The following is a 70815-nucleotide window of genomic DNA, read 5'->3' on the forward strand; positions in this document are numbered from 1 at the left end:
TCGACACTTTCAGTAAGGATGTAATAGGGAAGGAATCTGCTATTATGAATGGAGGCAAAAGGAGGACCCAAACAGGCAGATTTAGAGAGAGAGAGAGAGAGAGAGAGAGAGAGAGAGAGAGAGAGAGAGAGAGAGAGAGATGGATAGAGATCGACACTGGCTGTTTGAGGACTGTGAGTCAATCTCCCAACTCATATTCTGATTTTTCCCGGCAATACATTCCCCCTTGTTGCCATCGACACTGGCTGTTTGAGGACTGTGAGTCAATCTCCCAACTCATATTCTGATTTTTCCCGGCAATACATTCCCCCTTGTTGCCAATAGGCATGCGGCCTTACTGGTAAAAAGATTGACGGGTGAGGATGCTAGTATCACAGGTGCAGGGTTCAACTCTCCTTTTCTGTAGAAGGCTGTCCAAAATCTATTGCACTTTTGTTAATTTAGTTCTAAACCTTTTAAGCTTATCAATTCAATTCTAAACTTTTTCACTTTTTGTTAATTGAGTCCATCCGGCCAATTTTAGTCTGCCAACGCTGACATGGCAATTTTTAAATGTTTTTTTCGAATTTTTAATATTTTTTTTTCCTTTTTTCTTTTTTTTTTGTTTTTTCTTTCTTGCCTTTGGTCGGTCCGGCGACCGACTAGAGGTCTCGCCGGCCTCTGGCAAAGCTCACCAGCCGCTGCCTGGGTGAGGTCAGTGATCTTGCCCATTTAAGGCGAGGCCGACCTCACCGTCGTTGGGTTTCACCTAGCCTAGCGACGGCGAGTCGGCCTCGCCATGGTCGGGCAAGGTTGAGCCTTGACTTGGCCGAGCGAGGTTGGGCTCGATCTCTCCTTAGCTAGGCGAGTTCAGCCTTGATCTCGCCCAGGCAGCAGCGAGCGAGGCTCGCCCTCGCCAGTGGCCGGCGAGGGCAAGCTTTGCCAAAGGTCGGTGAGGTCGACCTTGCAGGCCCACGTAGGGAAGAAGGGCAGAAAAAAAAAAGACAGAAAAAAAGAAAGAAAAGAAAAAAATATTAAAAAATTGAAAAAAAATATATTTAAAAATTGCTACGTCAGCATTGGCCGAATAGCCACGTTAGCGCCGGCCAGCCAAAATTGACCGGATGGATTCAATTGACAAAAAGTGAAAAATTTTAGAACTGAATTGATAAGCTTAAAATGTTTAGGACTGAATTAACAAAAGTACAATAGGTTTAGGACTTTTTGGATAATTTTCCCCAACCAAATGAAATGGCATCAACAGATGAAATTCACACAAACGTAGTATCTACGCCGACATATGAACAGTCCTTAAAACTGTGGTTGACTCATGAGTGTAGAACTCTTTGCCATGTGTGCAGCGAATGGTCTCCACGTATGGTGCTTCCCCTTATGATCCGTTTTTTTAACTGAAACGTCAGCTTAGCTATGCCTCGAAAACATAGGGATAATGACACTACCAATGCCATAACTTTAATACGGTATTTACTTGAATGTCATAAAATTTTTTTCGACTATTTAAGTGATATAACTTCTTAAAAACGTTCACCTGAGTTTCATAACTTTCAATCAATCACTTAAGTGCCAAAAATTTTAAAAAATATTCACCCAAGTGCCAAAAATCCGACGTGATATAGCACTTGTGGTAAACGTTTTTAAAAAATTTTGTCACTCAAGTGATCGATTGAAAAGTTATATGGCACTCAAATGATCAGAAAAAAAGTTATGGCACTTAAGTGAGCGTTATACATAAGTTGGGGTACTCGGCTAATCGAAAAAAAAAATTGTGGAATCAAGTAAGCGCTGTATGAAAGTTTTGACATTTATGATGTTGTTACCCCAAAACATAAAAAGAAAATCAAAAAAGACAATTCAAATTTTCATTTTATAAAAATACAAAAAAAAGGAATGAATGATAAAGACCAGTCAATTTGGATGAAACCATTTATTCGGATCAAGCTAGCTAGCCTATTTACTGATTACAGTTTGTCCCTTTCGCTTTGCCTCGTACTGATTACAGTCGAATCGATGTTCATTCTCCTAGGTTGAAGCATGTGTTAGACACGACTGGACCGTCCTTTTGTTGATTCCGAATGTTGCTTTGTTCATTTCCTCCGATTCAGGCCATGAATCTGAGTCCGAGATAGCTAAATTTTACTTCACAATTTACTAACCACCACCCATCGATAATATGCCTCTTAGACAAGGACATGAAATAGATCACGATTTTGTTCAATCTAAAGATGCGTAAACATATACTAATCATTTCCTTAGCTCATCGATTCGATTATGGTTATATTTCATTATCATTGAACTTGAATCTGAATGCATTTGTTTCTGCTTGTCTCCTCTGGATTGGCATTTCCTTGCTGAGTTCGACGATGGTCACCGATGAGGAGCTGACGCAAAAATGACGGTCGAGTGTTAATTTCTAAGCTCAGTGCACCAGTTTGTTCATCACGTTCGTTTATCCAAATGTCTCCCTGTCTTCGTTCTATGCATCTATAGAGGTCGTGGCCAGCGTGTGTTTGATTAAACTAATGGGTGATAGATGAATGTGGTGGACGATGGTGGAGGTTTAATAATGAGCATAGGTGGACTAGTGCTGATGGATATATTTACATAGTTTGATGATTTGGAAGATGGATCTTTGATGGTGTTTTGGTGTTCTCTGCATCATGAAGAAGACGATGAAGGCATCAGTGTGAAGAAGAAGACGGTGGAAAAGAACCAAAATAATAGAATAAAAGAAAAGAGATAAAAAAAATGAGTTCTAAACAGATATTTAAAGATGGCCCTCAGGGCCTGGCCCGTCTAAAAAGATATTTAAAATGGATCTTTGAAGGTGTTTTAGGTAGGGGTGATTGATTTGCAATTCTAGGTGGTTCGATCATATCCTACTCCGGAACTAGGAACCGGACCAGGAGGACCGACTCCCAGTCTTTGGAACTGGACTTGGTGGATTTAAACAAATTGTAGAGCCTTCTGACCTTACCTTTGATGGAATCGCTGGTGGGCATGAACGATTCGATCGAACTGTAGATACTCTTGACTGAACCATCTCGCTGGATAGAGTGCTTATTGCTGCAGGCTTTCGCCGCGAGCTTCGCATGCATGGTGAACGACCAAATGAATAGAGACGATCTCTGCTTGGTGGAGAAATCGAAATTGGCATCATAATGCGCCATTGAAAATCGCAAGAAGCGGGGGAAAGGACGGAGCAATTTTGACAGTTCACCTCGCAGGGTTGACGTGCAATCTAAAGAAAATCATAGGAATTAAAAAGATGACGATTCAAAGGTAAATTTCCCAGGAGAAGAACGCTCTCCACCGAAAGCCATAACACTTCGTCTCTTTATTCTACAATACATACTGCTATTTATATTCCTTAACCCATTACCACGTTGTAGTTAGATTTACTCAGCTGGGACTAGGGTTAAGACAGCAAAACGGTTGTGCATTCCTCCATTTGGCTCATGACACCTGTCTCTAGAGAAAATAATTCCTTCTGCCCTTTTTTTTTCTCCACCTTGCTCTGTAGAAACGAAATTCGTTTTGCATTTTGATGGTTCACCAATATTATTAACCTTATCAGTCTCCCTCAAACTGGGATTAGGTGGAAAACCTAATCCTAGTTTGTATCGTAACCGGCAATGATCAAAGCGTGGTAAAGCTTTTGTAAGTATGTCAGCAATTTGATGAGTAGCAGGAACATAGCGGACTTCAAGTGACTTGAGAGCGACTTTCTCTCGAACAAAATGAAAATCGATCTCCACATGCTTTGTCCTTGCATGAAGGATTGGATTTGCTGTCAATGAAATGGCCGAGCGGTTATCACTGTAAAGCAAAGTTGGACCCGTGAGCAGAATACCCAAATCTCTCAATACAAAAGAAACCCATGTAAGATCGGCCGTGGCAGAAGCTAAGGCCCTATATTCAGCCTCCATCGATGACCTTGAGACTGTCACTTGCCGTTTTGCGGACCATGAAATGATATTCGATCCCAAGAAAGTGCAAAACCCGGTCGTTGACCTCCGAGTCTCAAAACAGCCAGCCCAATCAAAATCCGCATACCCGTATAAATTCAATGTGCTATTAGAGTGAAAATAAAGCCCCAGTTGCTGAGTTCCTTTCACATACCGCAACACCCGTTTTAACAGTTTGAAATTGCCATTCGTAGGAGAATGCATTTTCTGACAGATTTGATTTACTAAATAAGAGATGTCCGGTCTTGTGATCGTTAGATATTGTAATCCACCCGCAAGACTTCGAAAGAAGTGGGGATCATGAAACGGTTCCATGTCTTGTACCGTTGGATGAGTTTTGATAGGCAATGGGGTCTCAATCTGCTTACTATCTTGCATTTTTGCTTTCTGCAACAAATCACCAGCATATTTAGATTGTGTTAGAAATAGGTGCGGACCCGTAAACTTGGCTTCAATACCGAGAAAATAGTGAAGTCATCCGAGATCTTTCATAGAAAAATTTCTGCTTAAAACTTCTATTAATTCCCGAAGTAGAGATGATGAGCTGCCTGTCAAAATAATGTCATCGACATATAATAATAATACCAAGATGTGCTGACCCATGTGAAGAACAAACAACGATAGATCAATAGAGCTGCAATGAAATCCCCGTTCCAGCAAAAAGTTGCTGAATTTTTCAAACCAAGCTCGCGGAGCTTGTTTTAAACCATATAATGCCTTCTTGAGTAAACAAACTGAGTTAGGCATCGTAGAACTCACAAAACCCGGCGGTTGTTCCATAAACACCGTCTCATTCAATGACCCGTGAAGAAACGCGTTCTTTACATCCAGTTGATGGATAAACCATCCTTTAATAATTGCCACGGAGAGGACAATTCTCACGGTTGCCTGTTTAACCATAGGATTAAAAGTTTCGGCGAAATCAACACCTTCCTCTTGATGGTACCCTTTCGCCACTAATCGTGCTTTCAGTTTATCAAGGTTTCCTTCCGCATCCAACTTGGCTTTGAACACCCACTTACATCTGACGATATTCATTTATGAAGATCTTGATACTAGCTCCCATATTTGATTTAATTCGAGAGCCTCCAATTCTTCCATCATAGCTTTCCTCCAACCTAGGTGACTTAGTGCTCCTTTAATTGTTTTTGGCTCTTTTGGGATCTCACGGGCTGTAGAGAGAACATACTTCAGATTGAGCTTCCTTATTCCCGATTTCAACCTTGTTTGCATTGGGTGAGTAGATTGTTGTTGAGTGGATGGAACTGGAAAATCAATTGAGGGAGAGACTCTGGCTTCGTCATGTGTTTCATAGTCTGTGCATGGTTCTTGTGAACCCAACTGTGATTGTTGCACATTTGTCTTATTAGGCAGCTCATAATTTTGTTGTCCAGAGCTGTTATCATCAAATAGAAGTCCCATGCTCGTGTGTTGTGATGTTTGCTCTTCACTCACTGTTGTTTTAGATTGTCTAGTAAAGAATTCCACCCCTTGTAACCAAGTCTGATACAACTGTGAATACCCAGGAAAAACAATTCCCAATTTAGCAGAAAATGGGAATCTCGTCTCATCAAATATCACATAACGACTTACATACACCCTTCCTGTAGGCAGATAAAGACATCGATAACCTTTATGTCTCTAACTGTACCCAAGAAAAACACAGGGTAATGAGTGTGGATCAAACTTTGTTGCACCATACGGTCTAAGATGTGGATAGCACTCACACCCGAAGACTCGAAGAAACCCATAGTCAGGCTCTTTACCAAAGAGTTTACCAAACGGACTACTCATTCCCAACACTGGTGATGGCAGCAGATTGATGAGAAATGTGGCAGTCAGAAATGCATCGACCCAATAAATCAATGGTACCCGTGCATGGTAGAGCATAGAAAGACCCAACTCAACGATATGTCGATGTTTCCTTTCGGCATTTCCATTCTGTTCTGGCGTATATGGGCAAGAGACCAACATTTTAATTCCTTTCTCATTCAAATGATTAACAAACTGGCTGCTATTGAATTCCCCTCCACCGTCGCATTGGAAAGATTTAATTCGACTTTCAAATTGGTTCTCAACAAGATTTTGGAACACGACAAAGATGGAAAAGAACTCAGACTTTCTCTTCATTGGATACACCCATGAGAACCGTGAAAAACTGTCTATGAAGACTACATAGAATTTAAACTGTTGAAAAGATTCTATCGGGGCAAGCCCCCACACATCACAATAGATTTTTTCAAGTGGTTTACTAGCTAAGGATTCCAAGATACTGAATGGCAGCTTGCTGCTTTTTCCAACCTGACAGCTTCCACATATTCTCTTTGTCACCTTTGTAGATTTGATCTTGTTGTTGTTCTCCAGAAACTTTATTATTTGAAAGTTTGTGTGCCCAAGCCGAAGGTGCCAGACTTCACTTCTGGCGGTTCGCTGTCTTTGAGAGTACCACGCTTCTGTTTATGCTTGATTTACCTTGTAAAGTCCCCCACATTTCTTTCCCATATTGATTATTGAATCCGTCAGATGGTCCTTAATAGATACACCAAGTTCATCAAAGATTAGTGAGCAAGGGTAATCGTCAGTCAACTTAGACACCGAAATCAAGTTTTTCTTAATCTCTGGGACAACCAAAACCTCATTTAGAGGAAATGAATGCAGTTTAGTAGATAAAGATGTTGAGCCAATATGGGTAATGGGCAAACAAACTCCATTCCCTACCATTACTTTGTCTGAACCATAGTAAGAAGGGAAAGAATTAAGATTACCGGTCGATGATGTGATATGGGCTGTTGCCCTAGAATCTGGGAACCAATCTCCTCCTTGATCATCCTCCAAGTGAAGAGCAGCTAAGGCATTTGGTATCAGCTCGCTTTGATAAGAATTATCAAAGCGGTACCAGCAACGTAAAGCATCATGTCCCGGCCTCTTGCATATCTGACATTGAAGCTTCATATTATTTACATAAAACTGTCTGTCCGAAGCAGAATTACCACTCATAGGCGGATACTCCTTTGAATCAGCAACCTTAGTCGGTGTGTTTGTATAGGGTCGGAAGCCTTGATTCTGAGAAGGTGAATTTGGTCTGTAATTTCCACCATATTGATAACCACCAGATGAATCACCAAAAGTTCCTGAGGGTCTGTAGTTTTGGAATTTGGGATAAGTTCCGAACCTCCTTCCACGAAAACCATAGCCTCTTCCTTTATTGTCAAACCTCCCATTCCTTCCTACAAAACCTCTGTTAAAATTTCTTTGGCCAGCAAAAACAAATGTTGAATCAAATGAACTCGAATCATCCTCACTGCTCAGTTTAGATTGATCAATCTTTTCACCAGTAAATGCCAAATTAGGGTTTATTTGATTCGACAAATAATTTTGATGTCGCACTTCGTACCTCTCAAGCTGAGCAATAACGTCTTCGTAGCTTGGCTCGGGTTTAAGACAATACATAGTTGTCTTAAATGTCTCATAATCACTTCCGAGACTCTCTAAAACACTGAAGACCTTTGTGATTTCATCGACCGGTTTCCCGATCGCGTTTAACTGGTCACAAATCAATTTGAACTCACGCAATTACTCAGTTAAGGGCATATTACGCTTTTGACAGGATTGAACCTTACCCCTTAATTCGAATTCTTTGGCCACAGATCTCTAAGTAAAACGATTAGACAATGTATTCCATACCTCAGAAGCCGATTCAAGACCAATTATGAGTCCCAGCACATCCTCAGACACAGATCCACTTATCCATGACGAAACAAGTTGGTCGGTACGATACCATTGCTGATACTCTGGATTAAGGACATCTTCAGACTTGTCCCCTTCTATGCGTGAGATTCTGAGTGGTGGAGGATGAATTTGACCATTGATGAAACCCAACAGATCCTGGCTTCTAATGAAGCGAAGAAATTGGGTCTGCCATAGAAGGAAATTTCCTTCGGAAAGTTTGATAGTCACAAAGTTTGAGAGGTTTACGTGTATAGGGTATGGGTATCGCGGATTTGGGTTTTCCGCCATGATTGTATAGATGGAGAAGAGATGAACTCAAGGATAAGGAGGAAAACAAATATGGTCTAACCGGCTCTCAGTATCAAGCTCTGATACCATGAAGAAAATCAGAGGAATTAAGAAGATGACGATTCAAAGGTAAATTTCCCAGGATAAGAACGCTCTCCACTGAAAGCCATAACACTTCGTCTCTTTATTCTACAATGCATACTGCTATTTATATTCCTTAACCCATTACCACGCTGTAGTTAGATTTACTCAGCTAGGACTAGGGTTAAGACAGCAAAATGGTTGTGCATTCCTCCATTTGGTTTATGACACCTGTCTCTAAAGTAAATAATTCCTTCTGCCCTTTTTTTTTCTCCACTTTGCTCTATAGAAACGAAATTCGTTTTGCATTTCGATGGTTCACCAATATTATTAACCTTATCACAATCAAAGTAAAATGGCGGAGAGACAAAATGAAGAAGGCGGAGGAGACAAGTTGTGGAGGGGCTGCTTTTGGAGGCGTAGCGCTGTAGGCACAAAGGCAACAACAAGATGACGAAGATTATTAAGGATTTTCGAAATTTTCATCAAATTGGGAGGTGGGGGCTACACATACACACAATCAAACACTGCTTTTCTTTAAAAAATAAAAACAAATAAATCAATCAATCTAATCTGGGCGGTCTGATTTCGACCATGGAATCGGGAACTGGACCAAAAATCATTGGTTCTAATTTTATGGAAACGAGAACTGGACCGGCACCCCCGGGAACCGGCCGATTCGGTCCGATCCGGGCGGTTCTTAGTTCGGTTGGTCTGTATTGCTCACCCTTAGTTTTAAGAGGAAAATTATCCAAAAAGTCTTAAACCTATTGCACTTTTGCCAATTCAATTATTACACTTTTGCCAATTCAATCCTAAACTTTTCGATTTGGACAATCCAGTCATAAACCTTTTGAAAATTTGCCAATGTAATTCGTTCAGCCAATTTTGGCCAGAAATCATTAACATAGACATTGGTCGTCCTACGTGGCACCACCGACACTGAAGTGGACAATTTTTATTATTTTTTTGAATTTAATTAAAAAGATTATTTTTCTTTTTTCTTTTTTATTTCTATTTTTTTTCCTTCTTCCTCCGTGATTGCCAGTCTCCTCAATGGCCGGCGACCGACCACTATGAGGGTTGACCTCGCCAGCCAAGCAAGGCTCGCCTTGCAAGGGCGAGGTTGCCCAGGCTGGCAAGGATCAACCCACTGGCCTCCAGTGAGGGTTGCCCTCTCCAGATCTAGCTTGGTCGAATCTCGCCAGAGGTCAGTGAGTGTCGGCCTTGCCCGAAGCTAGCGAGCGAGCGAGAGAGAGACACCAGCGAGCCAGAGAGAGAGATACCAGCGAGCCAGCGAGAGAGAAAGAGTAGCAATAAAAATGCTTGCCCACAACTTGGTCATCCTGTTGTTGTCCTCGTCTTCTCCTTCCTGGTCACGTTCTATTGCCACCATCTTCAACCTTGGAACCACCCTACCTTTCTCAATGCCTCCCCTTCTAGACTCGCCAGAGGTAAGCGTCATGCTACTGCCTTGAAGTCCACCGGTGATTTTAGACACTAATTTTTTGAAGAATTTGTCGATCCCTTTGTTGAGTAGAGAAGTTTGTGTTGATTTTGGCTAGTGTCGCTGGAGGCCAACTAGGTCGACCCTCGCCAGCCTCGGGTGGCCTCGCCCCTGGGAGACTCTATGAGGCAAGCCTCGCCAAAAGCTAGCCAACGGCCAGATCCAGTGAGGGTGACCTCGCCGGCCCTCGTATTGGTTGGTCACCTGCCATCGAGGAGGCCAGCAACCACGGAGGAAGAAGGAAAAAAACGAAAAAAAAAATATAACAAAAAATAAAAAGAAAACAAAAAAATTGTAAACAAAATTCAAAAAAATAATGTAAAATTAAAAAAATTGTCCACTTCAATGATTTCCAGCCAAAATTGGCTAAATTGACTCAATTGAAAAACGTGAAAAGATTTATGACTCAATTGGCACAATTTTTTTTGCGTCAAAAATTGGCACAGTTGAAAGGTTTATAATTGAATTAGCAAAAGTATAATAAGTTTATAATTTTTTGGACAACTTTCCCATACTTTGGGTATTCTTTGTATCTACGGACCAAGCCTCAGGGCTTGGCCCGAGTCCCTCGTTCCATAAAATAATTAAAAATAATTAAAAATAAACGATTCCAAAAATAATTAAAAAATGGAAAATTAATTGAAAAAAAGGCATTGATTAGGTTGTTAGATTTTAACGTAAGAATTAATTTAAAATTAGCTTAGTTTCATTTAGATAGTGTACACATGGTTTAGGGTTTTAATGGACACCTTTAATTTGGGAAAATTGTTAAAAAATCCTAAACTCATTGCACTTCTGCCAATTCAGTCATAAGCCTTTTAATTGTGTCAATTTAGTCCGAATCCTTTTCATATTTTCCCAATTGAGTTCATTCAGCCAATTTTGGTCGGAAATTGCTGACGTGGACACTGATCATCCTACGTGGCACAATCGGCGCTGACATGAATAATTTTTAATAATATTCTAATATTTTTTTCGAATTCTTTTATTTTTCCTCTAGTCGATCATTGGGCCTCGGTGATGGCCAAAGATCGGCCTAGGACGAGGCTTGACCTCAATGGCTCTGGGCAAAGGCCGCAACCCCCTTGTCGGCCACTAGGCAACGGCTCGTAGCGGCCCTCATTGGCCTCTAGGCAAGACCGCTACGACCCTCCCCCAGGCCCTCATCAGCAAGCGAGGACGTCGTGGCCCTCGCCCAAAGCTAGTGTGGGCTACGACGCCCTCGCCGGCCATCACTATAAAAACCAAAAATAATGTAAATAAAAAGAAAAGTCATAAAAAAATTCAAAATATTATAAAATATTATTTTAAAATGTCAATGTCAACGACAATCATGCTACGTAGGACGGTTGGCGTCTACGTCAGCAATTTCCGGCCAAGGTGGGTCGAATGAACTCAATTGACAAATTATTAAAAGATTTAGGATTCAATTGGCAAAATTGAAAAGTTTAGATTAAATTGACAAAAGTGCAATAGGTTTAGGATTTTGTAGACAATTTTCGCCCACCAAGTTGACTGCTATCGGATAAGCAAGATGTGATTTTACTGTGCAATTAATAGCTATAGAGGTGCCAAGGAATATCGAGAATCTTCTACACAATTTATTTCACTTTTTTTTTGTCACAGTTTAATATATTTATTTCTCTTTTTTCATTATTTTTTTTGGCAAAGCTTCCAAGCAAAAGAAACTGTTTCGAGAGATTATCTAAATGGTTTTCTTCTCTTCTAATCTCCAGTGAGTGTTCACAATCACAAGCAAATGAGTCCAAAGATGGCAACAACAGAAGGCTGAGGAAGTTACATATTTAATAGAGGGTTGCAATAAGCATAATCAATGACGTGAAGCATTCCTGCTTTTAGTTTTCTACACTCGAGACATTGTTAGGCATCTTTTGCTGTTTTAAAAATTGTTTATAAGTAATTACTATATTTATGGATTTAGGAATATCATTTCACGGACAAATTTTATTGAGAGAAACGAGATAGTGATATGTATGAATGTATGTTCTCTTAATAAGTATGTTTCCATATATGTTTTTCTCATGATAGCATGTGTTATAAGGATGATGGCATTTTCCCACCTAAGATATCAAGTGTCAAGTGAACCAGCTAAGATAGCTGGCATCAAATTTGTTCTATGATTGTTGTCAGTTCATATCTTCTTTAACTTATTTGACAAGGCTACGAATCAACTATTTCATTTGAGTGAATCAAATGTCGATTCAGGCATCGATTTCGAATTAAACAGTATCGTAATGCGGTAATTAATGTTGGTAAGGTGAATATGACCTGTCGAACCATAGCACGGTTTGCCTGAGCGATGCCACTCACAGCTTAAAAGCAATGCACGAAGCAATAATACACTTGGCAAATCGAAGCGTTGGCTTTTCGGGGACAGAAATTTAGCTCAAAGAATATAGTAGTGTGTAATGGACCATTTCACTTTGTTCATGAAATTTAGTACAAAGACTAGTAAGATACTCGTGCATTTCGTTGGCTTTAAGTACCTCTGTACCATATATTACATGATTGTGAGATTATCTTTTAATATCACATTCCACATTGTCGAAAATCGAAATTTTGACAAAAATCAAATAGATGTGTAAAAGCCGAATTAGACTGAAATGTATGTATTTATGAAATGGTTCTAAGCATGTTAAAAAGAACTTCTGTAAAGTTTGACATAGTAATTCCTTCGGATTCACGTATATAAATTTTGATAATTAAATTTATGAAGAAAATGATGTTTTAAAATGATATACTTGTGATGGAGTTGTTGCTCGAGGATCAGTTGTACATTTTATAGTTTGCTAATACAAGTAACTGTTATCGGAAAAAAAAAATTATGAGTCAATATTATAGAAACTTGTAGTATGTTGTTTTGTCGTCATCCAATTCATTCGATTGAAGTAAGATTGATGACATTATGTGTTATACATAAACTTTTGTTTCAATTTTTACTGGAGATATGCAATGAAGTAAGATCAAAATGAAGAAGGGGGATTTCTTCATGTAATGTGTAAATTTTTATGTATTGAAAAGAATGATGTAGAAACATTATTAAAAATAAAGTATAAGACACAAATGATATAAATCAATTACATGGAGTTGGTAAGTTCAAATCCCACTTTCACCAATTTCATTCTCTCCCAATGACCGGGAAAATTATTCAAAAAATCGTAAATCTATCGTACGACGGCTAATTTAGTTCTAAATTTTTCAATTTGACCAATTTAATCCTAAACCTTTTGATAATTTTTCAATGTAATCTTTTCGGTTAATTTTGGCTTGAAATCATTGACGTGTGGACATGGCTGTCTCATGTGACACGACTGACGTTGACGGGATTATTTTTGCAATTTTTTTAAAATTTTTTGAATTATTGATTTTTTCCATTTCTTTCTTTCTTTCTTTTTTCTTTTTTTTCCTTTTCTTTTCCTTTTCTCCTGTGGCCAGTCTCAATGATGGTCGAGAATCGGCCACAAACAAAGGCTTCGCTCACCCGGATCTCGGCAAGGGTTTCGTGGCCCTCGCCGGTCACCTCTTGCCAGATTTAGGCAAGGGGTGGTCAGCAAAGGTCAACCTTACCCATGGCCAATCATTGGCCATTGTCAAGACCAACCATTTCGAAAAGGAAATGAATAGGGAGAAAAAGAAAAGAAAAACCGGGAACAGATCCAATAGAGATGGGTAGGGGTGTCAAAAATCGAACCGAAAACCGAAATCGAACCGAACAAAACCGAATGTCCGCACAATCGGAATTTGGCCAAAGGCCGGTGCTTTCGGTGAGGCCGAGGAAGTGAGGGGTCCGGGTGGTGTGGAGGTGGCGGATGCGGTCTGGGACGACGGAGAGGACCTCAGAGGCGCGGCGGAGGGCCTCGGCCTGGGGGGCTGTGAGGCGGGCTGAGAAGTTGCCGGTGGTGGCTCGGTAAGTGTAAAGGATCTGGGAAGGAGGGTCTAAGGGTGGGAGGGAATGGAGGAGGGAGGAGTACCAGTGGTGGTGGGTGGAGAAGAGGGAGGGCTTGTGGGAGGATGAGGCATGGATGATGAAGGTCTGCTGGGGCTGTGGGGTGATTGCTCTTGTGGGGTTGAGAGAGATGGAGTGATGAAGAGCACGAGGATGAGGAAGAAGGTGGAGGAGTGAGAGAGATTGGCCATGGATGAAGATGACTATTCTTCGATGAGGAAGAAGATGGTTGCGAGCGGGAAGAAGAGGACGACGATGAAGAAGAAGGAGAAGAGGACGAAGTAGAGGAGGAGGAGGAAGAAGAGGGGACCCAAAACCGAAAACCAAGCTGTGAATAAAAAGCGAAAAAAAAAAAGAAAAAAGAAGAAAAAATCGAATACCGAACCGAATCAAATCGGTTTTTCGGTTCGGTTCATATTTGGTTCGAGCGAGATTTGGTTCGGTTCAAGGGTGCACCCCTAACGGTTCGGTTCGGTTCGGTTTTTCAACAAAACCGAACCATTTACACCCCTAGAGATGGGGCGGGAAAAGTTTTGAAGTTCTTAAAAAAACTACAAAAATTGTTCACATTAACGGCTATGCCCCATGAACAGATGGTGCTAATTAGATCGCCGTGTCAGTGATGTCCAACCAAAATGGGCAAGAAGGGCCACATTGGAAAATGTCAAAATATTTAAGATTAAATTGGTATAATTAAAAATACTAAGACTAAATTGGCCGCGATACAATAAATTTAAAACTTTGTGGTCCATTATCCCTCTATTGTACAACCTTCAAAACCCTACCTTCCTATGTTTTTATATGTGGGGCGATTGAACTTGAAGATCTTTAGTTGGATGATTTAGTTATGTTGTCGTCGCATCGAGTCGAGTTCGGGGATTTTGTAAGCAGGGCCGAATACGATATACATTTCATAAGTATGATAATGGATTTGACCTAAAACATGGATACATGAGTTTGTCATCGAAAAGCTGTGACCAACCATCAAGTGCGGGAAAGTGTCAAAATCCCGTTGGTAAGAAAAAATGACCGGTGACTAAGTTTTTTCTAAGTAACATGTCAATAATTTCTCAACACCTATATGAAATTACACACTTTTTTTGTAGTTTGCAAAGTAGCAATTTTTGTAATAAATTACCAAATTTCATTTGCATAACTTACCATCAATTTCGAATTTACTAACTCTTATATAAATTACCAACTTAAATTAGAATGATTTGCCAACTTTTGTCAAACTAAAGTACTTGTTAGTTTTGCATTACAAATTCTCATTTGAGTTACTTTTCGATGTATATTTTTTATCTTTATAATTTATCAAATTTTTATTGAGTTACTAATGTTTTATTGGGTTAATACCATTAAAATCCTAAACTAGTGCCCATTAAATATTTATCCCAAACTAATTGAAGTTCCAAACTGATTTTTTTTTGGTTAAGACCAAAACTCTCTCTAAAAGTCTTTGTTTGGCTTGAGTGACCGGTCCATCAGGCTGATTTCACATAACAAAGATTCACCGCATTCACTTTACGTGTCTTATATTAGAACTAGATTGGGTAAAGATATGAATAAGTAGAAACAACGGGTAGATAATCCATCAAATTTTCAATTCAAGTTCCAAAAAGAAAAAGAAAAAGATTGCTCCATAACATTCTGAAACAGACCTAATTTGCGACTTGGCAAGGGCATTGATTGCTCGTATGCACAACAAAATGAACAGTACATCACATGAATTGTTCACTAAATTCGTGTACTTTTCCATCCCACATTTTCACATGAAAAATAGAAAGAAAGATGATGATTTCATAGTCCTTTTCCACTGTTTACCATGTAAGGGAAAGATAGCAAGAGCCCTGATTGTTTCTCACTAACTAGGCTTGAATATCTCCAAACAACAATATCAGCAAAGACCAACATTAACTTATGCTACGAACCCTATTGATGACTACGCTTTATTCTTTTCAATCCAGAACCTGACTTTCTTGATTCTAAAATTCCATCCAGCTACATTGAGAAAATAAAGTGAAGCGGAACATTCATATAAACATTGTGTGCTAAAATTCCCATAAACCCATCTTTTGCACTTGATTCATGAGCCCTGCAGGAAGTTGTCAACTCTGTTGTTTGCCGCCCTGGATAAGAACTTCATGCAAATCGGCGGCTTCACACCCGAGAGGGCGAGTACGGAGCTCGGCAGAGTCCATATGCCGTCCCCACAAATCAGTCCCGAGGCAACCGCTGGTCCAAATGCATCGGCCTTGGCCTTGTCGATCCTCTCCCACAAGTACAGAATCAGGCTACCAACGCACATGTCGATAGCAAAGTACGATCCCAAGTAAAACGGAATTGCCATGGCCATCGGGACCGGGATGAACCTGGAGTACTTCTTGGGGACAAAGTCCCTGATAGCATTTATGACTATTGCAGCCGCGAATAGTCCATAGCAGAGACTGAGGCAGTGTTTGGGCAATGACGAAAATCCCTCCACTCCCAATATAGCCATGCTCCGGTAGATGCTGGCATAAGGGGCGGGGTACGCGCTAGTCTTAAGACCTAGGTCCTTGAATGCCTTGTAGAACAGCCAGAAGACACAGGGAGATATGACACAGCCCATGGCTGTCCCAATCACCTGGCTCACAAACATGGACCGAGGGGAAGCCAGCGTCAGATAACCAGTCTTGAAGTCCTGAGTCAGATCGGAGGCTGTGGAGACGATGTTCATCATGACCCCGCAAGCGGCGAGGCCGGCAAGGACCCCGCCGTGGGACGCGCCGGCCCACGACCCAATCACGAAGATGGCGAGCTTCCCATAGGTCGACGCGAGGGACCAGTCTGTGAGCCCGCATCCATATGCATTGCAAAAGGCCAAGGTGGGGGCCGCGAGGTACATGACCAGTATGTGGTACCACTTGAGCTGATGGAATATGTGAGGGAGAGATATGATCGATATTATTGCGATCACAATGTAGCCTCCGATGGCGAAACTAGTGGGGATTTGGTCCTTGAGGAAGAGGCTTGTTCGGCGTTGATCATCAAAGGAGAGCTGAGGCGACTCAGGGGGAGAGCTGCTCGCGACCCTCGGAAGACTGTTTTTTCCTTTGACTTGATTAAACAAACCGACAAGGGTCCGGCTCAACACTTTACAGAAATTGTAGAGGCCGTCACCAAGGATCATGGCAATGGATATGAATACCTATTCATAAAATATCGCGTGTCAACGAAGAGGAGCATAGCAATAAAGATAAAGAGTTGAGCCGAGTTGAGCCAAGCCATTCTTCAGGAACGATTAACATTACCTTGTAACCTTGAATGCCGTGCATGTCGCCCGGATCTGGTTTAGGATACCAGTCGCCCTCTCTTTTCTCAATAAGAGGCCACATCAAGCCCCAAGACAGTATCCCACCAAGAAGCAGCGATATGTTAATGATGTAGGGGCAGATCATCCCGACACCAACGTACGTTGCAGAAAAGTCAAAGTAGAACCTGCATATATGCCCAAAGAATCACCTAAACAATTCCTCTGTTTACATTAGGCCTAGCTGAAATACATTCTAAATAGAATGAGGACAGAAATTTAATCTTCAGATAAATTGAAACCGCGTCTCATGATCACCTGTTCTCAAAAGCTCTCAGTCCCAACGTTGGAAAGTTTGCAAACCCACAGCCATCTGCAGCAGTGTAGAACCACTGGAAGAATCCCCACAAGAAACTGAATGAGAAGAATTTCCCCAGCGCTCTCACTTGTTTCCTGCACGATCACGAGAAAGCATGCCCATAAGAACAGGCAGGATCAAATTACAACAAATCTAATACACGCTACTAACTTAGCTAGCTTGGCTCCTTCCGGCGTGTGGAAACTGTTGATAAGATGAGCAGTCGCAGTGCCACTTGGATATGTCAATTTAAAATCGATGATCATGATCTGCGAGGAGAAAATATGATTATGCAAACCTGTAACTAAAGAAGAAATGATATCCATGTTCTGCTCTTAGGACCGTCAAATGTAATTACCTTCCTGAGAGGCACCACTGCCATGAGCCCCAGAAAACTAACAATGAAGAGGAAGCCAATCATCCATGCCAATGACAGTTCCTTGTAGTCATTCTCACCGGGGCCGCTCCCCAACTGTTTGGCAATGCGATCGCTCATTCCAAACAAATAGCTTCCAAAACCACCTGCTCAATTGAGATTGGAAAAGAGAGAGACGATGACGTAGAATGTTCATGTAGTTATTACAATCAAGTATATATCAATGAATGTAAGAGCAACATATGAGCAGCGTCCAACACTGTCATATTGTAAGAGACGCTTTCGCATAAACGTGAATTTGGTCCGGCAGATGAGCAAAGCCGTGGTCTTTTGACAAGAATAGAAGCAATTCATGTAGGCTCGAAACGATAAACAAATTAAACAAACCGGCTGATGAAAGGAACCTTGGAAAGAAACTAGGATCAGGTCCACTCTGCAAACTCTCGCAAAGCACTCTCCTATGGTATAGTATAATGTCAAGGGTACAATTTCGGCTGAATAAGATTCAGTCCAATTTCAACTTGGAATTTATCCTGGTGAAGCCGGCAATAGTCCAATCTCAGTATTCATGAGACATGAATTTGGTAAAAATTGAAACTTCACAGTGATATCTGCCAGACAGATTAATCTCCATAGATCACAGACTAACTGATTCAAAATAATATTTTCAGAAGTCGTAAAAACTCCTTCTTCATTCGATATAACCATACTGATTTGGCCCAACCAAAATAAAACAAGACCGATGCCAAAAAGCATAAGACATTTTTCAAGAATAATACAACACATGCGTCCGCAATCAACATCTACTAAAAAATATTGTTTGAGAAAGAACAAAAATGGTCTAAAAACCCACGATTAAGCAGACAAAAGAATTAAGAGCAGGCTAGTTTTGTTTCCAATAACTGCCCAAAAAAAAAGAAAAAAAAATTTTAAAAATGAAAATGATAGACTCAATTTGCTATTTTTTTTTGGTTAATACCACGAAAAATCCTAAACTGGTACATCCGTGATAAATTTACCCCAAACTAATTTTTTGACCATGAAAAACCCCAAAACTAATTTTTTTACCTCGAAAAACCTCAAACTGGTACTAATGACAATTTTACCTCAAACTAATTTTTTCACCACAAAAAACTACAAATTAGTACACATGTGACAGATTTAACCCAAACTAATTTTTTTTACCATAAAAAATCCTAAATTGGTAATCTTGTGACAAATTTACCATCCATTAGCAAATCGATTTTGGGTTTTTCGTGGTATTTAGCCTATAGATTTCCACGTGGACTTGTCATGTCACTATACCACGTCACTATGTGTCATCCACATTAACAAACTTAACGGTAAAATTTGACGGAAATTAATGGAAGGTAAATTTATCACATGTGTACCAGTTTGGGATTTTTCATGGTAAAAAAATTAGCTTGGGGTAAAATTGTTACAAATGTACCAGTTTGGGGTTTTTGGTGGTCAAAAAATTATAGTTTGGGTAAAATTGTCATTGTTGTACCAGTTTAGGGTTTTTCGTTATCAAAAAATTAATCTGAAGTAAAATTATCACGGGTGTACCAGTTTGGGGTAAAATTATCATACCGGTTTGGGATTATTCGTGGTATTAACCTTTTTTTTTTGTCAAAAGAACTGTTTTCCCTTTTTTTTCTTGGCTCAATTTGTATTTCTCAATGAAAACCAATTTTTTTCTATATTAAAAACCAATTTTTTTTTCTATTGTGGAATTAAAGGGAAAACAGCAACAAACAAATCTACCACATTAACGCACAGATCACAGAGTAGCTGAGATTTTCCCTCAGCAGACTCTCCAAGAACAGCAGATTCCCAGGCCACAAATCATACCACAAAACCAATCTTCCACTCTCTAATCAAACGAGACAACGTGATACAAGTCACACAAATAAAAAAAAGACAGAGCAAAATCATTTTTTTCAAGAGTAAAATGGGCTTGAAGTGGTCGTTACCGCTAAAGGTGATCCCAGAGGAGGCAACAACACAGGTCTGGATCACGGTGTTCTCTTGCCTCGTGAAGGGGACCTGCAACATCCCGGACTTCTCCAGCACTTTGGTCCAAGTCTTGACGAAGAAGAAGCCCAGGAGCCCAGCGGACACGTTCAGGGACGGGATGATCCCGGTTGTCAGGTTCAGCTTCATCACGATGAAGCTGAACAAGACGCTGAGCACGAAGCTCACCACGAAGGCCCTCACCGTCAGTTGTTGACTCCATGGCGGGACCACCTTGCTCTCGAACACCCTCTCCACCGACATCTTCATCTCTTCTTCCTCTTCCTCCTTGTCCTTCTTGTCATGCTCCTTGTTCTTGGGCTCGCCATCTGAGCCATACCCACTCTCTACCCTGTCGTCTCTACCCATTTTTCCACCAGAATTTCTCTCTTTTCTGACAGAGGAGGGGATCTTGGGTTGTGAATCTTTCTAGGAGGGGTATATATTTTTGTGGGTGTGAATCTTTTTCTTGTGGGTGGCTATACAGTGTAACAACCGGGCTATATATTTTAATTCTCTTTTTCTTGTTGAACACTTCCAAGTGAGGAAGTAATAGGGAAGGAATCAGCTATATGGAGGTCTTTTTGGTAATCAGATTGCGAATACGAAAGGCGTGATGAAGCATGAATGGAAACAAAGGGAGGATCCAGACAAATAGAGAGAGAGAGAGAGATTGACACTGGCTGTTTGTGGGCCGGGAGTCACAATCAACCTCCAACTCATATCAAGTTGTCTATTGGATTCTGATCTTGCCCCGTGATACATTCACCCTTGTGAGGTTTTTCCCCTGTTAAATGCGTTCACACTTCTCTTTTCTTCTTTTGCTTGGCTGTTTCGATTTCAGGGTATGCACACTGTATATCTTCTGGTCAATGAATGCGCAACAAGCATTCCGGGTATGAAAAGATCCACAGAAACTTAAACTTTGGTGGACTGTAGAACTCTCTTGCCATGCATACTGTGAATGGTCTCCATGTGCAGTGCTTCCCCTGATGGTCCATCTTGTAACTGAACAATCAGCTTAGCTATGCCCCAAAAAACATAAGAAGAAAGTCGTAATGACGTTAAATATCTCTCTCTTTAGAAAATTCAGATTCTTATGCCCAGTTTTCTGCACACCCCCAAATAATGCAGATCCCAGAAAGGAATGCAATTACACCAGAAAAGGTAGTTTCTCTTTTTGTGCCAAATTAACCACTATGTCCTTTCTTTTCTAATTATTTTTGCTGTATCTTGAATTACCAATTCATTAAGAGGTACCGAAGGCGAAGATTATACAACAAGAAAGAAACTTTCCACTCTGATTAAGCAGAATATCAGTTCTTATACATACCAGTGCAACTCAAACTGATATTCTTCCTGTGCAGTGAAAAGATGGATTTGCTAAACTGGCAGTTTTTCCTATGCAAATTTGGCATTGCGTTTATGGGTTTGGGATGTCATATATGCAACTGTTCACTCTTTGCAGCTCTCGTGCATATAGTCAAAGTGGTCATGGACAGCTCATGAACACCAAGTTGACTGCTGAGAGAAAAAGCTAGATGTGATTTTGCAGTGCAATTACAGCTATAGAGATGCCAAGGAATCTCGAGAATCTCCTGCACAATTTGTATTCACCTTTCTTTTTTTATCACAGTTTAATATATTTATTTCGCTTTCTTCATTAAATTTTTTATTGGCAAAGCTTCCAAGCAGAAGAAATTGATTCGAGAGATCATTTGAATTGTTTTCTTCTCTTCTATTTTCCAATGAGTATTCACAATCACAAGCAAATGAGTCCAAAGATGGCAACATCAGCATGGCTGAGGAAGCTACATATTTAATAAAGGGTTGCAATAAGCATAATCAATGACATGAATTCCTGCTTTTAGTTTTCTACACTCATGACATTATTAGGCATCTTTTGTCGTTTGTAAAATTGACTATGAGTAAATATTTTATTTATGGACTGAGGAATGTCATTACACAGATATAAAAGTCGATGATGCCATTTTCACACCTAAGATATCAAGTGTGAAGTGGAACAGCCAAGATAGTTGGCCACGAAAGAATTTTTAAAATAGACTAACGAGTGGACCACCATCGAATTCGGACGGTTATTCTTGTCATTTCGTATCTTCCTTAACTTATTTGACAAGGCTACAAATCAATTATTAAACAGTGTCATGCCTTGACATAAGAAGACAATATAAAGCACTCTATTAGGAGATAACAACGATATCATAACATCTCCAAGATATCATATAACATATATCGAGTTTGAGTTTTTCTCAATAAATTATTGTTCTGTTCTCGACATGCCAAATATGCTGCCCCTAATTTTGCTAGGCCGAATTAACGATATTAAAAAATAACGAGACTAACAACGCTCTTACCAAAGATCTACGCTTCGACACAGTTTCAATATGTTGTTGATCTCTCCTCTGTATCATTTATAAAATCGCTATATATGATTATTCATGTATATTGTTTATCATTTATAAAGCACCGTATGTTCGTACTATGCAAAATTGGTACATTAAAGAAGAAAAATATTTATTAGTTAAACATGATGAATAGATATCCAGAGAGCGTCGGTCGAAAAAGTCTTATCATATAAATTATTTCTTCCACTTTATGATGATATTTTGGGCCAGGATTTCAAAACAATGTGAAAATTGGATCACATGAACGTGGTTAAGATATCAATTCGAGGGGGAAGACAAGATGATCTCACATTGTCCTGATATCAAATCAGCATGAGATCATGATAGGGACGTAAATGCCTTGCAAAATTCATAAAATCAAATCGGCAAAAGGACAAGGCCCGAAGGGTCCATCTTGCCTGTCATGCTTAGGACTCCTTGCGTCCCCATTCCAAATCCCATTATTTTCATTGTCGTCCAATGTGGACGGGTATCGGGCATAGGGCATATATACATCATTGAAAGATCAATTTCGTCGTGGACATTGCGCAATGTCACAAATCGTAGAATTTTCATGGCGAATATATTGACTTTCCCATAACAATAATCGATTTATGATATTCATGGAATGGTGGTGAAGGGTGGGGCACTATAGATGCACTCAATAGTTTTTTCATCTTTTTTGTTGAAAATTATGGATACGAATTTATCCGATGACGCCGCTATCTGATTGCAAAATTGAAACGTCAAATTCCGTCACTCTTCATAACCCCCCATTGACCCGATTCTAATTTACCCGGAATTAGCGGACCCTATGGTCAGAAAAACGATACTAATAGTATAGTTGACTTACATTCATTATGTTTAGCCTCTTTTTTTCTATTCATGTGCAAGTGTGGAAGAGGGAAGCCCAGTTGACTTGAACATGCAATGACTAATTTACTTTCATCATGCATTTTCCCAAATTATTTTAAGAGCTACCCATCACTAGAAAGGGCACGAGGAATTATTAAATTTTATTTTTTCAACTTTCTAATAAAGTGAATCTGAAGATTCAATGGCTTGTTTGGGTAAGAGGAATGTTACTTAATGATTTCTCTTTTATTATAAAAATTTGAATCTCTTACGTATTTTAGATATGTTGATACGATTGGAGGGTTATACCATCCGTACTACTGGCCAAAGAGTACACACACGCATACGCGCGACGAATAAAAATAATTTTTTTTTAGAAAAGAAGATGAAGAATGGATTATTTTCCAATAAGATATTCGTGCTTGCTTTAGGGTGAACAACAAATTATCGTTATATTGGTGATCTAAAGATATAACACCTAAAATAAGTATGGTGCAGTCGAATATTTGTTTGAGGACTAAGGTGAACGAAGTCACTAAGTCCATTTGTAAGCAGTCGGCTTAAGTGGGCACAAATCATAATATTAAGTAACCGATAACCATGTCAATCATGAAAACGGATGCCGTAACTTTTGTCATAAGCCGTAGTACCATCGAGACATCGGCTTACGACAATATTTAGATGATAAAGAGCCACACTTCTCAGCACGGTTACAATTCGGCCACGATATGCTTATGCTAAACACAAAAGCATGTTCACTGTGTCTTTTCAAGGACTAGGAAGATACTATTCCAACTCTCCACCATACCTAACCTTTGACAAGTTTATTTGAGAAGACATCTTCATCACGGCCAGAGAGAAAGTTCCGTAGTGGGAATTTGACTCATCAAGATTCTCCAAACTCGTTGGTGAACATGTGCTGCCTTCTTTTTGATTATGGCTGAGAAAGGTGTTTCGGAGGAGATATGGATAATCGCAGGTGGACTAGACCTTTCAGAGCCTTTTGGAATTGGTTCTGCTTGTCTACTTCTTTATCGACCAAGAGAACCATAAAATGGAAATTTGAAAGCAGTGGGGAATATTTGCCTACTTGGAGAGTGCATTACGGGTTGTGCAACATCTTTCCCCCGTTCTAGGGAGCCTGATTGAGGGAAAAGTGCCAAAAATATCATAAATTTATTGCATTAGTACTATTTTGACCATAAATCTTTTAATTTGATCAATTTAGTCCTAAATATTTTTATGTTGATACCAATTTAGTCCATCCGGCTAATTCATTTTGTAAATCACTAACGTGGATACCGATGGTCCTACGTGGCATGACCGGTGCTGAGGCCGGCGTTTTAAAAAAAATTTGATATTATTTTTTTATAATTTCTCTTCTTCTGTTTTTTTCTTTCCCTTTCCTTTATGACAGGGACCAAGAAGAAATTTTTCTATGAGGATCGTTCAAATTAGCCAGTCCTAGAAGTCCTTTTTCCTATGACAATTGATAGAGACAATGTCGACAGATGATACAGTCGATATCTTCACCGTGGCTGCATTATACTCGCATTCAAATCGCCCATTTTTGGGCGCAATGACAGAATTGGGTTTAACTTGAGAGTATCAAATAAATTAAGGAAAGCGACACGAAAAATCATGCTTAATTTTGCTTTTTGTATATAGAAAATCGAATATTAACGGCTGTTAGGGTGTCGATTATTAGAGGTGATCATGGTGGATCGGCCAACGAGATCTGCCTAGGTGTGTCATGTGTGAGTTCCGAAGGGAACATAAATGGGTCCGGGCTGAAGTCTTACATAGAAAAGTCCGGCCTGCCGTATCGAGTCTTGAGCCTAGATAGTTATAACCTACATATTATAATTTAGGTGGAAGTTTAATGACAATTTCACATTTATTTTCACCAAAAGAAGTAAATCAAAGCAAATCAACTCCGTGCCTTTAACTTTCACAAGGCAAGTTTTAGAGATAGATCTTAAAGCACGATGTATTTTCAAAATTGACTTTGATTTGACATCAGGATTGTGCTACTTTACATTCCTTAAGTCTGAAAAAAGACATGCATTTCTTACCGAAGGGCAAAAAAATGTACATCGACGCTATGTACAAAAATGGCGAAACCTATACAGTCAGAGAAAGTGATAAAAGTAACAATAATTACTAAGAAAGTTGCAAAAAGAAGTGTAAATTGTATCCTTCGCGTTATTTTCTTTTATTTAGGTGAGCTCCTAACTAAATTTCCTGATTTCACGTCTGTCAATGACGAAGACAACACCCGGGCAGTTAACTAGCATCTTTTGGACAGGAATAACTCGTAATCGGGTTGTCGATTCACCCATGCTACAATCTCCTCTAGTGACAACTGCTGTGGCCATCAGCAAAGCTACCTGCTCAAGCGTCTGTCATCCAAATGCACTTACCAACCTTCAAGTGCCAATAAGCATCGAAATCCCGTCGGTAAGAAAAACGACTGGTGACTAATTTTTTTTTCTAGATAACTTGTTGATGATTTATCAAAACTTACATGTAATTACAGACTTCTTTTTTATAGTTTGCAGAGTAGCAAATTTTGTACTAACTTTACCAGCCTTCATTTGTGTAACTTACCATTGTTCTCGAATTTTGCTAACTCTTATATGAATTACCAAACTATTTGCCAAACTAAAATACAAGTTAATTTTGAATCATCGACTCTCATTTACCAAATTTTTATCGAGTTACTAATATTTTATTGGGTCGGTACCATTAAAAATCTCAACCTAGTACCCCATAACACATTTATCCTGAACCAACTAAAGTTCCAAACCAATCTTTTATTTGGTTAATACCACGAATCTCGATAAAGATCTTTGTTTGGGTTGAGTGACCGGACCGACATGGGTTGTTACTCCATCAAATTTTGAATTAAGTTCCAAAAAGAACAAGAAAAAATTGCTCCATAACATTCTGAAAAAGACCTCATTTGTGACATGGCCAGGGCATTGATTGCTCGAATGCGTGACAAAATGAACAGAACATCACATGAATTGTGCACTTTAATTCGTGTATTTGTCCAACAAAGGGAGGATCCAGACAGATAGAGAGAGATTGACACATACGAAGTTGTCAATCAACCTCCAACGCAGGCGAAGTTGTCCCTTGGATTCTGATATTCACCCTTGTGAGGTTTTTCCCCTTTTAAATGCATTCACTTTTTTTTTTTTTCATTTGTGCTGTTTCCCTTTCAGGGTATGCCCACTGTAGATTTTCTGGTTAATGAATGCGCAACGAATATTTCGGGCAACCAAATGAAATGATCCACATGAACATTGGATCTACGCCTGCTTCCCGGATGTATTGGCTCGGTTCTCTTTCATTAGGAAAGAAAAAGAGAAGCAATGAATGGCTCTTAAACTTTGGTGGACTGTAGAACTCTCTTGCCATGCATACCGTGAATGGTCTCCTTGTGCAGTGCTTCCCCCGATGGTCCGTCTTGTAACTGAACAATCAGCTTAGCTATGCCCCAAAAAACATAAGATGAAAATCGTAAAAACGTTAAATATCTCTCTCGTTAGAAAATTCAGATTCTTATGCCCACTTTTCTGCACACCCCCAAATAATGCAGATCCCAGAAAGGAATGCAATTAAACCCGAAAAGGTAGTTTCTCTTTTTGTGCCAAATTAAACATTATGTCCTTTCTTTACTTATTATTTTTGCTGTATCTTAAATTACCAATTCATCAAGAGGTATCTAAGGCAAAGGTTATATACAACGAGAAAGAAACTTTCCAGTACATACCAATGCAAATCTAACTGATACTCTTCATGTGCATAGCAAGAATGGATTTGTTAAATTGGCAGTTCTCTTCTATGCAAATTTGGCATTGCGTATATGGATTTGGGATGTCATATATGGAACTGTTCACTTTTCGCAGCTCTCATGCATATAAGCAAAGTGGTCATGGACAGCTCATGAACACCAATTACAGCTATGAGATAAAGCGAGATGTGATCTTGCAGTGCAATTACAGCTATTGAGGTGCCAAGGAATCTCGAGAATCTCCTGCACAATTTATTTCGCTTTTTTTTTGTCACAGTTTAATATATTTATTTCGCTTTCTTCATTGGCAAAGCTTCCAAGCAGAAGAAACTGTTTCGAGAGATTGTTTAAATGGTTTTCTTCTCTTCTAATCTCCAGTGAGTATTCACAATCACAAGCAAATGAGTCCAAAGATGGCAACATCAGCAAGGCTGAGGAAGCTACATATTTGATCAAGGGTTTTGCAATAAGAATAATCAATGACGTGAAGCATTCTCTACGAAGGGTTTCAAGACATTATTGGGCATCTTTTGTTGTTTGTAAAATTGATTATAAATAATTATTTTATTTATGGACTTTGGAATGTCATTACACAGTCAAAAATCGATGATGGCATTTTCACACCTAAGAAATCAAGTGTGAAGTGAACCAGCCAAGATAGCTGGCCTTGAAAGAATTTCTTCAATAGACTAATGAGTGGACCGTCGTCCAAGAATTTGGATCGTTATTCATGTCATTTCGTATCTTCCTTAACTTATTTGACAAGGCTACAAATCAACTATATATATTGCATTAACAATGAGTGAATAAAATGTCGATTCCACATCAAACAGTGTCATGCCTCGACATAAGAAGACAATGTAGAGTGATATTATAACATCTTCAATATACCATATAACATATATCGAGTTCGATTTTTTCTCAATAAATTATTGCCAAGCTCTCGAAGTGCCAAATACGTTGCCCCTAATTTTGCTAGGGTGGACTAACGATATTCGAAAACAACGAGGCTAACAATGATTTTACTAAAGATCGATGCTTCAGCACGCTTCAATAATGTTATTGATCTCTTCATCGCATCATTTATAAAATTATTGTATACGATTGTATATATGCATTGTTTATCATTTCTAAAGCACCGTCTATCCGTACTATGCACAATCGGTACATTAAAAAAGAAAATTATTTATTTATTAAACGTAATCAACAAATATCCCGAGAGCATCGGTCAAAAAGTCCTATATATAATGTTGTAAAATAAAATTGCTTCGAATCAAAAGAACAATCAAGTCGGACTTTGAGGCGTGATATCACTTTCCTTAAGGATTTATTTCCCCACAATTGTTGCTAATGGTCACCGGCAAAAATCCTCCAGGATACAACAAAGTCTCAAAATGAGAATACTAGATAGCAATTCTAGTATTTCTTTAAGGTCTCTCTAGGAAACAAAAGAAATGATGGCTGTAGTTTTCGAAAGAAAACTTGAAGAAATTGATCTATGTTTTCTTTCTTGCCAAAAACTGACATATATAGAAATCGGTCTTAAAGAACATTGGCAACTCTTCACGAAAGGTTGCAAAGCTAACAAAGATATTCCTTCGGAAAAAGTTGCAAACTGAATAGATGCAACCCTTAGGAAAAGATTGAAAACTGAACAAGTATAATCTCCAAAAGTTGTCTTGGAAAGACACATGTAAAATTTGGAATTAAATATATATATATATATATAATTCCGAATTTTCATAATTTCGAAAATTACTTAATAAACAAAAAACAACCTTTCAACTAATAAAAATTAATAAGATAACCTTACGAAATAAAATAAAAATATAAAGGGATTAGTGCTAATTAAACCGCGGCCGCGCAAGTGTGCCAAGTGCCAAGTGCGCCTAATAATCGCGCAATTATTCGCGCACCCGCACGCGGGTATTGTGTGGACTAGCACACACCCCATTGACTTCACTCTAAGGAGTAAGAAGATATTCACAGTTATAAAGCGGCCCACTTTCTCAAAACTTTCCTATGTGGGACAAAGGAAAGAGCATTATTTTGTTTGTTTTACAAACAAACATCCAACAATCCCCCACTTTGTTTGTAAAACAAAGATTTCATGAATAAAACTTATAAAAAAAAAATTAACCATACAGCCAAGATTTCGGTGAGATTAATATACATGCATAAAGGTCTCTTTCGAGTTAAACCTTTACTTAGTGCAAGTATCTCAAAACTCTATCAAAGGGACAAGTAGCTCGGCTTTAAACTTGTACTTTTAAATAATAGAATCGGACATACCGCACATATACTAACCTCTTGTTTCAGCGAGAAGTTCTATATTACTCCGCACTATTATGGCCTTGTGCTTGATCCTGTTTCATGAACTCTCTAGAAAGCAACCCAAACTTTCGTAAGAAGCGGCACCACTTCTAAGCTCATATAGGTGAAGTATCTACCATGTGTTTCTGTTACTATTAACACATTACAAGTTTGTACTATACTTCATTAAGAATTCAATTCATCCTCTAAAACGTAACAGACGATACTAACTTCTCATATCATGGCTAGCATTAGTATCAAACAATCACATTCAGTAACTTGTTCTTACCCATTAAACCTTGTAACTAGTGATATTCTAGAAAAAGGTTGGGTTACCATTACTGGTGATTTTAATTAAAGGGTTTCAGCCCCATTTCTTTCGAGGTTGTAGTTACCATCTGTCTTGGTAAAGCCTTTGTAAAAGGATCAGCTAAATTATTACTTGACCTCACGTAGACAATTGTTATGGTACCATCTGTAATCAATTGTCTCACATACTCATGTCTTAGGCTAATATGTCTAGACTTACCATTATAAGTGCTACTATAAGCTCTTGCTAAAGTAGCCTGACTATCACAATGAATAGAGATAGGAGGCATAGGACTAGGCCATAATTTTGATATCCAACAACAAATTCCTAATCCATTCAGCCTCTTTCCCAGTTGCCGCTAACGCAACGAATTCGGATTCCATCGTTGAGTGAGTTATACATGTTTGTTTCTTGCTCGCCCAAGAAACAGCACCTCCGCCGAGTGTGAAAATCCATCCAGAAGTGGAATGTTTATCACCCACACTTGTAATCCAACTAGCATCGGTGTATCCTTCTAATACAACCGGATAATTATTATAGAACAGACCTAAATTTTTAGTTCTCTTAATATAACCAAAAATTCTGGTAATAGCCCTCCAATGTTCTATACTTGGATTACTAGTATACCTACTCAACTTGCACACAGAATGAACAATATCAGGTCTAGTACAATGCATCGCATACATTAAAGACCCTATAGCACTCGCATATTCAAGTTGTGCTACCGCTCTACCAGTATTATAATTTAACTTAATACTGGAATCAAATGGAGTACTTATTTCCTTGAAACCAAGATGCTGAAATTTATTTAGCATTTTTTCAACATAATCACATTGGCTCAAAGAATAACCCCCACCATGCTTTTTAACTTTAATACCTAAGATAGTATCTACTTCACCTAAATCCTTCATTTTAAACATGGAGGTTAGATACTTCTTAATCTCAACTATTCCAGTCATATTTGTTCCAAAGATAAGCATATCATCAACATACAAGCATACTAAGACACCATAGTCTTTAGTGAATTTAGAGTATATACACTTATCAGCATTATTGTGGATGAAACCATTAGACAATATGACCGAATCAAATTTTTCATGCCACTGCTTAGGAGCTTGCTTAAGCCCATAAAGAGACTTCGTCAATTTACATACTTTCCTTTCATTTCCAAGAAGAACGAAACCCTCTAGTTGTTCCATGTAAATTTCCTCATTCAAGTCTCCATTCAAGAAAGCAGTCTTGACATCCATTTGATGAACACAAAGATCATAAATGGAAGCTATAGCAAAAAGAATTCGAATAGAAGTTATACGTGCAACAGGAGCATACGTATCAAAATAATATATTCCTTCCTTTTGTCTATACCCTTTTGCCACTAGTCTAGCCTTACAAGCTTGGATAGAACCATCAGAATGATATTTTCTTCTAAAAACCCATTTGCAACCAATAGGCTTGGATCCTTTAGGTAAGTCTACTAATACCCAAGTATTATTGGACATAATTGAGTCAATTTCATCATTTACAGCTTCTTTCCAAAAAGAAGCATCTCTAGAAGACATAGCATCAACAAAGCTTTTAGGATCGTCTTCTAAATTTAATACTAAAGGGTATTTATTTACCATGTTATTATCTCTGTCTCCTTCAACAAGGAAAACGTGAGTAATATAATCTGGACCTAAATCCTTAGATTTTCTTGCTCTAGAGCTTCTCCTCAATTCAGTCATGTCTCTAGAATCATTTGATCCTTTCTCTTGAGAATCTACATGAGTTTCTATAGGTCTTGAATTATTTTCAATAATTTCAGAACCTGTAGAACATTTGTTCTTAAAGAATTCAACATCTCTCGATTCTACAATGACATTGGATTCTAAATCAAGAAGCCTAAAAGCTTTACTGTTTTCAGCATATCCAATAAAGACACTTTTGATAGCTCTAGGACCAAGTTTAGTTCTTTTAGGGTCCGGTACTCGGTAGTATGCCAAACACCCCCACACTTTAACATATGACATGTTTGGTTTTCTACCTTTCCATAATTCATAAGGGCTCAAGTTATTTCTCTTAGATGGTATTCTATTATGAATATAACATGCAGTAAGCAATGCTTCTTCCCAAATATTAATTGGTAGCTTTGAATTCGAAAGCATACAATTAACCATTTCTCCGAGAGATCGATTTTTCCTTTCAGCCATACCATTTTGTTGTTGAGTGTATGGTGCGGAAACTTGATGAATAATACCATGTTCTTCACAAAGTGAAGAAAATTCATTTAAGAAATATTCTCCACCTCTGTCTGAACGTAGAACTTTGATTTTCCTTTCCAATTGATTTTCTACTTCAGCTTTATATTTCTTGAACATGGTGAAAGCTTCATCCTTCGATCTCATGAGATAAACATATAAATACTTACTGCAATCATCCACAAAGGTAATGAAATACCTTCTACCGCCACGAGTTATCATTCCATTGAATTCACATATATCTTTTTTTTTTTAAATCCAATAAACTCGAATTTCTTTTCACACTTGGAAATGGTTTCTTAATTAATTTAGACTTAGCACATATTTCACATTTATCAAATTCGTCATTGAAATTTATCAAGCCTAACCTTTTCATATTCTTTAAATAACAAATATTGATATGTGCCAACCTACTATGCCATAAAGATAGAGACTCAACAATATAAATAGAAGTAGCGATATTATTATTGATACTCAATTGATACATGCCATCATTGGCATAGCCCTTTCCAACAAATAGCCCATTCTTCGACAGGATAACCTTGTCGGATTCAAACAAAACCCGAAACCCCCTTTTACAAAGTAAATCAATAGAAACTAGGTTTTTCCTAATTTCAGGTACAAACAACACATTAAGAAGAGTTATCTTCTTTCCAGAAGTGAAATCTATCTCCACCGTGCCTTTGCCAGCAACCTTTGCAAGAGCATTATTCGCCATCAGGACCTCTTGAGCATTTGTGTCGACAGTCTCTTCAAATTGCTTGAACAAATATTTGTCCTTGCACACATGAACTGTCGCTCCAGAATCTAACCACCAACCGGATTGGACAGTGGCAGAATTGATCTCAGAAATCATAGCCATCGAACCATTGATTTCAGCAATGTTCATATTTGAAAACTTGGTTGAAATCATGGCCACATAGTTCTCTTCAACCAAATTTGCATCTGTCTTCACCGTTGGAATGTTCTTGTCTTTTGATATGCTCTTGCGGTGAATGCAGTCCTTGGCATAATGTCCCTGTTGCCACAAACAAAACAACAACCCTTCTTCTTCTTGTGTGTCTTCTTAAATGTATGCCCGTTCTTTACTTTAAAGTTCTGGCCGAATTTTCTTTTTCTCTCCACAGCATTTACCTTGGAATTATACAAAACAGAATTATCACGTGTACGTGACTCTTCCTCAATACGAAGATGTTTCTGTATTTGCTCCAAGGTGAAGTCCTCCGACTTATGCATCAGCCTTTTTCCGTAGTCTTTCCAAGTTGAAGGCAATTTTGCAATAATTGCTCCAACTTGAAAGGTTTCTGGAATTTCAATTTTGAGGGCACGAATTTTGTTGACGAGCACTTGTAATTCGTGGACTTGTTCCATCAAGGGCTTAGTATCAATAAACTTGAAATCGAAATACTTTGCGATTAAATACTTATTGGTACCTTGCTCCTCCGCTTTGTACTTGAATTCCAGTGCGTTTCAAATTTCTCTGGCTGACTTCATCTCAGTGAATAATTCATACAATCTATCAGACAGTGTATTCAGAATGTGTCCACGACATAGCAATTTGTCCTCCTCACGTTTCCTCTTTTCCTTGTTAATCCTTTCAACAGCTTCCGCACTTGGCTGTCCTCCCTCAGTAGTAGGCTTCGGATCTTCAATAGGCGCCAATTTTGGATCCATAATGTAGGATATCTTCAGGGTAGTGAGAAGGAACATCATCTTGTCCTTCCAGCGAGCATAGTTGTTCCCATCGAACCGATCCAGTTTGACCATGTCTTGGTTCATGATTTTGATTGTCTCCGACTCCATTGTTGAACAGAAATAAATCCTTAAGATTGTTGTAAAATAAAATGGCTTCGAATCAAAAGAGCAATCAAGTCGGACTTTGAGGCATGATATCACTTTCCTTAAGGATTTATTTGCCCCACAATTGTTGCTAATGGTCACCAGCAAAAATCCTCCAGGATACAACAAAGTCTCAAAATGAGAATACTAGATAGCAATTCTAGTATTTCTCCAGGGTCTCTCTAGGAAACAAAAGAAATGATGGCTGTAGTTTTCGAAAGAAGACTTGAAGAAATTGATCTCTGTTTTCTTTCTTGCCAAAAACTAACATATATAGAAATCGATCTTAAAGAACATTGGCAACTCTTCACGAAAGGTTGCAAAGCTAACAAAGATATTCCTTCGGAAGAAGTTACAAACTGAATAGATGCAACCCTTCGAAAAAGATTGAAAACTGAACAAGTATAATCTCCAAAAGTTATCTTGGAAAGACACATGTAAAATTCGGAATAAAATAAATAATAAATATATAATTCCGAATTTTCGTAATTTCGAAAATTACTTAATAAACAAAAAACAACCTTTCAACTAATAAAAATTAATAAGATAACCTTACGAAATAAAATAAAAATATAAAGGGATTAGTGCTAATTAAATCGCGGCCGCGCAAGCATGTCAAGTGCTAAGTGCGCCTAATAATCGCGTAATTATTCGCGCACCCGCATGAGGTGGTGAAGATATCATCGATTCGAGGAAGAAGGAAGACAAGATGATCCCCCCATTGTACTGACAAAATAGTGGAAGCATGAGGTGGTGGTAGGGACGTTCACGCCTTGTAAAATTCATAAAATTAAATCAGTAAAAGGACACCACGGCCCAAAAGGGTCTATCGATCTATATCGCGCTTGGGACCCCGTGCATCCCCCATTCCAAATCACATGATTTTCATTGCAGGCCAATTTGGACGGGTATATATACATACAGGGTAATATGACGAAAAATTCTAAATTAGTATACTTACGATAAATTTACTCCAAACTAATATTTTGATCAAGAAAAATCTCAAACTTGTATACTCGTGACAATTTTACTCTCTGTTAGTTTCCGTAAAATTTTACCATCAAATTTCTAAGTTGGATGACACGTGACAGTTGACGGATGTACTAGTTTGGCGTTTTACCCTTCCTTTGTCACAGATATACCATTTTTTGATTTTCCGTGATATTAATCCAAATTTAACGGAACGTAAATTTATCACAAATGTACCAGTTTTGAATTTTTAATAGAAAAAAAATTAGTTTAGGATAAATCTATCACATATGTACCAGTTTATGGTTTTATATGGTCAAAAAATTAGTTTGGGATAAAATTGTCATAGGTGTACTAGTTTAGAGTTTTTTGTAATATTAACCCGATAAATATATATCATTTAAAAATCAATTTTGTCGTAGACATATTAATTTCCATAAATCCGCGTTAATGCGATGTCATAAATCGTAAAATTTTCATCACGAATATATTGATTTTCCATAATAATAATCGATTTGTAATGTCGTGGAATGACGGTCGAAAGTTGAACATTATAGTTGCATTCAATTGTTTTTCCTTCTTTTTTTGTTGAAAAATTATGAATACAAGGTTATCGGATCACGTCACCATCCAATTGCGAAATCGAAACGTAAAATTCGCGTCACTCTTCGTGGCAATTGGGATGATAATCTGCCCCCAATGACCCGATTCCCATTTGACCAGGAATTAGCGGAGAGGATCCGCTACCCTATGGTCAGAAAAAGGATACTAATAGTATAGTTGACTTTCATTCATTATGTTTAACCTTTGTTTTTTTCTATTCATGTGTAAGTGTGGAAGAGAGAAGCCGAGTTGACTTGAACATGCAATGACTTATTTAATTTTATTATGCATTTTACCAAATTATTTTAAGAGCTGCCCATCACTGGAAAGGGCATGAGGAATTATTAAATTTTATTTTTTCAATTTTCTAATAAAGTGAATCTGAAGATCCAATGGCTTGTTTGGGTAAGAGGAATGTTACTTAATGATTTCTCTTTTATTATAAAAATTTAAATCTCTTACGCGTTTTAGATACGTCGATATGATTGGAGGGTCTCACCATCCGTGCTATTGGCAAAAGAGTACACGCATGTGTACACGCAACAACGAATAAGAAGAATTTTCTTTTTGGAAAGAAGATGAAGCGTGGATTATTTTCCAGTAATATACCCGTGCTTGCTTTAGGATGAACAACAACTTATCATTATATTGGTGATCTATAGATATCAACACCTAAAATAAGTATAGTGCGGTCAAATATCAGTTCGAGGACTGAGGTGAACCTAGTCACTAAGTCCGACTGTGAGTGGTCGGCTTAAGTGGGCATGAATCATAAATTAAGTAACCGATAACCATGTCGATCATGAAAAAGGATAATATAATTTTCGTCATAAGTCACGGCACCATCGAAACATCGGCTTACAATAATATTTAGATGATAAGGAGCCGCACTTCTCAGCACAGTTACAATTCAGCCATGATACACAACTGCTAAACCCTAGAACATATTCACAGTGTCTCTTCAAGGACTAGGAAGATACTATTCCAACTCTCCACTGTACCTAACCTTTGATCTGACAAGTTTATTTGAGAAGATATCTTCGTTCGGCAGTAGGAATTTGACTCGTCAAGATTCTCCAAACTTCTTGGTGAACTTGTTCTGCCTTCTTTCTGAGTATGGCTGAGAAAGGCGTTTCGGAGGAGATATGGATAATCGCAGGTCGGCCTGACCTTTCGGAATAGTTTCGGCTCGTTTTGACAACTCCGATGACTAGCGTTGGATGCCACGGGGTTATGCTTTGGTAATTCTTTACCCACCAAGAGAACTATAAACTATAAAGTGAATCTTTTGCAAGCAGTGGGGATTACTGGCCAACTTGGGTTTACTTTCTTGATTTTTGCATGCTTTCTTGCTCGTCCAAGCCATTCCTAGCCATTAGACTCGGTCAATCCCGCATTAAATCCGATAGACATCCCATGTGATTCGCCGGATTCACCGATCTAAATGCATTACAGGTTGTAGGGTGCCTGATCGATGATGCCGCGTTTCAATTAATGCAGTGATCTGATTACCGGTTCGAAAGAAACATTGAAGCTTCAAAGAGATCTCCATGTATCCAAAAAAGTAAGCACTCAAATTTGAGTGAGATTCTGTGGTGAAGAAGCTTTTCTACGAGTATCTTTCAAATTAGGCAGTCTCAGGAAGTCCTTTTCCCTCAGACAATTGATAGAGACAATGTTGATAGATGATACAGTCATTATCTTCACCTCGGTTGCATTATACTTGCATTCATTTCGCCTATTTTTGGGGGAAATGACAAAATTGGGTTTTACTCGAGTGTCAAATAAATTAAGGAGAGCGATACGAAAAATCGCGCTTAATTTTACTTCTTGTATATAGAAAATCGAATATTAATGACAATTAGGGTGTCAATTATTAGAGGTGATCATGACGAGATCTGCCTAGGTGTATGAGTTCTGAAGGGAATATAAATGTGTTTGGACTGAAGTCTTACATAGAAAAGCCCGGCCTGCCTGTATCGAGGTACAGCCTGCGCTTGGATAGTTATAACCTACATATTATAATTTAGGTGGAAGTTGAATGAAGATTGCGCACTTACTTTCAACAAAAGAAGTCAATCAAGACAAATCAACTTTGTGCCTTTAACTTTCACAAGGCAAGTTTTAGGAACAGATCTGGAAGCATAATGTATTTTAAAAATTCTATGAACACATACAATCACTATGCAACACCGTCTATGAAGAGAGTGCTGAATTTGACCTGTATTTGAATCAAAGTACTGATTTGACATTAGGATTGCCCTACTTACACTCCATTAGTCCAAAAAAAGACGCGTTTCTTACAGCAAGGGGGGGAAAATGTACATCGATACTACGTACAAAAATGGCAAAATCTATACATTCAGAGAAAGTGAGAAAAATAACAACAATGACTAAGAAAGTCGAAAAAAAGAAGTGTAAATCATATCCTTCGTGTTATTTTCTTCTCCTAACTGAATTTCCTGATTTCACATCTGTCAATGCCGACGGCAACACCCGCGTAGTTCACTAGCGTCTTCTGGACAGGAAAAACTCGTAATCAGGTTGTCGATTCACAGTGCTACAATCTCCTTTAGTGACAGCAGCTGTGGCCATCAGCGAAGCTACCTCCTCGAGCGTCCTCAACCGCTCCTCCAGGATCTTAGACGGATCTAAGCTCAAGACTTCCTTTCTCTGGCTTAGTGCAGAGGGCTTCAACTGGAACCAGCACTCACTCTGTTCATATAAATGAAGATCAAATGAAGGTTATAAGGTACGTGGCTTTGCGCAACATGCTTGAAGCAAGATCTGAATTTCATGGGATCATCATTTGCCCAATAGTTCTTGCCCTCGTTGTTAAACCAATGCTGCTATCAGTCTGTTTCTTTTAGCAGGATATATTTGCATAGTTGAAATGTAATGGTCAAAACCCATTATAAATACTGTTAGCTTCATACAGAATCGACGAGGAGATATTCCAGTATATCCCCCCGAACATGAATAAGTAGATGCCCAATTCAGCACATCCACACGTGCTTCTGAACAAACACTGGGTTAAGCTACGACAAATGGACATTACATTTTCTACCATCGGTTTTGTTTTAAAAGCTATTTGTTATGATTTTCTGGATGAGTCAAAAAGCGTTGTCTGAGCATCAAATCCACACATGATTCGAAACCGAAGCAAGCAGGGGAATATATTAGTTATTTTACCTGGCAATTGTAACTCTGCAGACCCACTACGGGAGATACTACACAAGGGTTCACATTGACAGAATCAAAAGCGGCTTCTCTATGAACCAAATTCCCGAGGGAGTGGTACGTCAGAAATGCTGCACGAAAATTACCATCAGGAATCCTGTAGATGGGATACCACGCGACTGAGTACCTGACAGGGCAAAGGATATAAGCAGGCTTTAATCATGACAACGTTGAATTTTATTAAAACTAAACTCAGCTCACAAAAAGATTTAAAACTCTTGAGACAAGGTTTGATTCAACAGACACAAACCATGATCTTGGGTCCAAATCACATAGATTTGCAGAGATTAGTTTTGAAGGATCTCCATAAATTCTGGAACGAGATGGCCCACAACCTCCAACAAGCTCTTGGATCCTGAAATGAACATTTAAACATTACCATTTTCCAGTAAAGAAGGCCAACCAATTGCGAGTCATGAAATAAGCTAAGAAAGTAAGAACCCAAGGCATAAAACTTCACAGAAATGTGGCATGCACTATTTCGATTTTCCTGCTCACAGTTTTTGTAGTCAATGTTTCAGGTTCTATTGCTCCAAAGAGAATGAAGCGGCATATGACCAGTAGACCTGATACTTTTATAACAAATAAATCTAAGTGCCACTAACAGTAAATATAGTACTACTTTTATCCAAATTATCCTGTCAGACATCAAGAAGTTCTCTTCGTACTAAAATCATAGTTCATCCATCCATGTACACGGATAAAGCCAACAAACATTAACTGTTTGCGAGGAAAAGGAAAGAAAAAGAAAAGAACAAAAAGTAGCAAAAATGAAACAATTGTGCATCTTTCACATTGAACAATGTTTGCAAGAACCATAACATTTATAGTTGACCAAAAGCAACAAGACGACATTATTCGACGTCCCAATGGTATGTTGACGAGAAAAGAAGACTCCATAACTAATTCTAATAAAAGGAGTCAGCAATAAGTTAAAACAGCTTTATCTATGAACCCATGGTCTGTATGATCTTCCAACCAATGCCTTCTGCCTTACCATGGTGTTACCTTACCACTGAGTTAAAAGGGCCCATTTGATCCAATACTGGAAAGGATAAATTAAATGCCTCGCTCAGCAAAATAAATAAACTTACTTATCATATAAAGGCTGCCTATGCTGAGGTTGCTCCATCTCAAAATACTCAAAAAGCAGTTCTAAATCCTTAAACTGCTCATTGTCAGTAGGACTGGACATATTATTTCCAGAAATTGAAGGTTGACAAGTAGACACCTCGTTTGCACAAAGAAAGTTGCCTGCACCTCCATTACAAGCCTGAGGTACTAGTAATGAGAACATGGGAAGGCCACTGAGAATAGATTTTTCAGATCTTTCATTAGGCTCCAACTCAGATCTGGGAACCCCATTTATGCTGCAGGCTGATCCGATGCTGCATTTCTTGAACAGCTGGACAGCTGACAAATAAGGAACAAAGTAGGCACGAAACGCAAAACGATCAACACCTATTCTATTTGAGTTAATGAAATCTTCACCCCTAACTTCCAACCCGTAACTTGTATGTTTCTTGTACCACTGCCACAGCCATTCCAAAGATACATTGGGTCTCTCATGCTGGCAGAGTAACGAGCCAACAACCCAGTCTCTTGGGCAAGTCTTACAACCAGCCGTAACCTGTGATCGGCAAAGAACTGGAGAAGAAAAATGTAGCAGCCTCTCAAACTCAGCAATGGGTCCACCTGTTACAAGATGAACAGCTTCTGATGCCATCTGTATCCTATATGCTTCTTGTATAGCCCTTGTTATCTTGTCTAGATGAATTTGAATAACAGAGGTTTTCTGATTTTCTGATTCACCCCTTGAGAAGCTACAAGGCACAAGCTTGTGGTTCTGCTCTTTAAGCATGCTTGATTTCTCATTTGTCAAGGGCTCAACCTGACTTTCATCATCACAGGGAGGATAATTCTCCTTACTAGACTCCTCGAACCTGCACGTAACTCCTGTTTTAATATCATTTTCATCATTTGAGCCTATTTTATCTTTGAAAAATAGTAAAGTCTCGTCTTCAACAGTTGCATCGCGAGAATGACCCAGACAACTTTCGGATCTGATGGGGTCTGTTGATAGAGGATTCTTCATGCGAACAGGCACCCATTTCTGCGTAAGAGATCCAGAGCTACACTTCTGCTTACTACAGTCAGCTACAGAAACTTCTTTTCCTAGCAGAGAAATTTCATCAGCTAAAAGACGGGGAACTGATGCTGAAAATTGAAGCTCAGAATGATTGACATGGTTAGACTGAGTGCAGCATACTGGTAATGAACTATCCTCATCTTTTGCATCTTCATCGTCCAGGATAGGAGCATCACTGTAAAAGGTCTTTGGCGGTTTCTGAGAGACAGATTTTGATTCAGTCTCCCCTTCATTTTGATTCACTTGAGATGGCATAGAAGTTTTGTTCATATATGGCCGGATCTTTGTGGAAGCACTTGATTTTTCGAGCTTGGCCTTGTTAGTGAAGGATCCCTTCCTAGAATGGTCATCAGATTCAATTTTTGAATCTAAAGAACCTTTTCGTTTCAGTTTACGCAAAAATGCAGGATGTGGCTGCTGCTTATTTTCATTTCTAAATTCCATATTTCCCTCAGCAACTTTGCCATTTTGTTTAAGCAACGGAGCCTTTCTCCAGGAAGTGTCGATTTTTGACTCGGTAGAACATTTCTTCGGGTCATCGACGCACTCATGGTCATGTTTCTGCTGTACCTTCTGCCAAACAGGATAACTATTACCTTTCCCAGCATGTTGATGTGAATTCCCAACACTCCCCATTTTACAGGCACTAGAACTGTTTGATTCTAATTTATTCACCCTATTATCACAGCAAGGCACAACCAGTGGCATAATGATACCGCTCTCCAAATTCTCTTGCCTCATCTCTTCGCAACGATCACGAGAATCTCCTGCATCATTTATCAAGTCATAGTCAGAGGAGTATTCCTTTCTGTAGCTCAATGCTGGAAAATCTCCATCATAATTGTTGCTGCTCACTTCATCGGATTCAATCACATGGACTTGTACACTCAGTTGTTCATTTGAGCTGATCAAAGATACATCCAAATCTAAGGAGCCATTTATGTGTGAAAGTCTATCGTAGTTTAACAACAGCATCTATGCCTACTGCTTACCTCTTCCAGATTGTCAAAAGCAAAAAATTTTGTATCATTACCTTTGAATTTATGCCCATTGTTGAAACTAGCATTTTCCCCATGAGTATTCTGAACTAGAGGAGCGGCAGCAGTCTCAGATGTGTCTCTTCCATTAGAATTAGAGATGCTCGTCTGTGGTGTTTGAGAGCAGTCGATGCCTTCACTCTTTTCGTCATCAGCACAATTTTCTGGGACTCTAGCAGCTTTGAGCCGAAGTTCTGAAGCAGTCCGACATGGTGCTGTGTCTTCACCATCAACCTCATTTTTCACATCATAGGTTCTAGATATTGAGCTTCCATGGTCATAATCCTCAGCTAAAACCAATTCCCTCGAACCACCATTAAATGGAAGCCTTTTTCTGTGTTTCCCTTTTCTTCTTGCTTTATTTCTCGAAATTTTGCTTGTAGCCTTGTCAGCCTTGTCTCCTTCCGTAAGCTCCACAGTGGAATCATTTGCACAAGGGTCTCCTTGAAGCAAACGAGGATCACAATCAGAGGTTGAAGAATTCAGACCATAGTTACAGCCAGAATATTCAGCGAAAGGTTTGTTTGGCAAAGCCTTTTTACGAGATTGGCATCTCGCATCTGATTGAATAGACTTTCTCACTGTACTCGAGTGCATTAAGAGAGACCCACCACCTGGAGGCCCTTTCTGTGCTTTTCGTCGATTATTATTAGATGCATTAATAGCTTGGCTAAATATTGGGTGCAGACTATCCACGTTTATGTGAGCACCATAAAGCAGGAGGCCTCTCTGTTCAGGATATTGAAGAGGTACAGTGACAACTCTCCAAGTTCCATCAGATTCAAGGGTAAGGAAGGTCAACACAGTACACCTGACAAACTCAGATAGGAATTGATCACTCGCAAATTCGCAACATGAAGGAAAGAAAAACTGAATATAATGAAATGAAGAGTCGTTTAAGATTTAAACAGTAGACAACAAATGGTGCAACAGCTTAATTGTCTTAACTACAACAATTGCATCAAATTATGTTCTTTCCGCGCTCTTAATGGTCCAAGAGAAAACAGTGATGAACTGAAAGTGGCTCCTTACCTTTGATTGGAGATCCCCCAAAGAACAGATCGTGCCTGGTCCTGATGTGGAGGACAGATGTGAGAAACAAATCAGCGAAAATGTTCATCAAGCAAAAGTTCCACAAAATTATTTAGCTTGAGTTAATGGATGACCTCTGAATTTCTGAAATTATTCCAAAATGAAGATTTCATCAGCAAGGAAGTATTCCCACTGTCAGAGACAGGCTGAACATCGCTATGGGACTTTTGAAGAACGCCATGCATCTTTTCTTGATCCTGTAGAAGCCACTAGCAATTAAAATGATGATTCCAGGAAATTATGAAAGCCTCTGATGATGCTTCACTTGAACACCCTAGTTCTCAAACATACAAACTTACAACATTAAGAGGCATTAAGATATCTAGCAGAAGAAGACAAATTCTTTGCCTGGAGGAAGTCTATTCTATCCATATACATGCTGAATTCCACAAGTAGAAACTTTTGTAAGGAAGATACGAGCAACATCCTATGAACAAGGATTTTAGTGAGGTAATTAATTTATTTAATTACGCAATAGCTGCAGACTGTGGACAATGAGATCACCGGTGGTGGCACAATTAGAAAGAGGCATAACAGAACAATCATTTAACCGTTATTTCTACAACACAAAAGCTTTCTCTGTCCAATCTCTAAGGTTTGGCATATCGATGGAAGGAAGGATAGAAGCAACCGATTAAATGCTAGTCTTCATTCCTCCTTTAAAAGGTAAGAGATATTATAATCAAGATAATCCATTCATTAATGACATGTGAACGAATCACATGCAGACGTGAGTTTTAACATAAAAATGACCAGCCAAACAGATGGTAAACCAAAATGTCATCAGAAAAACAAAAGTGACGGTCTTGTCCTCCGAAACTCATTTGCGCTTCATGCTAACATGTTAAACATGCTGAGACATACTATACAAATGCAGGAAAAAATGTTCATCTAAAATCTCACATGAAAGGAAAAGCCATTACCTTCAGATGCCAAGTTTCTAACAGAAACTACAAAGCTGTCAAGCAGAGACCATCAAGTAAATTGTTTCACTCCGCCCAACACATCTAGTTAAGTTTATGATGCACAATTACACCAGGATCAAATTCACTGGTTCCATTGGTATAACCATACAAATTTTTTCATTTTATCTAAAGAAAAGAAGAAAACTCAGCTCCACAAACCCATAAAAATTTATCTTTCACTTAAGAGAGCGAAACGAATGACATTCCCCGCGATTCTGGAAACCAGATTTCACCCACAAGCAGAACAGAAAGAAGCAATTAAACCATGACCCAACACTTACCCAGAAATCAATACAGAAGATCTTTAAATCAACACTATCTCCAAAAGGAGTATCTGCTTGCCAATCGTTCGTCTTAGAGATAACGAGCCCATTGACTAAATTAGACTAAAGGGACTGGAAAACAGAGAAACAAAAATTTTTAAATGGGTGGAGCCCATTTCTTGCATTTGCTAAAAGAAGAGATTGCCCCAAATTTAGGTGTGAGGCTCAGATTTTCGGTACGATCACTACCGCTGTATTTTTTCCAATCACCACTCACGTTCCAAATTTAGATGCCATTGAAATCAAGATACTGTCCAGTCAATGCCAGGCAGTAAATGATCTACGATCCTAAACAGAGGCGACGGATTGTCTGTACAAGGACTAAGCTAATAACATAATCATGTACACATTAAAAAGAACAAAACCAGCAACGAGGATCGGGACGAAGCGAAGGTTGGTCTCAAGAAGATTAATTTATCTCCGCATTCACATCTAAAAGAGTCCAAGAAACAGTCAGTCAGTCAATACGCAATAGATTCTGCAGAGAGAGAGAGAGAGAGAGAGAGCGCGAGCTAACCATGAGGCGGGCTCTCGGAAGAAGAAGAAAAAAGACGAAGCCGCTTCAATTACAGACACTCGCGCACAACACCCTCCTTCAAATTCTCCGTCAGGCCATCAGTGCGACTCGAGGGAGCATCGACCATCGATTATCATGCGAGATCTTTCCGTTCCACTCTCAGTCGCTTTTGGCTCTGGCCTCTGCTTTTTTTCGTCCCCTTCTCCTCGGTTCCTTTCTGGGTGCTGGCGAATGGCGATGGAGGAGGAAACCTTAGCAAGTGGGTCAGTGGGGGAGACGGAAGCGACAGGGAGAAGGTGGGGTTCGATGTGAAGCGTGTGAGCGTAGGATTCGTCGAAGGGACAGAGAAAGGCTACTAATGGTCACGACAACGAGCGATGTCCACCGCTGTGGACATCGAAGTGCGTTGAGGTGTACATACACGGACAGAGAGAACACGGAGATCGAACATGAGATCACAAGCGCATATCTCTTGCGTGTGTTTTGTCACGACGTCCCAATGAAGAAGTCACTTGGATTAGCACTGTCGGATTCGCCTAAAGCATCCTTCTTGAAATGGATTTGCGAAATACGAAATTATCTTCGACCCATGATTAGTTGGTTCTGAAGTTCCTCATGCGCGATGCGGTCAGGATGAAAAAGTTTGAGAACAATTGAATATTAGAACAATTATCCAAAAAGTCATAGACCTATGGTCAATTCAGTCCTTGGACCCCCGATTCGTTCGAAAGTTCCTCATGCAAGATGCAGTCAAGATGAAAAAGTTCGAGAACAACCGAATATAAGGACAATTGTCCAAAAAGTCATAAACCTATTATACGAAAGTCAATTCAGTCATAAACCTTCATATTGTGTCATTTTAGTCTAAACCTTTTGATGATTTGCTAGTTTAGTCCTAAACATTTCAATTGTGTTGATTCGGTCCTAAACCTTTAAAAATTTCCCAATTTAGTTATAAAATTTTCAACTGTACCAATTTAGTCATAAAACCTATTATTTATATATTTGGTCGAAATGACTACATAGGCAAATTGTCAAAATGTGTAGGACTATATTGACACAATTGAAATGTTTAAAATTGAATTGGCTTCCGTACAATAGGTTTATGACTTTTTAAACAAGTTTTCCCATCGAATATCTCATTGTACTGATATCACCTCGTTGATGAAGTAACGTTGGTCGAAATTAAGATTAAGATGCATGAATTTCTTTCATTGGTCATGTCATGTCTATGAACCTCTCTGCCAAAAACCTATGGAAAATACATGTGATCGAGTCCTCTTTTTTATCAAGAAAGTGAGCGCTTTTGATTATTCTTTAGGCCCACGAAAAGCCCACTGGACATCCCCACCAATTGGGCCTGGCCTTTCTTCGTGCAAAGACGATATTGGGCTTGGATCATGGATATTGGTTGAGGCCCTAGACATGCAAATGAGGGGCCCATTCACGGAGCACCAACTCCTAACCTACCCTGCCCTACAATTAAGGGCATTGAATTGACATGATACCTAATCCACTTCCGTCTGTATGCACCAAACACAAAAAAATTTGTAGAAATGATTATTTTTCTAGGCCATGACTAGGCTGATAATGTAGTGTTGACCAATTAAATTAAAATACATGATTGGCTGGCGATTTGTGGCGAAGGGCGAGACCAATACTGACGAGATCTTGTGTAATTTTACGAGATAAAAATATAAAAAAAAATTAAGAATAAGATATTTATAAGTTCTAATAGGTTCCGAAATCATGCCCTATTGCGAGCCCTTTTGGTATAGTCCTCTTTCATGTGTACTTTTCTCTGGGATTAGGTGAGAACTATCTTTAGGTCCACCGCCAATATAAAAGCATTCTTATACATTTATTGTTTGATAGGCAACACTTGCATTTAGAGTTAATTTTATAATTGAGCTATTTCACATGTCAATCATCTAACGGCGGCGAATGTATAACTTATTTTTCATGTTGACAAGGCGAATCCGTAGGGATAAATACATGTTTATAAGGCCCATCACTTGGGTTTTTCTAATTTTCCTAATAAGGAATTTTGCAACCGTGTGAGAGGATATATCTAGTGCTACTGCACATGCAGGCACATGTGAAGACTTGGACCCTGTACTAAACTGGCTGTTCTCAAGAGTCCCATACTGGTCTCCTGTCAATGACACCGCCCCAGTCCCCCACTATCCGCAAGAACCGCAACATGTTGGTGCATACTTCTTTTCTTTTTTGGTCGAATGTCGGTGCGTATTGACACCATCGTGACCCCGCCGTGGCCCGTCGTCGGCGGGGGGGTCGTGGAGGATAAGCAATCCTCGGACATGTGCTGATGTCCACACAAATCGGGTGCGCGACCGCCCCAGTTAAATTCTTCCGGTTTCGTGAACAACACCGGCTGTGACGGTGACGGGGATCCCTCGCTGGATTTTTGTCCCCCCGGTCCCCCACCCACGTTTGAATGGCCACCCTTCCTTGACTTTGATCGAACACGGTTGTGAGGATGAGGGTGAGGTGAGGGGAAAACGACCATAAAAAAATGGAAAAAGGTGTCACTCTTTCTCAAGAGCTTCGGGAAGAAGATGATGAGAAACTGCTGAGATAGCTGAACCATAATAATGTTCGTAGTGGAGACGGTGCTATCGTCTACCGAGAGACGGATCTTCAGATAGTAACGGATTATCATTATTTGCATTTTTTATTTGTAACTTTCATTTTGATATAAGATGTCATGATGCGGAAAATTTTTAAAGGTTTAACGGCGAACGGTGGGGATTTCTTTGGCCCGTTTGATCCGACGGTGGTTGAGGGTGGATCCGTCTCCTGATCTTGCTTAGAAACACCCTAACTTCCTAGGAGCTTCCTCTCCTCCGTGTAGCACGCGGTTACAGTCATATGCACACAGAGAGTGAGAACAAGAAAGGGAGTTGAATTTTTTGCCACCGGCATTTTCTTATTTAAACGTTGTCTGCAGTTGTCTTTGCTTGGAAGCTTTGCATCTCTTCCTGTACTCATCCCCAGAAGAGACATCTCCCTCTCTCTCTCTCTCTGAGAAACACCAAGAAGATTGTGTGGGTGCTTGTGTGTCTGAGGAAGACCAAGTGGAGAAGCAATTGCAGACATGAAGGACCAGTACAGAGATCGTTTTGCTGGGAGTCCATTGAAGAAGTCGTGCGAGACCACTCCAGAGAGACCCTTCTCTCTCTCTGACCATCTCAGCTCAACCCAGAGCCCTTCTTCGTCGGATGGCTCTCCCAGTTCTTCCTTCCACGCCAGTATGCTCTCTCTCTCACTCTCTCTGTCTCTCTCTCTCTCTCTCTCTCTGGGGACCTGTACAAATCCATGTGTTCCAGATCGTGGTGAACTCATCTCAAATTTTGGCAGAAATGGTGCAGAATTAGTTCATGGGGAAAAGGGAGAAAGAAAGGTCAAATGGGTCGGTTCTGAGATAGTTTTGTGTGTTCATATCAGATTGGTTGTGCTTAGCTAGCTTGCCCTATTCATGCTGCTTTCAGCAATTCCTGTCGTGTGTGTACTTATCTTGATAGATTGTCTGAACCAGCAGGTCACTTGGGAGACTGATTTTTGATACTCAACTTGCGTCCTGAAACAAAATGGTTTGCCCAATTGGAAGATTGATTTTTGTTGCTTTGGGACTTATGTGACAAATTTTCTCCAGTTGCAGATGAAGAGGACTCCAAGAAGGGAACCGCCAAGCAGTTGGGGAGAAAACACAGCAGCTTCGCATACAGAGTAATAGACCATGGTGAGTAACCATCTTGAAACTGTGGTTTTCCTTCAAGTTTCATGTCACGGGAAAAGGAAAATATAATTATCGGGACAAACCGCGCTAATCATAATGCAAAAAGGAATCGTGTGGATTGCGAAGCCCACTCCATGTATCATCCTCTCTTGGCATTTGATTGTCTTAGTCTTATCGTAATGAGTAGGTAGTTCAAAAAGAAGTCATTGAGGTGATTTGTGGGTGAGAAATTTGAAATCTTGAAGAGTTCATGTGGAAAATTTGCAGTGAAGCTCGGGGCTAAGCTGTCCGAAACCGTGAAGTGGAAGCTGAGTTTGGGAGCCAAAGTGATCCAAGAGGGCGGGAGGGAGAACATTTTCAAGCATATTTTCGGCATGAGTGAGAAGGAGAAGTTCTTGAAGGCCTCACAGTGCTATTTATCCACATCGTCTGGTCCAATAGCAGGACTTCTCTTCATCTCCACTGAGAAAGTTGCCTTCTGCAGTGACAGATCCATCGATTTCCCTTCCCCTACAGGAGAACTAGTCAAAGCACCTTACAAGGTGAACTTTTTTCCATGTCAAATTCTGTAATGGATTGATCAGTGCAAGAGTGTTCAGGGAACCAAGAGTTTTGCTAAATGATTTCTTACGACTCCTCAACAGGTTTCAATACCGACAAAGAAAATCAAATCAGTCAATGAGAGCGAGAATGTGGACAAGCCAGCGCAGAAGTACGTGCAGATTGTAACCGAAGATGATTACGAGTTTTGGTTCATGGGGTTTCTCAGATATGAGAAAGCCTTCAAGAATCTCGAGAAAGCCCTTTCTGCGGCCAAAGAAGTGAAAACCGCCTTGTGAAGTTGGTATAGTGTCTTCCGTTGTTTTGGTGCCCAAAAACTTGTGAAGTTAGTTGAAGTAGGAAAAACTCTTTGTAGGTAGTGAAATGTGTGTCTAGTGGTTGGCAAAGCAGAGGAATATGCTCTGCAGGTAGACTTTGGATTTTGTATTGCTGGTGCTTGCAATTTCAAATGACCCAAAGGAGTCCATGCTTTTAGCTCTCCATGTGCAATCATCACTCACAACTACTCTAGGTAGAGTCTCTTTGTACTAGTCAAAAGCTAATCATAATATCCGCTAGACCTCTTCACATGAAAGACCCCAGCAACCTCCCAGGCCACAATAGAATCAGTAACCACGGATTACTCTCTGGTGACAATGAGAACTAAGATATCTGAAAAATAACTTTCAGCTACTATACCTGATAAACGGAAGAGAGTTCAAAATTTGTACCGAAATTGTTTCGATGTCAAAGTCTGTTGATGGACCATTCAAGCCCAAGGGCATTTTTAGTACAAACCAGAGTAAATGGAACTACTTTTTAAATGTTGATTTACGGCAAGCAGGCAGAAGTTTTAAACAAAGCTGGAGAGATGCAAAGCTTCATTGATCAAGAAGCTTTTGCAAAATGATTGTCCCAGTACTCAACCATCATCAACAGACTAAATGATGGTTGAGTACATGAACCAATGGGACCATCTATGTTCTAAATCTTATATACTACTGGCAAAAAAAAAAATCTGAAAATGCAACGAGCCCAATAGTGGCAGTTATCGGACAGACTACTTTTTTGCAAGGATGAGCAGACATTAGTCCCAACTGAGAGGTGCGAGTTTTATGCACGTGAATTACTCAAAGGTAAATCACATGAACAATGGTTGATCTGCAAGTGAAACAAAGAGGAAGATCCATAATTAGCCATCGGATACATCAAATAATTAGAAGCACAAACTAGAAGTTGTTGCATAGTAAGCCTAACTGTGATCATATCTCACGCCTGAAGCATGGATGCTGAGACCACTCGAGCTGAAACACAACTACCAAAGGCTGCAGCTAGGAAACATGCAGTTCCCACATACATGCAGAAATTATTTATCCGAAAAAGTGCCTTATAAAATAAAAGCGGACTGGGAAGTAATAAAGCAAAATGAGAAAAGAATAAAATCAAAACGCGATTCCAATCCCAAGAATAGGGCATCTCCACAAGCATGTTACTTTCCATACACCACTTATCATAAGGAGTTTTAATCACTAGACATGTTCCAAGCTTCAGCTCCAGCCAAAACTAAGGATATAAACTCATGGAACATTTCCCTTTCTTGGCCTCCTGCATCTCTGCGGAATAAGAAATCTACACTTGAACCCAAGGCCAACTCCAAGTTGACCCCATCCTTTCGCCAGTAAGCCACAGCACATCCTCTTCACCCTCTTCTTGCCTATGCTCATCCTTCTGTGCTCTGAGTTTGGATGATTAAATGAACCTTTTTGGGCATGTTCTCTGCATCATATGCATTATGCTAGATACACTGCAGGCCCTCCTCCACTGAAAACACTGTGTATCATTATATCCAGAGTTTTCGCTGAATGTCTCTCTGGATATCTTTTCTAAGATCCATTGGTCTGTCTGTGTCTTTGGACAGTTGCAGTATTGTTTTACCGAAAGATCACCACAATTTCCATAACCAGAACATATCACGTGCGCAACGCACTATCTCATATATGTTCTGGTGAAAGCTTCAGTTACCTCATCTCTACTGTCAAAGAAAACGTTATCATGTCACCTTGATCTGGATGGACTTCTATATTGTATCTCCACACAATTCAAATGGTTGATCATCTCCCCAATGATACGCTTTCCCTGAACTGAGTTTAGGGAAATGCATTGCAGCCACAAGTGATCTAATCCCACTGAACTGAACTGATAAGAGGAGAACCATATTGTTTTACCTTTGACGATGACTTTCACTTCACAAGATAATTTCTTGCGTGCTTGACCCAATAACACCAGAGAGGAGTGCTATGGTTTTATCACACGAATTGCAGGGCGCCTGGAAAGATATTGAACTACCCCCTTACTGGTAGTTGAACCAATCTGGAACCCTGCTTCCAGGAACTGTCACCCTTGTTTCCGAATTCCCATGTAGTCTCTGTCACATGGCAATTGAAAAGGCGCATCGGAAGAGTCTTGTATATATTCAGAACCAGAGAGAGATGAACCTGAGTTAGTACAATATCTGCTACACCATTCCCAGGATTCTCAGCCAAAAGATCAGAGTACCTGGCGTTTACTCGCCCTATACTCGACGGAAGCTCGTGGATTTTTTTGAGTGCCTTGCAGTTAACCAACTCCTGTACATTCAAGTTAATGATTCCTTTCATGCATGCAGGGGGGCAAGTAAAGTTGTTCCCAGAAAGTTTCAAGATGGACAATGGGGAAAAGGCAGTCTGGGGTCTCGAGGAAGCTCAGTTCTGAGAGGTTGCAATCTTGGAGATCAAGCGATCATAGAAAAGGCCACACAAAAGAGGAATGATTGATTTCTGCACTAAGCAGGAGAGTTCCTTCTGGGGTTGCAAGATGCAACATTTTTTTTTTTAATATCTAAGGCACGAGAAAGGAACAACATATTAATCATACCCGAGTTTGATCATAAGAAATTTTTTCAGGATTAACTTATAAAAAAAATATCAAAATGAGAAAAAAAAATTTAAGCCTTATAATCGGATTGATGGGGAGAAACAAAGTAACTTCTGATAATAATGTCGGCAGGATCTTTTATCTAAGACATGAGAAACACGTGACAATTTTTGTTATACTTGAATTTGATTACAAATATCTGAAAGGGTTCATTGAGATTAATTTAAGGTGAAAAAGAAACTGTATTCTGATAAATGATTGCTTAAAAATAAAATATATATAGTTTTTTTTATGAGAAAAAGATAGCTCAAGAAATAAAGTGAAAAAAAGTGCAAAAAATTGTATTAAATAAATGACAAATTGATAAAAAAGAAATAGATCTTTTCTCCTCATGGTCTTCTTCTTGACTGGTCAAAAGGTGATGGCCCAAACCCACCGAGGACTGGCCTTTTCCTGGCCCAATGGATCGAAGCATGGCCGAGCCGTGGGCGGTGGCTGACGGTGCACGTGGAAGGCTCGGCCTCCGTGGACGGTGGCGTCTCTCTTTGCGGCGGGGGCTGCTCGGTCCCTACAAATTAGAAGTGACACCTAACATGTGTGCTTAAGTTTGGACCCACTATTAAGGCAATTTATCTTCTCATCAATTTCTACTTTGAAAATTATAGGGTGTGTTAGCGCGCAAAAAGAAGGCACCGACAAACTAGTATCGCCAGCCGAGTAGCAGCTAATTCTTGACTTTACGTCGGAGCTTTAAAAGTCTATCTAGACTAGGGATATGAAGTAGTCCTGCATCATCTCTTCGATTTGGTTCTCATGCTTTTCTTTTAGCTTTTGATTTAGGAGCCTCTTCAGCTTGAGTTTGGTTCCTCCGATCCTCCATTTCATTGTAAGTTCTTACTACAGACACCTTTCGCTTTCCCTCCGCACCTTTGTTGACCACATATAAATTGGACTTCAAAGTCCTCTAAAAACTTAAAAGGCAGACTCGGAATAGGAATTTGAGCAAGGGATCGTAACTTCTATGGTTTTCAGTTTTCACTGGCTGTTGTTATTCCTTTATGTATTTTTTCGAAGGGAAAATGACACAAACAGTCCCTAAACTTTGGCTCAATGTGCAATTTTATCCCTGAACTTTTAATTTGTTCAATGTAGTCCCTGAACTTTAACCCAATATTCAATGTGATCTCCGAACTTTCAATTTGTTCAATGTGGTCCCTGAACTTTTGATACATGTTTAATTTAGTCCCTAAACTATATAAAAATGTACAATATAGTCCATGAACTTAAATTAATGGAAGGACTACATTGAACATTTTTATAAAGTTCAGGAGTTATATTGAACATATACCAAAAGTTCAGGGACCATACTGAACAAATTGAAAGTTCGAGGACAATATTGAACATTGGGCTAAAGTTCAGGGATTACATTGAATAAATTAAAAGTTCAGGGATCAAATTGCTCATTGAGCCAAAGTTTAGGGACTGTTTGTGTCATTATCCCATTTTCGAAAGAAGGCCGCTATTTTCACTCTGATTTTGGCTCCATACACTCCCTCGAGGGTTAAAATGACAAAACAACCCAACTTGTGAGTCCCACAGTCCCAATTCGTTCTTCTTCTTCGTTTTTTCTCTCTCTCTCCTCCTCCCCCTCAATTAATAGCCATTTGTTGGCATTCGGATTTAGATTTGGCCATCCATGGCGGCAAGCATTCAGGTATCGTCAGCGTTGCTCGTCCATGGCAGACCACTGCTACGCATTCATGCGTTCAGAAGGCAAAAGACCCACGCCCTGCAAGAGGTGGAGCGCAAGTCTGAGTGTGTATCGTGAGTGAGAGATAGAGTAGGACCGACAAAAAAAAAATCATTTTAAGACCCTCCGCCATCTCTCTCTCTCTTCATTGCTGCTTTGCCGCCTCGATTGAAGGTTCGAGCTCATTGATTCCTTTTACTCACTTGCCATCGACTCTTCGCATCTCCAATCGATCGAAAGCCATGGCAACCGCCTTCTCATCTCCACACAGAATCCGACCTCAAGTCTCTTGATGACTTCTTCCATGGCAAAACTTACATATTTGAGTAACTCTCTCTCTCTCTCTCTCTCTCTCTCTCTCTCTCTCTCTCTCTCTCTCTCTCTCTCTCTCTCTCTCTCTCTCTCTCTCTCTCTCTTTCTCTCTCTCTCCGTTGTATGTGTAAAAACGCACCTCGTGACATCACTTATATCGAAATCATGACAAATAAATTTCCTTCTTTTTCATAATGCCGGATTACTTCAAAAAGTGATGGGCTTGCTTCGCCATAATAACGACGTAACCACGACATAAGAATGAGGTCATGTCAATATAAGTATCGGATCATGCGGAGATGAGTTGTAGAATGTTGTGGAGCTACGTGTAGTGTGTAGTGTAGTGCAATCAGCAGCTTTCTTGCCCTTCCAGTCACGCACCATACCGCATATGAATGAGGTCAACAAAAAGCCAAAGCAAGCTTGGAAAGGCATCTTTCATCCATCCATATATCATCTTTTTACGTTTGTCCATTCCTTCACAGCACAGCTGATCTTCTTATCACAACAAGGACTCGCTCTGTCTCTAGTTGTCCCGATAGAAACAGAGACATTGGCTGTTATTGGCCCCCTTTTGCATGGTTACTGTGTTGTGCATCTTAGATAGAAAATGAAAATTTATACAATATATGTGTTTGTATGAATGACGGAGCAGACTAAATTAATCACTTTATAAGAATTCTTATTTGTTTGTTTTGGATTAATACTGCGAAAAACTCCAAATTGAAACACTGGTGACAAATTTACCAAAAACTAATTTTTTGACCACAAAAAATCCCAAATTGGTACATCTGTAACAAATTTATCATTTAATATTTTTCGTTAAATTTTACTGTCAAATTGTTGAGTTGGAAGACACGCGGCACTTGATGGGTGTACCAGTTTGGGATTTTACCCTCCATCTAGTTTGTAGTTTTTTGTGATATTAATCCAATTTAACGGAAACTAACGGAGGGTAAATTTATCACAAATGTACCAATTTGGAGTTTTTGGTGGTCAAATATCTAGTTTGGGATAAATTTGTCATAAGTATACCAGTTTGAGAGTTTTTGTGATCAAAAAGTTAGTCTGGGGTAAATTTGTCATATGTGTACCGATTTAGGATTTTTTGTGATATTATTCTTTTTTTTGGTCGAAAGAAAATTTCATTTATTTGTCATATTCAAACATGAGAGGAACATAGAAAGCTTTCGAGCAATTCAAATCCCAAAAGAGTTGCAAAACAAAACAAAACAAAACCTTGAAAAGAAAATAGTACAGCCCGCAGTTATAAGTACGCTCTCATCTCAAAAGACCAAATCTATCATAGTCTCAGAAAAATAATCGGCCGCCGATCACCGGAACCGTCAGTAATGGGCACAAGCTGACATCTTTCCTCCATAAATAACGGCTTGCAATGCGAACCTAGATTAAATGTCCACTCTCGCCATACGGAGACGACGACAACATGTTGAACCGTGCTAGAGAAATGTACGTGAGGCAACACTCAACTCCAGAGGAAATGTCGAAACCGATAAAAAGGAAAGAAGCCGGGGGGGTTGAGTCTCACATGATTCGACGGCCATTATCTCGTTCCATGGAAACAATTCGACTGCTATCAAATATCTTCGATATTTCGTTACATTCGCAAGTGAAAATAGAAGCACGCGAAACCCTAGAGACCACATGCAGTAGCATATCGAAGCATGCCTATTTCGCATGAAGGACAAGTCAAACAATGTCTCTCTCTCGTTTAACCTCAAAACCCTGGCGAGGGTGAATGAATGCACATGAAACGATAACACTCACGTTTTAGAGCGTTGGCCACCACATACACATGGAAAAAAGGAGTCGAATTGATCTGTCGAAAGGAAAAATGTCGTTTTGCTTTCCACCGCAGCAGTAGTGAACGTCAAACGCTTTACATCGGTAACGACAGCTCGATTTGCAGAAGATTTCCATCTTTAAATTCGTGTCTCCTTCGAGACGCTGACCCTGCCATGATTCGTCTCTTCAATGTCGTCTCTCTTCGTGTACTATAAAGTAACGTACCTTGTAAGATATATCAAAGATGCTTTCTCTCACGTCAGTCCATACAGACATGCACGGCCTTTGTCCTATGCTTGATTTTTTCTTACCCTAAGTGTACCACCTACGTTTTCTGGAGATCCACACGTTTTCGTGTCACCGCCAAAAGATTTTCTAGTTCAGAGAAAGGAAGTGGGAGTTCACTAATCATATTGATAGGTCTAATGCGGCGATATTCTTATCTCCCTTGGTAAGCTCTCGTCGAAAATTAAGCGTGTCTTCTTCTTTTTTTGTGTTATGGATTATTGAAACTTTGCATTTTTACTAATTCTTATAAATACACGCAAGCCGTCTTGTCCACGTGTATCGGATAAGATTTCACCTGTGCGGGATGCTGGCGGAAGATCCTACATGTGAAACTTTTTACACAAAAAATATCCTTTTGAACGAAGGTACGCGTGCACAAAAGCACTTATGCTTGGACTTCGGCTCGAGATTAGTCTAATGAAAACCTTATATTCCTTGAATAGAGAGAGGTTCTATCCCATGGAAACGCTCTTAATGGAACTTTAGCCTTAGCTGGTCACGACCCGGAAACCACCGGTGATGAGCAAGGGACAAGAGACTATTTTTTTTATAAAAGGTAAAATAAAATTCAGTGAGTCCGACTATTTTCTTGTTTGGGATACGATCACTGAATCAACTTTCAAAGTTCTTTGCCACAGATAAAACAAATTACGCTGTTGTCATGGCTCCTTGTTTTACTATGATCAAGGTTTCGACGGCTATAGTTACATATACTTAAAAGAGACTTGGGAGTTGAACTCGGTCTGATTCGACGAAATTAATAATACAGTCCAACCATAGTATTGATAGAAATGATATGAACGAGGTGGGCATGTCACAGATAGACCTAGTTAGATTTCATCATCGAACAAGAGAGGCCGACAAGGCCACACATGTCGAAAGAACCACACTGACCTGTCTATCATGGCAAATAGACAGCAGCAACCGTCTCTTCCCCAATCTCCTTCCTTTGGACCATCGCTATTAATTGGGGGTGGTGCAGGCGGAGACCATATTATTGATCAATCGTCATGGAAGTTTGCGCGACGACGACACGTGTCGCGATTTCTGTGAAATCCTAAAGAAAATGCAATCTCTCTTTGCTCCTGACTAGTCAGGAGCTTGGTCTCTGCTGCTGTCAGTCACCATATCATCCATCACCATTAAATTCATGCTAATGTCAATGAGGCGATTGGCCAATTTTCCATACATCTCGGCCTCGTTAATTGAACGGGTCAACCTTAATGTATCGAAGCGAAGGAAGAATTGATTGACGTAACGAAAAATCGAAGCTTGAAACGACGCTCAGGGTGAAGAGATCTTGAGGAATGATTTTATCATCATCTACTCCGGGTAAAGAAAGAATCCCCGATTAGAAGCCCTTTCTAGTTTTGAAATAGATTTAATCCTGCTACTAACAGGTTCATGATGCTCCCAAAATCTCGATGCTACTCAATTCTAGATCATAACCTTATCGCTATTAAAGACTTCGGTATTGGAGAGACCATCTGCGATCTAACTCAGCAAGATTCCTAACTCTCTTTGTTCGTCGAGTAGAGTCCGAGTTAGAGCCTGTCAAAAGAGAACTTGCATGCCCACAGAGTTAGCTCTAGAGTAACAGAAGCTATTACAGGGCAACAAAATTGACTCCAAGGTACCCATCTTGTGTTGTTTCCACCTTGTTTTTAGTCAAACTTTGTCGTCTTTCTCCTTTCTGTTCATTTTCTGTCGTGTCATTTTCCTTTGCTCCGCGTGTCGGTGGAAATTGAAAGGAAATTTTACTTGATGGAAAGTAACAAGCCTAAGGACGATGGAGTACACGCCATGTGAAAATCATATTGATACGCGAAATCGCATATGTCATCTCAAATTATGGAACTCCTATCGTTTACTCACGTGATTTCTCATAATTGCGTAAATCGAACGAATTTAATTTCCAATGGTTACACGTTGCTTTTAACAGTGAATAGAAAAAAAAAACATGTCAAGTTCTGTCAGATTCGAGTCTATCGTGCCTATGTAATTTTTAGAGTTGTAGTTCTCTTGTTAATTTTACCTTGAGTTCGAATCGATCATGTCTAAATCATATCTCCTCCTCTTATTAGAAGTTTTGTTGCAACATGATCGAATGTAACTAAAAATGAATTAAGTGTGCGTTTGTTTCGCCGAAAACTATACAATAAAGAAAAATATTTTGCATGAAAAAATAAAAACGGTTTGTTTTCATTCATTTAATGGCTTAGCGAAATTAATATCTTTATTGCCAAAAGAGGAAGCTCCCCTAATCTAAACTTGTTGTTTTTAGTTTTTCACAAACATTTTTCCGTAAATTGATCGGTCTTCCATCGTTCAAGCACCGAAAAGTTGAAAAATAACTTCTCGAAAACGATTCTCTTTCGTTCAAACGGATCCTAATTTGGTAATATCATGTTAACGCGCTACATGCCCTGATAATGGCGGCTAAGTACGATCGGCTGCTCCTTTGATGAATGAATTGCTTGTTTTACCGGAAGGAGGTAAAAAACAGAGCAGCTTCCAATCAAAATGCAATGGCAAGATCGGCTCCAAAAGAATCATGAAAAAACGCAGCTTTATAGTTATCAACACGCAGTTGCATCCCCAACTCAAACACTCATCTGTCGTTGCCCCTTGGCTATTTATTACAAGTTGGGTGGAACCTTCCATGGACTCCTGTTTCTCTCTCCCTCCGTACTTTCTTTCTTCTCTCTCTCTCTCTCTCTCTCTTTTGGTAAAGGAATGTCTGCGTGTTGGGAACTGAATTCAAAGCTTTCTGCTTAGTCTTTGCAATTTGGGGCAAAAGGGGTTCATCCTTTCTTTTATTCTGTGTTGGGTCTTGACGCAGTTTCGGTTTCGGCGACCTGTTTTGAGTAAAGGGCACGAAAAAACGCAAGCTTTTTTGGTTATACCTGTGTCCGTGGCTTCATTTGGGAAGTGAAAAAGGTAAGCCTTTTTAATGATTTACTTACTCCGTTGATTCGCGCAAAACCTTACGTTGCCTTGCTCTCGTTTAAGAAATGCAAAGTCCGAAAATTTCCTCTGCAATATTGTAAGGAGCTGATCAATATCATGGGTCACTTTGCTTTCCGGCTAACTTTAGGATTTGGGTGATTTCTTTCCTTTTGGTCCTGTTTAACTGGCGAAATTTGGAGCGATTAGCTGAGTTTCGTGGGCCCTTTTCTTGAATTTGCATTGTTGGGCACCGTCCAGCTCTTCTCATTGATCGAGTTTGAGCAAAGTCAAGAAAAAGGGCAATGGTGTTTTGGTTGTTCTTGCTTGTTTGGATTGGACGTGATTGGAGACGCTTTACTCGCAAGTGTTGCTGAAGCTGGGCTTGGGTTGCTTCCGTTTCTTTTCTTTTAAGACATCATCAAGAATGCCGATTCTTCTTGGACTTGACTTCTTTTGCTGTCACATTTTGCTTGTGACGAGACTTTTTTTTTTTTTTTTTTTTTGGTCGATTGTGACGAGACTTTAATTGCTGAGGAATGGGCGGCTTGTGGTGAATTTGGTCATGCTTCTGGTTCAAGTTGGGAGTCACGTATAACTGTCATACCTCATGCCTTTCTTGTGATCTTTTACCACTGTACGAGTTCTTTTTGTTTCTTTTTTCAGGTTTTTAGCTATATTTGAGGAACGAATTTAATGTCCGGAAATTGCTGGAAGTGTTGACCAATCATTCGAACTATTGATACAAGACAAGGTGAGATAATTTAGATGCAGCTTCATTTCGTATATATACATATATGAGAGAGAGAGAGAGAGAGAGAGAGAGAGAGAAGAGAGAGAGAGAGAGAGAGAGAGAGTTCTAATTTGGAATCGGTGGACTCTGCTCGTGAGTAGCTGTTGTCTCTGCCTGAATTTTTTCTTTCTTTTTTTGGCGATAGATAACCTACCTCTTCTGCTTTATGGTTGGAGAATTAATTGCTCATCTTCGTGGCTTGCTTAATGTCTATTGTTCATTTTCTTGTGAGGCTCACAATTCATTTAGTTTATGAAGTGATTTTGGTGGCGATCCTCTTTCATTTACAATAACATGCAGATACTTGTAAATGCCTTCGTACATGCTTCTGTCTGATTACAAATGATATTGACTTGACAGTTGAATAAGTCTCAGAAAAATGGGATGCCTGGTCTCTACGCCAAAAGATTCTGGTGGTAACAGAAGGATTCCAGGAAACATTGGCGAAATTTCTGTATATGTCCCTGGTCTACGAATCCCTAAGCCTGTTGATTTTTCTCAGTCTCTTGGGAACCACTTGTCCAGAAACTTGGTCGAACGGTTATCTGCCCTCAGGACTCGTATAGTTGTGATGGCTGGTCAGGAAGCTCCAACAATCACAAGAACAAGGAGAAAAAGTGCAACACAACATGGTAAGTTGTAGCAAAGTTATAGCTAGCTTCGCTTGATTATTAGTTACTATGAGCCCAATGTTTTATATGTGAATGAATTGGCTACAGGAGGTTCAACATTGGCTGATCTTCTGCAGGCTCTAGAAGATTACTTGCCTGTACTTTTGGGATTAGTTAAAGACGGTAAAGCATGTCTTTTTTAATTTCTGTACTGTATGTGTTACACGATAAAGAATCTTAATCTTTTCTATCAATGATGGTGAAGGGAGCCCATTACAACACAAAGTGTCATTTGTCTGGATAAATCAGGAGGATGACACAGAGGTGGGAGAAGCAACATGCTCTTTTACTGGTTTTTTCATTGTGTTGGTTATAGCTTATAAATGATCTTATTTCTTTTTCAGGAAACAGCCATATCTAATGCCTGGTACGAGGTTCTGTCGGTTCTACACTTAATGGCGATGCTAGCGTTATCTCAGGTCAACTTACTGCTCCTTCCAAGAACATCTGCTGATGGTTACCAGGCCAAAGTTTCAGAAGGTAGGTCTTTTAAGAGGCCTTCCTCTTCCATCACGCATCACAGCCTCTATAGGAATTAAATAATAAGGCACCTTAAATTTGAAGTTTAGGAAAGATCAGCTAATCAAGATTAGAACATAGGTTAAGTGTGCAAACTGATCTAGATAAGCTGACCATTAACTAATTTCCAATATGTTAATTACGATAGTTGGTGCTTTAGAAAATTATGAATTGTTGTGTGGGTTTTGGATGGCAATATTTGTTGAAGGATAGTATCCATATTCTTTTCCCCATCTTTTGGAATTGGATGAGATAGTCATGGCCTAATATTCACATTAAAGGCACTTATGCAATCAGAAGAGCATTTGCAAAAGAGATCTGGCAAATTTCCAACCTTCAAGCTGTTCATTCGCTAGAATTCTTGACAGTCCCTGCTTTTGCATGAAAAGATGGATATTAGTTGATACACGGACTTAATGACATGTTGTCGGAAGTAGTAGTATAAATTCATCATAGCTGTCAATCTAATCAACTTTGAGCTGAGATTGCTGTAGCTGATGCTGTGGAACTAGTAGAAGTCATTTGCATATTAGGTGCATTGAATGTTCCGCTTGATGACTGATGGTATGAGAGATATGAATTTTGGAGAAAAAATCGCATGTTTGATTAATTAGAAGCTAGATGATTGAGACGAGTGTAAAATGCATTAGGTTATTGGAGAAGAAAGAGTTGTGTAATGGAAAGAGGAAGGTAGGCAGTAAAATATCATATTCTTCACAGATGCAGGGCCTATTATGTTGAAGGAGAAGGTAAAAGAAGAAACTTGATGTCTTATAATGCAATTCAATATTACCTCTTAGAACATGGATTAATGGATTGGTACTAGAGTGAAAGATAGAATGAAATCTGTTGATGTTTCCTTTTCCTTCCTAATACGACTTCTGCTCTGTACACCTCTGCTCAAGATATGTTTGTCCAGTAGCTCTGGTCTTGTTTTTGGTTGTATCAACTCTCTCTCTCTCTCTCTCTCTCTGTTAATAGAAAACAGGCGAGCTTCCGTTGACATATTCTTGAAGGCATCGGGGTATCTGGATTGTGCTGTTCGGCATGTCCTACCACAGTTATTGACTGAACTCAGGTTTGTGATACCTGTAATATTGTTGTGACATGTTTATGCTGGAAGTACAATTCATCTTGTAATTTCCTTTTTGTCTCATATTTACAGGAGAGAATTACCAGTAGACCTTGCAGAAGGGGTTCTTCGAGCTCTTTGCCTCCAAGCACTGGGGCAGGTACTCTTCTTATCGTGGATATAGCAATTGATGAACCACTAAGCTAATTGTGTTCTTCCAAACTCATCTATTAATCAGTGCTTCTACAAAGATAATCAAGTTGATACTCAATAGGTATAACGTCACCTTTAGGCCCAAACAAATTGTTGAAGATACATTTTTTCAAGACTTTCTTCTAAATTTACCTGTGTCTTCTGCACGATTTTCTTTTAACTTTTGTCATATATTGAAAAAAGATGGAGTTATTAAATCATACTTAATATGAAAATCCAACAAAGAATCACTCTCTCTATATTCTTCATCCTTTCAAGATTTTCCTTTGAGCTTCCAAATTATTAGTTAATTTCTGGAGAATTCAGTGAGGAAGTAATCTTTTTGATGTTTGAGGGTTGGTATAATCACATATCTTTATTCCTACTGATGTTCTACACTTTTATTTTTTATGACATTAATTGAAGCAATTTGGAATCATTTCGGAAACATCCTTTCTCTTGAAGTTCATTTAATAGTTTCTCCCACCCTAATGATAGTTGGGAATTTTCTCTCTGATGTTTGATATAGAGTGTGGATGTCCAACTTGGAATGGCAATTGATAGCACAAAAGCCACCCTGGCAGTCAAACGTAGGCTTGCTTGTGAGATGGTAAAGTACTGGCAGCAGGTATATATCAAATTTCGTCTTATAAAATTTGACCACAAGTCACCCATGAATCTGATTCAAGACTCAGATATATTATGGATGGTGAAAACGTTTCTGCACTTTGTTCGACTTTTATTGGCTTGGATAAGGTGTCTTCGGATTTGAATGTTGGAACTCCTCTTTCAGTGCAGTTAACAACGTTTGCATCACTTACTATAGCCGAAAATATAATTATGTTCAGGAACAATTACTCTAGTGTATTGCATTGTATTTGGTTTGTTCTTGCTTGGAGTACTTTTATTCATCTTCTCTTCAGTAGATCTGTAGTGAATCACTTGAGCATCTCCATGCATGCTGAGATGTTTCCAAAGCATCCTGGTTTTGTGGTAAAAGTGAAATGGAACAGCAAAGACTCCCCTAGCGTTTCTTTTTCAAATTCTGAACTTGAATAATGGAAATGCAATTAGTCATCTAAGCACTTTAACAACAATGAATTGTGTAATATGCTGTTGATGTCCTACATGAAAAATATTGTCGTTTCTAATTCTAAATACCTATGGAGTATGCACATTCATGTACAAGAATATTAATTCCATATGCTTCATATGCATTTGTACATAATTAGTAGTGTGTATATTAATTTGTGTAGTCCAAAATAAAATGTAAATAGGTTTTTATATCCTTATTCTGTTAGTGATTAACAAGAAAACAAGAAAAATAGGTCTTCGCTGGTAGATCATCCAATGCATTCAGCCTTTCACTGGTCATCTCTTTATATAGGTTGTTTCGTCCATGTATTTATTGGCATACATGACAATGTAACAACAACCTTGGCAACGCGTTTATTTATAATCCTATTGGCAACTGTTGATGTACCTTGAGGGACCTGGTTTTTGAATTTATATGGTTGCAGGTTTCCTTAAAAACCTAGTTCATACCCGCACAAGTTTTTCCTTGACACTCATGCCATGTTACCTATGTCCTATTAAATTAACTTCTTTTGTTATTAGTCTTTAACGGGAAATTGATTGGTCTGCACATCTTCCTTTATAGGCTCAAGATAACCTAATGAACGTTCCTTTGACAAATGGTTGGGCAGAAAAGCATCGTCTTTACGTAAAGTGGAAATATAATGAAGCTAAGGTATGATGTGATGTTTCATTCCCTGTTTACTTTTCTCCCTAGCTTAGGATATGTTTGCGGAACTTCTAAATGTGATTACCTCATTTGTGGTCTCTTTATCGTTCTTGAAAGACGACATGACATTTAGGTTTGCATATCTGATTTACTCTGCACGGTGATTGGCAACATATAATCTGTACACTGAAGAATTTATCAAGAGAGAGAAACCGAAGTCCTGGATGGAAAATTTTCTTCTGGGTTGTGGATGATAAGCTAATGGAAAATTCAACTTCTAAATTGCATTTTTTTCACATTATACTGACCACTGTCTGATTATCGCGGTTTGAGTGAGTTACTTATGATAATAGAGATGTCATGCTTGATTTAATCAAATTAAAAGGTGAATCCTTTTGACAGCATGGAGTCGTGGGGATTCCGGTTTTGTATTCATGGCATTTTTCACAGGTTAACCAACTTAGAATAGCAATGGTAGGAGTTGGATCTAAAGAATGATTTGGCTTGTGATTTCAATAATCATACACATGTATATCAATTATGAACGTGGAAAGAAAGTTAAATTCCGTCTCCAATATTTTGTCCTTGGCCTGTTGAATTAGTCACGCTTCTCATGGAGAAATTTCAAGTCCTATTCGGTTCTTCTTATGAAAAACCGTTGATGCAGAATGGAAGGTGTAATCATGCCATATCTACTATATGAGTGGGCAAGCTGGACGAGTGTGTTTTATTAGCTACAATAGCAGCACTAGAAATATTGAATGGGAAAAATAAGATATCGGACTTTCAAATATGGAAGTAATTATTCTACAAAGACTTGCCGGTCATCACTAAATTGAGGAGTAACAGGGCTAAATTCCCCCCTACAGCATGTACTGGTTTTAGTCTAGTTGGTAAAATGATTGCTTACATCACATTTATGCATCAGCAATAGAGCGACGCTATTCCTAAGGTCTTTTCAATCAGGCTGCAGCATATTATTACCACGGCCTGATTCTGGATGAGGGAAACACGGAGAAGTCTCACGGAATGGCAGTTGCTGCTTTACAAGCGTCAGATGAATATCTGAAAGAAAGCAAGAAGGTCTCGGAGGCATTTAATGCGACTCCTCCTCTTTCAAGGTAATCTGGTTAAGCATTTTCTTTTTTCCTTTCAATGCATTAGCTAGTTTTAATTGATTGGCTTGCCAGTATCTAAATTTTCCTATGTATGTCATTTTCTACGAACTTTTAGTCTTTTTTTTTGCCTCAAACTAAATAAATTGATATGGTATAGACCGTACAGATATGTCCTCATTCCTGTATATGCTTCAGTGGTTCAAGGAAAGATGTGTTTTTGGCGATTTGTTCATTTTTTTTCCGGCTAGCAGATCCAAGTTAGTGCACAGTAAGGGAATTTTTACTTCCCCCGCTAGAGAGGTAGACCTTGTATCTGCTACTTGTATATAGTTTTTGACTTGCTTCTCGGTTATTATCTCCCTACAGAATGGAGATTCTCATGAATAAAGTGTATTATTTCCGCATAGAAACTGAGAACTCATACTCCTGTCATGCTGACGTCCCCTGCTTGCAGGAACCCACCACTTTGGGGAACCATGAAGTTTCTGTGGGAAAAAGTTCCAAAAGATACCTCGAGCAAGGTTCGGATAAACCGCGATCTCTACACTTACGAAAAGTAAGATTCGCTACTCTTGACTTAGGACTAAATCTGAGTTAGCATTTCTATTCAATTCTAATAAACGCAGCAGGTGAACGATTTCACTAGTGACTTTCTTGTTGTCATTCACGACAGGGTCATGGAGACTGCACCTACATTGCCCGACTTCGCCTTGGCCTTGAAACCTGACGACTATCAACTCCCTCCTGTGGATAACTGCTGGAACGAGAATAATGTGAATGGGGGCCACTTGGGCCCTGGCCAACTCAAGAGCGACGGAAGATGATGTTGTATTTAAATCTGGGAGAAATACATAGATACATAGGGCACACATTGGAAAGGCCCTTTACAAGAAAGTCGACGCCGGTCTCCCCAGTTTTCCCTCTTCTCTGTATCACCATTATCCACTCTCATGATAGAGCTCTTTGTACAAGTAAATGTTGTGTGTAATTCCTCCCCTGTTGAAAAGAAATGGTTTCCTTTGAAGGCTTTCAATAAAAAGTTTACAAGGTTATGCTTGTCATACGTTCCTGTGCCTCCATTTTGCTACAGTGTCCATTGGTGCTTCTTTTTCTTTCTGATTGCCTGGAATGTACGAACACCTTATCTCCATTTATCCCCATAAATATATGCAAACTCAACGAAAGACAACCTTGTCCCCGTTCGTAAGATGGGATATACATACAGGGTGACAGCCTCACAAGATTACATTTCAAGTAACTTTCCGTAGGAAACATATGACTTGAATGCAGGATCTTTCACTCGGACCGACGACTTGACCACTTAGATTATGTTTCTTCGCCAGGATGAACAGATTTCCATTCCTTGCGTAGATAGGCTCATTTACTTTCCCAGCAGGACGAAACTAAAGCGATCCTGCCATCGCCTTCTTTGTTACTTTTTTTCTTTTCTGGTTCTCCGCCAGTCATATAAAGGTCGTTTCTTTCTGTTTTCCGGCAGCATTTGTAAAATGGAGAGTATCAAAGACCAAAACTTGGCATCCCTCAGTCTATCAGCTTTAGGTGCAGGGGACAATTGGCGTTATAACGAATCCCAAATCATTCACAATCCAAGTCTTATGCAGAATCATCTGGCAACAAAAAATCATAAATCAATTAAAAAGACAAAACACGAAGGGAGAGTTTCCGTTTGCTTTTCGTTCCCTCTTCGATCCTGTCAAGGCAAAGCAAGGAGATGATTCATGGAAAGGAGCCAGCCCATGTAACAGAAGGTAGTAAGAAGTATTAGCTCCCCCATCTAGTTCGTAGGTTACATAGCCAACAAGTTTCACCTTCCCTAAGCTTTTTCTGGACGTACATTTGGACCTCATTTTAGCACAAAAGCATTAAAAATTGAACTAATCGCTAACTCCATTTTCGGCATCTTCTTCAGCCTTCTCCTTCTGTTTCTCCTGCTCCTCTGCACCAAGAAACCCCAAGTTCATGTAAATAAATATGATTGAAAACCATGGTATGTCATTCACGAACAGCGGACGAAAAAAAGGGAGAAAAATTATTGCACCATGTAACTAGTAATTGCTTATTGACAGAACTTAACATTCATCAGTTCACAATTTACGCCGATATGCCTAAGAGTACTTTCCCATTAATATCTAGAAAGTAGGAACTGAGAAAAGGAGCCATGCTGGTTCAAAAGAGAAGGTATCTGACTTCATTTACTGTACAGATATGCATGTTGATGCCTCGATAAATCACTAGGCAACGATACAGATCCTTAGAGAAGCATACATAATCAGTTGTAGACAATTCCAACATACACAAGATTCCATCTTTATACCCAGCAAGATCATCGATGATAAGTTCATATCATTGAGGTGCTCTAACGAGGAACTGAAGATGAATAGCTTATCCCACAATCCTTAGAATTTTAGAATAGCATGCCTATCAATTTGCACTTTTTCGCAAGAAAATTAAATGCCGAATTCGATGATGATACACTGCAGAGGCTACATTCCCTCTCCTTTTATGGAATATAATTATTTTGTCAACAGATTCACCAACCATCATGTGAAAGAAGATTAAAAGAGCTGGCATATTTGGAAGGAAAGATGCTTTTACCAGCATGACAGCAAGATCTCATGCAACTACTTGTAGTTTCTATAGGGAGAGGTACATCAAATCCTTTCTGCACTCTTAACAGATTGTGGTAAAAAATAACTTTCCCCTGCTAGGACCACAACCAGATTGAAATTTTTTCTCCGACGATAACAGCAAATCCTCCAGTCTTTTCTCCTTCAAACACATCATAAACGAAAGACAACACTGAAGCAGCAAACCTAGTGTGGCAGGGATAACCGGGAAGACGAAAAGATGGACGAAATTAGAACCAAGCCTAGCTGTTAAAAGGTGTGCCAACTGGCAGGCTTAACTTGATCGGTTCTTCTATTTGGTAGGAGGCACAAAAGATGATATTATTGAATTCTTTTTCACTCTCTAGGTAGTACTTAGCACCGTGAATGACAATCAACTTCTAGACCTTCAGCGGAGACAAATAAAAGATGTTTCATCCCCCAGAAAAGAAGATTGAAAGATACTTACGAACAATCTTATACATTGCTTTCTGTGTGCGTCTTTCAAGCTTATCAAGCTTCTTCTGGACATCTCTCCTTAAGTCCCAGTTAGGTTTTTTTGGAGCGATGTTTATAAATGGGTCCTACAAAATATCCAAAATGCGAATTATTATTTACAGGCACCATTGGAAAGCTGTGGCACAAGCGCTATACTCAATCAAATCAAAACCCACCTTCTTTTCAGCTGGAGGAGATTCTGTTGCAACAGGGTCTTCAAATTTTGGTAGAACAGGTGGTGCAACCTTTCCCTCCTGAAGTTGCTTATCATGAGGAACATAGTTTCGGAATTTCATGCTGGGATTTCTGCACCAAATTCAAGCATCCTAATTAAAGCAAGAGCCAAACTAAGCACACATGCCAGTATTAGTGGTATGAGTGATAACAGAAAACAGACAATGCGCTCCCAACAACTTGTCACCTCTTTGAATTACTTCTTAATGAGAAATCTATCGAGTTGGTACACCAGACAGAAAACGAACAGGTGTCAAAATTTAATGAGCCTTTTAATATTATACACAGATCTTTATGCTAATTCCTAATACTTCCAAAGTGGAAGAAAGTTTGTATCTAGGGTTGTCATAGGCTAAGCACTGATGCTTCCATGAAACAAACATAAGCCCCAATAAGGCTGCAAGAGAATAATTAGGGCAAAGGATGCAAGATAAGTATGTGAACAGCCTATAACAAACACCAAACGAAAACAAAACATGTTGAATTAACCCATTGGAGTGCAGCACAAGAGACTCCCATTCTAATGCAAACGCAATGACATTGGTAACCCAAGGCCTATGAATGGACATCCTAAATTCATCTCTCTCTCTCTCACTCTCTCGCCATCCAGATAGGTGCAAAGGATATGGTCATCTGGCTAGGGCAATTTACTAAGCATAAAGTAAATTACCAAGCATGAAGAACATTAACAGATATCACAAGGAAAACCCAGAAACAAAGACTTTCGGGACGATCGCTAGAATCACCCGCGAAAAGAAAAGAAAGACGAGGCACAAGAAGCACTCACTCCTCTTGGTCGTCCTCCTCATCATTATCGTTCTCACCATCCAACTTGTCATTGGCTTGAGCAGCAGAATCCTCACCCGGGGCATTAAGCAGCTCCTGAGCAGCCCTGAGAGCTCTCAGCCTCTCTCTCCTCGCCGCGACGGCTTGCTCGATCGACTCATCTTCCGCGCCCATCTCCTCACCTATACACAAACCAGAAGGGCCCATAAACACAAGCACCCACTATTCAAGAAACATTCCCGCCGCAGCCGATGCCGCGCGAACTCCACCGGAACTCGAAAACGATACCCAATTCACAAACCCCCATCCCCACGAATCACACAAACCCACGACACCAGAGACACAGGCGCTTATAGGTGACCAGTCTCGTGGGTCGACGACCCAGCTACCAAGAAACCCACTTGAAGCTGGTTTCGTAGCGAGGCTACAGCTAGGGGAATAGGGTTTCCCGTGTTCATGGAGTTCGAGGGAAAGCGAATGTCGCGACGGCATAAGCTAAAGAACGAATCTTGCGGCCGCAAAATATAAGGGGTCGGCGAGACTGACCTTGGGTTTTTGAGAAGACGAAGGGAAAGGTTCCGATGCTCGGCGATGGCGGACGGCTCTTTTCCCAGGTGGGGATCGTGGTTCCGTCGAGCTCGAGCAGACGAAGGGATTCGCACCAGTCTTCTCTCCCGGAGTTTCCCTCTCGGCACGGCGGCGTCTCGAACAGCCTGGTCATTACCAAAAATAAAAGTAAAAATAAATATAAAGTACCAAACTGGTTCAGCTTGCCACATTTATCCAAAGTAATAAAGGTCAATATTTCTTTCCTTTCTCCTAATTAAACACCAATGGAAAAAGGGAGAGTAAAAGGAAAGTAATAATAAACAAAAACCAATCTTGCATCTTGATTTTTTTTAAGTGCAAAGTACTTTTTTTTTTTTTACGAATAATGCCAATTGCCAAGTGCCTCTTACATAGAGTGGGAGTTGAACCCCACACCTGTGGTACTAGCGTTCTCACCTCCCAATCCCTTTACCAGCTGAGCTACATCATAAAGTATAAAAGTCTATAAATACAATTTTTTTTTGGTCAAGTCCGTTTGTAGATTCGCAATAATTAATTTTCATAATCAATGAAATTCAATTAGAATTTTAAATGAAGAGGTAAAAACAAAGACCTTATATTTTTTACTTAAGCTGAAATAAGGAAATGTACATTTTTTTCCTACTATATAAATACATCTGAACCTTGTACTTGTTGGGAAAGAATCTATTGTGCCACGTAGCGAAATTGCAATTGGTTAACTAGAACATAAAAAATAAGATATCGTTTGTTTCGCGAAAAATGTGACATTTCTAAAAAATACTTTTTAGTAAGTCATTTTCAAGAAAAATAACAATATTTTCCGGTGTTTAGTTGATATTTGAAAATGAACTGGAAAATATTTTCTATCATTTTGTAAGGAAAATTTCATTTGTTCAAAAATTGCTGAAATAGATACTGATCATCATATATGCATGACCGTGCTGGCGTGGACAATTTTTATAATTTATTTTTAAAATTTTGATTTTTTAGTAATTTTTTATTCTTTTCTTTCTTTTTCTTTGTCCTTATACCTCCACCCGTCACTAGGCCTCAACGACAGGCCGCATGCGAGGGCTGACCTCTCCGAGATATGGTGAGGTCGAGGTTCGACCTCGTCGGCTCATGCTTGTGGCCATGAAAAAGAAAAAGAAAAGAAAAAATATTGAAAATATCAATTATTTTTTTTAAAATTTGGCCTCGATGGATCCAAGCACATACATCAAGGACCCGAGCATGAGCGTCATGGACTCGAGCTCGACCTTGATATTACTCGGCTTGGCGTCTCAAGCATGGGCACTGGTATCCAGAGCCTAGCCTCATGGACTCCGGCACAGCTTAGATGGACTCGGATCAAGGCATTAGATTCCTGGGCCTGGGATCCAACCCAACTGCCAAGGGCTTGAGAACGAGTGTTGGGGTTCCTATGCCATAGCTTTTTGTC

General features: G+C 39.4%; 5 protein-coding genes across 9 annotated transcripts; 2 read left to right on the forward strand and 3 right to left on the reverse strand.

Annotated features, from left to right (window-relative positions):
- Positions 1-15317: 15317 nt before the first annotated feature.
- Positions 15318-20173, reverse strand: LOC115676043 (probable metal-nicotianamine transporter YSL7). The gene is made up of 6 exons (XM_030598899.2): positions 19540-20173; positions 17546-17709; positions 17359-17456; positions 17148-17282; positions 16831-17017; positions 15318-16727 (listed from the first exon to the last, which is right to left on the reverse strand). Exons 1-6 carry the CDS (start codon positions 19946-19948, stop codon positions 15624-15626), a joined length of 2097 nt encoding a protein of 698 aa, XP_030454759.1. The 5' UTR covers positions 19949-20173; the 3' UTR covers positions 15318-15623.
- Positions 20174-37111: 16938 nt separating this feature from the next.
- On the reverse strand, positions 37112-44690 carry LOC115676083 (uncharacterized). Of its 2 annotated transcripts, XM_056312571.1 has the most exons (9): positions 44236-44690; positions 42505-42627; positions 42371-42411; positions 41950-42149; positions 41335-41781; positions 39247-41068; positions 38403-38507; positions 38105-38279; positions 37112-37627 (listed from the first exon to the last, which is right to left on the reverse strand). In XM_056312571.1, the coding sequence occupies exons 1-9, from the start codon at positions 44236-44238 to the stop codon at positions 37421-37423; spliced, it is 3123 nt and encodes a 1040-aa protein (XP_056168546.1). In that variant the 5' UTR covers positions 44239-44690; the 3' UTR covers positions 37112-37420. The 2 variants fall into 2 exon arrangements, with proteins under 2 accessions (XP_056168546.1, XP_056168538.1); XM_056312563.1 differs by having other exon boundaries at positions 41335-42149.
- A 2093-nt stretch (positions 44691-46783) lies between these two features.
- Positions 46784-49036, forward strand: LOC115676184 (GEM-like protein 7). Its single transcript, XM_030599072.2, has 4 exons — positions 46784-47507; positions 47912-47998; positions 48263-48537; positions 48640-49036. The coding sequence occupies exons 1-4, from the start codon at positions 47354-47356 to the stop codon at positions 48832-48834; spliced, it is 711 nt and encodes a 236-aa protein (XP_030454932.1). The 5' UTR covers positions 46784-47353; the 3' UTR covers positions 48835-49036.
- A 9079-nt stretch (positions 49037-58115) lies between these two features.
- Positions 58116-65720, forward strand: LOC115676067 (uncharacterized). 4 transcript variants are annotated; one of them, XM_056314661.1, is made up of 13 exons: positions 58116-58249; positions 59217-59304; positions 59704-59975; positions 60063-60137; positions 60220-60278; positions 60359-60494; positions 61515-61611; positions 61699-61765; positions 62327-62425; positions 63458-63547; positions 64508-64662; positions 65114-65215; positions 65333-65720. In XM_056314661.1, exons 3-13 carry the CDS (start codon positions 59723-59725, stop codon positions 65481-65483), a joined length of 1284 nt encoding a protein of 427 aa, XP_056170636.1. In that variant the 5' UTR covers positions 58116-58249; positions 59217-59304; positions 59704-59722; the 3' UTR covers positions 65484-65720. The 4 variants fall into 4 exon arrangements, with proteins under 4 accessions (XP_056170636.1, XP_056170629.1, XP_056170645.1 ...); XM_056314654.1 differs by lacking the exon at positions 58116-58249 and adding an exon at positions 58270-58544; XM_056314670.1 differs by lacking the exons at positions 58116-58249; positions 59217-59304 and adding an exon at positions 58270-58544 and having other exon boundaries at positions 59713-59975.
- Positions 65721-66288: 568 nt separating this feature from the next.
- Positions 66289-69513, reverse strand: LOC115676068 (uncharacterized). Its single transcript, XM_030598929.2, has 5 exons — positions 69351-69513; positions 68806-68986; positions 67961-68090; positions 67756-67870; positions 66289-66616 (listed from the first exon to the last, which is right to left on the reverse strand). Exons 2-5 carry the CDS (start codon positions 68976-68978, stop codon positions 66555-66557), a joined length of 480 nt encoding a protein of 159 aa, XP_030454789.1. The 5' UTR covers positions 68979-68986; positions 69351-69513; the 3' UTR covers positions 66289-66554.
- Positions 69514-70815: the final 1302 nt, after the last annotated feature.

Source organism: Syzygium oleosum, unplaced genomic scaffold, assembly GCF_021117445.2.
Source record: "Syzygium oleosum isolate NSW1041296 unplaced genomic scaffold, Sole_v2.1 Sole_v2.01, whole genome shotgun sequence".
In the NCBI taxonomy this organism is placed as follows: Eukaryota; Viridiplantae; Streptophyta; class Magnoliopsida; order Myrtales; family Myrtaceae; genus Syzygium; species Syzygium oleosum.

What these genes read in the sequence shown, in the direction of transcription:
- LOC115676184 (XM_030599072.2), top strand. Translation starts at nt 47,354, where the DNA reads ATGAAGGACCAGTACAGAGATCGTTTTGCTGGGAGTCCATTGAAGAAG. An exon ending in CAGTTCTTCCTTCCACGCCA is followed by an intron (nt 47,508 to 47,911) that starts GTATGCTCTCTC and finishes AATTTTCTCCAG; the next exon opens with TTGCAGATGAAGAGGACTCC. An exon ending in ATACAGAGTAATAGACCATG is followed by an intron (nt 47,999 to 48,262) that starts GTGAGTAACCAT and finishes GAAAATTTGCAG; the next exon opens with TGAAGCTCGGGGCTAAGCTG.
- LOC115676068 (XM_030598929.2), bottom strand. Translation starts at nt 68,978, where the DNA reads ATGGGCGCGGAAGATGAGTCGATCGAGCAAGCCGTCGCGGCGAGGAGA. An exon ending in GAGGAGGACGACCAAGAGGA is followed by an intron (nt 68,091 to 68,805) that starts GTGAGTGCTTCT and finishes AATTTGGTGCAG; the next exon opens with AAATCCCAGCATGAAATTCC. An exon ending in CTCCTCCAGCTGAAAAGAAG is followed by an intron (nt 67,871 to 67,960) that starts GTGGGTTTTGAT and finishes GATATTTTGTAG; the next exon opens with GACCCATTTATAAACATCGC.
- LOC115676043 (XM_030598899.2), bottom strand. Translation starts at nt 19,948, where the DNA reads ATGGGTAGAGACGACAGGGTAGAGAGTGGGTATGGCTCAGATGGCGAG. An exon ending in CAGTGGTGCCTCTCAGGAAG is followed by an intron (nt 17,457 to 17,545) that starts GTAATTACATTT and finishes TTCTCCTCGCAG; the next exon opens with ATCATGATCATCGATTTTAA. An exon ending in GAAGGAGCCAAGCTAGCTAA is followed by an intron (nt 17,283 to 17,358) that starts GTTAGTAGCGTG and finishes GTGATCGTGCAG; the next exon opens with GAAACAAGTGAGAGCGCTGG.
- LOC115676067 (XM_056314661.1), top strand. Translation starts at nt 59,723, where the DNA reads ATGGGATGCCTGGTCTCTACGCCAAAAGATTCTGGTGGTAACAGAAGG. An exon ending in CCAGGCCAAAGTTTCAGAAG is followed by an intron (nt 60,495 to 61,514) that starts GTAGGTCTTTTA and finishes CTCTGTTAATAG; the next exon opens with AAAACAGGCGAGCTTCCGTT. An exon ending in GCGACTCCTCCTCTTTCAAG is followed by an intron (nt 64,663 to 65,113) that starts GTAATCTGGTTA and finishes CCCTGCTTGCAG; the next exon opens with GAACCCACCACTTTGGGGAA.
- LOC115676083 (XM_056312563.1), bottom strand. An exon ending in ATAATTTCAGAAATTCAGAG is followed by an intron (nt 42,412 to 42,504) that starts GTCATCCATTAA and finishes CCTCCACATCAG; the next exon opens with GACCAGGCACGATCTGTTCT. An exon ending in TGCAGAGTTACAATTGCCAG is followed by an intron (nt 37,628 to 38,104) that starts GTAAAATAACTA and finishes TTATATGAACAG; the next exon opens with AGTGAGTGCTGGTTCCAGTT.